The following is a 54,309-nucleotide window of genomic DNA, read 5'->3' as shown; positions in this document are numbered from 1 at the left end:
TGATTCATTGTTATGTTGAGTAGTCTTTTTGTGGTGCTGCTCTTCTTCTGTTCGGTGTTGTGGTGTTAGTATTATCTTGGACATGTGCAAAGAAGACCTACTGACGCTCCGATTAGAAGATGCGACTATGGGACAGAGGTTCAGGGCCGAAGGGGTAGAGGAAGACCTAGGAAAACTTTGGAAGAGACCCTAAGAAAAGACTTAGAGTACTTGGATCTAACGGAGGACATGACACAGGACAGAACACAATGGTGTTCTAAGATTCATATAGCCGATCCCACTCAGTGACTTGGATTTTCTAAGTCTCCAACCGAGAAGTTTTCCTCACTCGGGAAATTAAGGGAACACTACCTCAACCTATATGCTCCACTCACAAAGCTTCAACATACAAGCTTCAACAAAAGAAAATTCAAAGAACTTAGCGAAGAAGGCTGGCTTTGGTGTATTTAACACAATACGTTGAAATGAAGGAAAGCTTATTTATTGATATCCCCGATAAGTTACAAATATGTACATATACTTGAGTCAAAATAAACAAACAAGAAGGAGCCTTCACAAAGGTTGCTTAGGAGAAGTCTCAGCAGTCGGTAGAGCCCCAGAAAGAGAAGGCACCGGAGGGGGATCATTCGGAGCCTCAGTACTGGACAAAACCCTAGAAGGAGGAGGCATCAGAGGTTGATCATTTGGAGCTTCATTACGCGGTACAGCCCTAGAAGACGAAGGCAATAAATGCCTTTGGAACAAACCCACAAATCTCTGATGATCAAGTAAAACCTGACCATCAGATTCCTTCATTTGGTCAAGCTTCCTCTTCATGTTTGTAGCATAGTCATGTGCGAGCCGGTGCAACTGTTTATTCTCATGCTTGAGCCCTCTAATCTCCTGTTTGAGACTCATCACTTCAGCCGCCAATGATTCAACTTGGCGGGTTCGAGCAAATAGGCGTTGGGCCATATTAGACACAGAACCTGCACACTGAACACTGAGAGCCAGAGAATCCTTAACAGCCAACTCATCAGACTGTTTGGAAAGTAGTCTGTTATATTTGGGAGTGAGAAGGTTCCTGGCCACTACCGCAGCGGTCATATCATTCTTCATCATGGAATCCCCAACGGTAAGAGGACCAGTAGGGAAGACGAAGGATGAGCGCCCTATGTTGTCTGGAGAAGGCGAGGCTGCCTCTTCAACAAGGTTCAAGTCAAAACGACGGTCGGAGGGGCCAGACATTTTCAAAGGTGTTGAAGAGAGTAGAGGTCAGACAAATCAAGATCTTAGAAGTGCAAGAATGGAGCTTCTACTGGTGGATATTCAAGTGTGCTTTGGAACTTAATGTCAGCCCCTATAAAAATATGCACTCGACGAAGCTTCAGAAATCGAAGAGGCGTTTGCTTTCTCAAAAGCTGGGCTGCTCAGAGACCACGAGGGTCGATCTCAGAAATCGAAGAGGCGTTTGCTTTCTCAAAAGCTGGGCTGCTCAGAGACCACGAAGGCCGATCTCAGAAATCGAAGAGGCTTGCTTTCTCAAAAGCTGGGCTGCTTAGAGACCACGAGGGCCGATCTCAGAAATCGAAGAGGCACCTACTTTTCCAGCCTTGTCAGCACCTGTCACACGCACACTCAGCTTTGCGGAAACTATGGGCATTATGTCGAAGATTTCTGGCGAAGTAGAAAGCACATGAATCGTACTGTTCAATCACCCACTTCTCACACGCAACAGTAGCTCATGGGTACCACAGATAACTTTGCCAAAGTTCTCTGACAAAGTTGAGACACGTGAAGCTTGCAGCTCCCACTACATCGCTCTGACCAAGAAGGGTAAAAGAATTGCAAAGAAACAACACTAACAAAGTTTAGACACATAAATTTTGAAGGTCTAGTTACCATATTATTACCCACAAGGGTAAAAGAACAGTACCACTGCTGGATAATTGGAAAGTCCCGGTGTGTCAACTTCTGTGCTTCATGGCAAGGTAGACTAGCAAACATGCCCAACCTTTACTCATATTCGAGAAAACACTCCCAACAAGATTGCTTGCTCCAAAATCGAAGAGGCACCGCCCTTCGAATCTCGAGAGCCAGACTCCCAACATGATTACTTTCTCAAAAATCGAAGAGAGGGTAAAGGAACAGTATCACTGCTGGATAATTGGAAAGTCCCTGTGTGTCAACCTTTGTGCTTCGTGGCAAGGTAGACTAGCAAACATGCCCAACCTTTACTCACATTTGAGAAAACACTTCCAACAAGATTGCTTGCTCCAAAATCGAAGAGGCACCGTCCCCCGAATCTCGAGAGCCAGACTCCCAACATGATTACTTTCTCAAAAATCGAAGAGAGGGTAAAGGAACATTACCATTGCTGGATAATTGGAAAGTCCCTGTGTGTCAACCTCTGTGCTTCGTGGCAAGGTAGACTAGCAAACATGCCCAACCTTTACTCACATTCGAGAAAACACTCCCAACAAGATTGCTTGCTCCAAAATCGAAGAGGCACCGCCCTCCGAATCTCGAGAGCCAGACTCCCAACATGATTACTTTCTCAAAAATCGAAGAGACACCGCTCTCCGAATCTCGAGAGCCAGACCCCCAGCAGGATTGCTTTCCCAAAAATCGAAGAGGCATCGTTCTCCGAATCTCGAGAGCCAGATCCCCGATAGGATTGCTTGTTCGAAAATCGAAGATGCATTACTTTCTCAACTTCGAGAGCCAGACCTCCTTAGATAAAGCTTGTCTGTAATCTTCACACGCAACATCAGCTTTCCAGATACCACAAACCACTTTTTCAAAGTGCTCTGACAGAGTTAAAACATGTGAAGCTGGCAGCTCCCACTACCGTGCTATGACCAAGTAGGGTAAAGGAATAGCATTACTACTTGTTGTTAGGGATACTCCTATATATGTCGACCTCCATCCCTAACGGACAGGCAGACTTGCAAAAATGCTCAACCCTTCCTCATATCTGAGAGGGCACTCCCAACGAAGCCTTTCGAAATATTCAACTTTCTTTCCCCCCGATAATACCTCTGCAAACAAGTTATACTAGAGCAAGAATATCTCATATCATCAGGGTTAAAAGCAAGAGTATCCCATATCATGCTTTTTTCCTGTCTTTTCCTTTGGCCTTGTTCTTACCTGCAAGACAAGGAGAAAGAGAGCAATCAGTCAGCACTTGGAATCAAGCTTCCAGTCAGGAACTGACTGCCTGGAACCCCTTACCTGATTACTTACCTGGCGTTGCTCTCGAGTACTCATCTTCAACATCTTATGCTTCCAGGGAAGATACCGCATCTGCCTGAGGAACAGATAGGGCAAGTGAGAAGGATACAAGGAAGCATGTGGAGACAAGCGTAACAGCACACGTGCCGATACATCAACAACTCTGTCAAAAGCAAAAGTATCCCATATCAGCAGGGTCGAACGTACTCTAGATTTGATGGACTTGTTTTGACCCTCAAATTCTTCAGTCGGCCTTATACTCTGGAGGAAACCAGAAAACCCTCCAGCCCAGTTCAAGAATAAGCCTGTGGAAAGTTACTTCTTCAAAAGCAAAAGTATCCCATATCATCTCTTCTCATTTTTCTTCTCTTTATCCTTCATGCTGCCTGCAAGATAGGGAGAATGTAAACAATCAGCCGGAGCTCTGATTGCTTACCTTGTCTGTCACCTCTTTCAGCAGATCCCCTAGCTCGGCGACTTGGGGGACTTCTACTACATGGTTTGTATCGCGCTTGACCAAGCATGAAACTACAAGTAAGCTTCAAGTGAAATTGATACATTACCTTGTGCATCTCGACCAGTTACAGATACCACCCCTGGATGGAGGAAGAGTACTTCTAGAGAAGATGCCACATCTACCTATGAGACAGATAAGGCAAGTCAAGACGATACCACACTCCGGTACTTAGAAGTTTCGTGGCTACAAGATCATTCTCCCACAATATTTCCAAATGTCATTTGTACTAAATCATTCACTTGTACTCACTAAAGGAGAGCTTGAACCTATGTACTTGTGTAAACCCTTCACAATTAATGAGAACTCCTCTATTCCGTGGACGTAGCCAATCTGGGTGAACCACGTACATCTTGTGTTTGCTTTCCTATCTCTATCCATTTATATACTTATCCACATTAATGAACGGAGCAATCTAGCGAAGATCACAAAAAGTGACCGTTTTCGCTACCTAGGATCTATCTTGCAAGAGAACGGAGAATTAGATGGAGATCTCAACCATATAATACAAGCTGGATGGATGAAGGGTAAGAGTGCATCCGGCGTGTTGTGTGACCGTCGTAAGCTACTGAAGCTCAAGGGAAAATTTTTATAGGACGGCAATAAGGCTAGCGATGTTGTATGGCACAGAATGTTGGGCGGTGAAGCATCAAGACGTACACAAAATGGGTGTAGCGGAGATGAGGATGCTTTGTGGGATGTATGGGCACACGAGAAAGGATAAGATTGGGAATGAGGATATCCGAGGTAAAGTAGGAGTAGCCAAAATTGAAGGAAATATGAGAGAAAATCGGTTCCGGTGGTTTGGACATGTGCAAAGAAGGCCTACTGACGCTCCGGTTCGAAAATGTGACTACGGGACAGAAGTTCAGGGCCGAAAAGGTAGAGGAAGACCTAGGAAAACTTTGGAAGAGACCCTAAGAAAAGACTTGAGTACTTGGATCTAACAGAGGACATGACACAAAACCGAGCGCAATGGCGTTCTAGGATTCATATAGCCGACCCCACTTAGTGGGAAAAGGTTTTGTTGTTGTTGTTGTTGTTGTTTGTGGATGGGTAGGGTTGTTTCTGTTCTTGTTGGATGGTGGACTTCTTGCTGACCGCTAGACATTGTTCTTTTTTCAATCTTCTCAATAAAGTTGTTTACCGTAAATTACAAAACAGTGAGTGAAGGTTTGTGGCAGATAATTGTGGTTGATAAGGAGTTCTGAGTCAGTGTCTCAGGTCTGCAAGAAGGGTGGTTTGGGGATTGGAAACTTGGTAGAGAAACGAGGCGTTGGAAAATGGTTTTGCAGTTTCTGTAGAAACTGATTCTTATGACATGCTGTCGAGAAGCAAAAATAGATTACATGACAATGCGTGGGATACTAAACTAGTGGCATGAAACACATTTCCAAATGGCTTGGCTCTCTTTCTTCATGTGGTGGTTAATGGGGGAGTGTGGTTTTGGGAAGAGTGTTGGTCTGGTGATAGTGAAACACCTCTTCTCATTTCCGTTTCACTCCAACACAGATTGTCCATTCATCACAATGTTCCTATGCAAGAATGCTAGTCAGTTTTTTCTTCCTTTAAGTTGAGATTTAGGCTTCTACAGAATTTTGAATGAGATAGGGGAGCTCACTTTTCTATCATCTTTATTGGGAAGTGTCACGATCGGATCGGATAGGAGGAGATGAAGTTGGATTCATCCGGACTGTTATATTGTAGGTCTTATTTCAGAGAGTTATGTGATAATCCTTCTCTTTCTTGCTAGGTGTAAGGGTGTGTTCAAAAAACAAAAAAAAACCGAAAACCAAACTGAACCGAAACCGAAAAAACCGAACCGAACGAAAAAATCGAACCGAATTGAAAAAACCGAACCGAACCGAATTCTTTTGGTTCGGTATTCGGTTCGGTTCGGTTTTAGTGATCTAGAAACCGAACCGAACCGAATTAATTAAATTAATTTTTTTATTTAATTAGCGGAGATGAGGATGCTTCGTTGGATGTGTGGGCACACGAGAAAGGATAAGATTAGGAATGAGGATATCCGGGGTAAAGTAGGAGTAGCCGAAATTGAAGGAAAGATGAGAGAAAACCGGTTACGGTGGTTTGAACATGTGTAAAGAAGGCCTACTAATGCTCCGATTAGAAGATGCGACTATGGGACAGAGGTTCAGGGCCGAAGGGGTAGAGGAAGACCTAGGAAAACTTTGGAAGAGACTCTAAGAAAAGACTTAGAGTACTTGGATCTAACGGAGGACATGACACAGGAACGAGCACAATGGCGTTCTAAGATTCATATAGCCGACCCCACTCAGTGACTTGGATTTTCCAAGTCTCCAACCGAGAAGCTTTCCTCACTCGGGAAATTAAGGGAGCACTACCTCAACCTACATGCTCCACTCACAAAGCTTCAACATACAAGCTTCAACAAAAGAAAAATTCAAAGAACTTAGCGAAGAAGGCTTTGGTGTATTTAACACAATACGTTGAAATGAAGCAAATTGATATCCTCGATAAGTTATAAATATGTACATATACATGAGTCAAAATAAACAAACAAGAGAGAGCCTTCACAAAGGTTGCTTAGGAGAAGTCTCAGCAGTCGGTAGAGCCCCAGAAAGAGAAGGCACCGGAGGGGATCATTCGGAGCCTCAGTACTTGACATAACCCTAGAAGGAGGAGGCATCAGAGGTTGATCATTTGGAGCTTCATTACGCGGTACAGCCCCAGAAGACGAAGGCAATAAATGCCTTTGGAACAAACCCACAAACCTCTGATGATCAAGTAAAACCTGACCATCGGATTCCTTCATCTGGTCAAGCTTCCTCTTCATGTTTGTAGCATAGTCATGTGCGAGCCGGTGCAACTGTTTATTCTCATACTTGAGCCCTCTAATCTCCTGTTTGAGACTCATCACTTCAGCCGCCAATGATTCAACTTGGCGGGTTCGAGCAAATAGGCGTTGGGCCATATTAGACACAGAACCTGCACACAGAACATTGAGAGCCAGAGAATCCTTAACAGCCAACTCATCAGACCGTTTGGAAAGTAGTATGTTATCTTTGGAAGTGAGAAGGTTCCTGGCCACCACCGCAGCGGTCATATCATTCTTCATCATGGAATCCCCAACGGTAAGAGGACCAGTAGGGGAGACGAAGGATAGGCGCCATATGTTGTTTGGAGAAGGCGTGGCTGCCTCTTCAACAAGGTTCAAGTCAAAACGACGGTCGGAGGGGCCAGACATTTTCAAAGGTGTTGAAGAGAGAAGAGGTCGGACAAATCAAGATCTTAGAAGTGCAAGAATGGAGCTTCTACTGGTGGAGATTCAAGTGTGCTTGGGAACTTAATGCCAGCCTCTATAAAAATCTGCACTCGACGGAGCTTCAGAAATCGAAGAGGGGCCTGCTCAGAAAACGAAGAGGCGTTTGCTTTCTCAAAAGTTGGGCTGCTCAGAGACCACGAAGGTCGATCTCAAAAATCGAAGAGGCGCTTGCTTTTTCAAAAGCTGGGCTGCTCAGAGACCACGATGACCGATCTCAGAAATCGAAGAGGCACCTACTTTTTCAGCCTTGTTAGCACCTGTCACACGCACACTCAGCTTTGCAGAAATTACGGGCATTCTGTCGAAGATTTCTAGTGAAGTACAAAGCATATGAATCTTACTGTTTAATCACCCACTTTCCACACGCAACATTAGCTCATGGGTACCACAGATAACTTTGCCAAAGTTCTCTGACAAAGTTGAGACACGTGAAGCTTGCAGCTCCCACTACATCGCTCTGACCAAGAAGGGTAAAAGAATAGCAAAGAAACAGCACTAACAAAGTTTAGACACATAAATTTTGAAGGTCTAGCTACCATATTATTACCCACAAGGGTAAAGGAACAGTAGCACTGCTGGATAATTGGAAAGTTCATGTGTGTCAACCTCTGTGCTCCGTGGCAAGGTAGACTAGCAAACATGCCCAACCTTTACTCACATTCGAGAAAACACTCCCAACAAGATTGCTTGCTCCAAAATCGAAGAGGCACCGCCCTCCGAATCTTAAGAGCCAGACTCCCAACATGATTACTTTCTCAAAAATCGAAGAGACACCGTTCTCCAAATCTCGAGAGCCAGATCCCCAGCAGGATTGCTTTCTCAAAAATAGAAGAGGCATCGTTCTCCGAATCTCGAGAGCCAGATCCCCGATAGGATTGCTTGTTCGAAAATCGAAGATGCATTACTTTCTCAACTTCGAGAGCCAGACCTCCTTAGATAAAGCTTGTCTGTAATCTTCACACGCAACATCAGCTTTCCAGATACCACAAACCACTTTTTCAAAGTGCTCTGACAGAGTTAAAACATGTGAAGCTGACAGCTCCCACTACCGTGCTATGACCAAGTAGGGTAAAGGAATAGCATTACTACTTGTTGTTAGGGATACTCCTATATATGTCGACCTCCATCCCTAACGGACAGGCAGACTTGCAAAAATGCTCAACCCTTCCTCATATCTGAGAGGGCACTCCTAACGAAGCCTTTCGAAATATTCAACTTTCTTTTCCCCCGATAATACCTCCGCAAACAAGTTATACTAGAGCAAGAATATCTCATATCATCAGGGTTAAAAGCAAGAGTATCCCATATCATGCTTTTTTCCTGTCTTTTCCTTTGGCCTTGTTCTTACCTGCAAGACAAGGAGAAAGAGAGCAATCAGTCAGCACTTGGAATCAAGCTTCCAGTCAGGAACTGACTGCCTGGAACCCCTTACCTGATTACTTACCTGGCGTTGCTCTCGAGTACTCATCTTCAACATCTTATGCTTCCAGGGAAGATACCGTATCTGCCTGAGGAACAGATAGGGCAAGTGAGAAGGATACAAGGAAGCATGTGGAGACAAGCGTAACAGCATACGTGCCGATACATCTACTACTTTGTCAAAAGAAAAAGTATCCCATATCAGCAGGGTCGAACGTACTCTAGATTTGATGGACTTGTTTTGACCCTCAAATTCTTGAGTCGGCCTTATACTCTGGAGGAAACCAGAAAACCCTCTAGCCCAGTTCAAGAATAAGCCTGTGGAAAGTTACTTCTTCAAAAGCAAAAGTATCTCATATCATCTCTTCTCATTTTTCTTCCCTTTATCCTTCATGCTGCCTGCAAGATAGGGATAATGAGAACAATCAGCCGGAACTCGAAATCAAACTTCTGATCTGGGACTGATTGCTTGGAGCTCTGATTGCTTACCTTGTCTGTCACCTCTTTCAGTAGATCCCCTAGCTCGGCGACTTGGGGGATTCCTACTACATTTTTTGTATCGCGCTTGACCAAGCCTGAAACTACAAGTAAGCTTCAAGTGAAATTGATACATTACCTTGTGCATCTCCACCAGTTAAAGATACCACCCCTGGATGGAGGAAGAGTACTTCCAGAGAAGATGCCACATCTACCTATAAGACAGATAAGGCAAGTGAAGATGATACCACACTTCGGTACTTAGAAGTTTCGTGATTACGATATCATTCTCCCACAATATTTCCTAATGTCATTTGTACTAAATCATTCACTTGTACTCACTAAAGGAGAGCTTGAACCTATGTACTTATGTAAACCCTTCACAATTAATGAGAACTCCTATATTCCGTGGACGTAGCCAATCTGGGTGAACCACGTACATCTTGTGTTTGCTTTCCTGTCTCTATCCATTTATATACTTATCCACACTAATGACCGGAGCAATCTAGCCAAGATCACAAAAAGCGACTGTTTTCGCTACCTAGGATCTATCTTGCAAAAGAACGGAGAATTAGATGGAGATCTCAACCATAGAATACAAGCTGGATGGATGAAGTGGAAGAGTGCATCCGGAATGTTGTGGGACCGTCGTAGGCCACTGAAGCTCAAGGGAAAATTTTATACGACGGCAATAAGGCCAGCGATGCTGTATGGCACAGAATGTTGGGCGATGAAGCATCAACACATACACAAAATGGATGTAGCGGAGATGAAGATGCTTCGTGGGATGTGTGGGCACACGAGAAAGGTTAAGATTGGGAATGAGGATATCCGAGGTAAAGTAGGAGTAGCCGAAATTGAAGGAAAGATGAGAGAAAATCGGTTACGGTGGTTTGGACATGTGCAAAGAAGGCCTACTGATGCTCCGGTTCAAAGATGTGACTACGGGACAGAGGTTCAGGGCCGAAGGGGTAGAGGAAGACCTAGGAAAACTTTGGAAGAGACCCTAAGAAAAAACTTAGAGTACTTGGATCTAACGGAGGACATGACACAAAACCGAGCGCAATGGCGTTCTAGGATTCATATAGCCGACCCCACTTAGTGGGAAAAGGCTTTGTTGTTGTTGTTGTTGTTGTTGTAATTATTTGTTTTGTGTATTATTTTCTAAACCCAATTTGTAAGTTAAAATGTGCTAAACCTAATGTGTTGCTAAACCCTAACCTATTATTTCTCCCCTATATAAGGTTTCGGAACCAAACCTCCTCCCACTAAGTCCTATAAAAACTCTAAACCCTAACCTATTATTTCTCCCTATATAAGGTTCCGGAACCAAACATCCTCCTGAAGGACCTACATCCATCTCCATAGCATTGTCTACTTCTACCCCAGCTTTCTTTTCCAAATCTACTTTCATATAACATGTAACAGAATCCATAAACATTTATTTCGGGTAGATTACTTGGGTAATTTGTGATGGAAAAGAATTCAATAATAAATCCACCCACGCATTACTTTTACTAATCAAGTTGTCAACATGCAGTTACAAGCAAACAACCCTGATCTTTGAACAACATCATACAATTAAACTTTTCTAAGTCATTTGTACGATTTTTGTGTTGTGAGGTTGTTAGTTTGGACTTTGGAAGACTTGATTGATGATTTTAGTTCAACTTTAAATGTTTATTTTCATTGTCTTTGATTCTAGTTAGAATGCTTATGTTATGATTGTGTTGGATATGTTAAAATTTAAAATTTAAATATTTTTCATTTTTTGAAAAAATAAAAAACAAAAAACCAAAACCAAACCGAAACCGAACCGGAAAAAACCGAACCGAAAAAAAACCGAACCGAAAAAAATCGAAAAAAAAATGAACCAAATCGAACCGAACCGAAATTTCAGTTTGGTTTCGGTTTTGGCAAAAAACCGAACCCACCCCTAGCTAGGTGTATATTCTTGCATGGATGAGTGCACTGCTCATGTACAACACGGAAAAGGATCCGGACCTTTTCCTAGGAATCTAGGGATCTCATAATCGTATATGTTTATCATACATCATGTGGTCAGAAATCTTTTTAAATTTAAAATTTAAAATTAAATATAAATAGTACTTAACGAAAATTGACTACACGATATACGATGAACGTTCACGATTACGGGTTCTCCCGGATCCCTAGGCGGATCCTTTTCCGTACAACACTTGCACTTGTAAAGATCTGATGTCTCTTTCCTAATGGTGTTGTATGTGCAAAGGAAAATTGAAAACGTAAAATCTTATGTGTTCCATTCACGCTTATAAATAGTTTTTTGGGAAATTGACATAAATGACCAATATTTTTAATTTTTGGACTAAAATAGGATTTTTGATATATGTACAGAATATGTGCACGATGTGCACAACAATATAACAGAAATATGATATATTTTTTTTAAAACTAAAATGACCTAATTGCTCTCGTATAAACGGGTTAATTCCTTCCAACAGTGGCGAGCACTCGATGATCGGATTCTACTTTGCGAAAGAGCTTCTGGGTTCCGGCTATGATGTCACTTGTTGACAATTGGTGAAGAGAGCTCAGACAAGATGAAGAAGCCTCTATTTACCAGATTCTTATTTAATAGCCCGGACAAGATGAAGGGGTGGTTTGAGAGTGAGGTGCTTAAAAAAAAAAACATCCATGAAAAAAAGCTGTAAGGGTTTTAGGTGTTTGGTAAACTGAAAAAAAGGCTTATTTTGGAAGCTGCTGTGAGAATAAGCTGAAATCAAAGGAAAAAGCTGAAGCTGCTATTTGCAGCTTTGGAAAACTGAAATTTTTTTTTCAAAGCACACGGAGCTACAATGCTCCTTTAATGAAAAGACCCACTATCAGACTGTTTTTTTTCTTCCAAAAGCACTTTTACAAAAAAGTTTACCAAACACTCTGCTGATTTATTTCACAGCCGCTTATTCTTACAGCACAGCCGCTTATTCTCACAACAGCTTTTTTTCAAAGCACAGCAATACCAAACCAGCCCGAAGAATCCCCCTATTTAATATAATAATGCTTCTAGTCCATGGTCTGCATCATTCTCCCCATTTTCTTCGTCTATTTCGTCATCGATTCTGTCGGGTTTAGGCTCGTCGTCGACGATTTGGGAAAAGGGGTTTGGAATTACATGCCTTTGTCTACCACCCAAAAACCTAAAAAATTCAATCAAAATTGCCTTAAACTTGGAAATTGGGTTTTGAGTTTCGGAGTACTGGTTTGGTACTGAGGTATTTTATAAAAAGTGGGTATTAAAAAAAACTGAGCTAAAAAAGATGCTTGATAAACACTTAAAAACAGCTTATTTTCACAGTTTTTGGTGAAAAAAAAGCTGAAAACGTGAAACAACAAAAATGAGCTTATTCTCACAGCACAGCAGAAGTAGTTTTTTTTTTTTTTTCAAAGCAAATCAATATCAAACCAGCCCTGAGTTAGATTTTGCTATGGGAAAGAGATTAGGGAAGATGGAGGGCGGCGGTTTGAGAAGCGAAGGAGAAAAGCCCAGTTTGGTCGTCGAACTCACTATACGTACACGATATGCATATGATATGCTCACAGATTTGAACTCAACCTAAACACCTAGAATTCACAACTCTCTTCGAAATTAGAAAAATTACGCAATGAGCTGTGAGTTTTTACAATTTATATGTGGGTATTTTTGTCATTTCGTTTTTGTGCATAACTTGTGCATAGCCGCTTTATCCTATTTAAGTCTAAAAATTAAGAAAATTGGTCATTTTTGGCAATTTCTCTAGTTTTTTTTATTCTGTTTTCTCGCCTCTTCCTTCAAAATTGTGATACATCTCTTGTTCCTGGAGTTAATTTTGTTGCTAAAAGTTTATACTCACTAGGGAAATACAATGTTAGCAAAGCCCTAATTAAAGAGAAGCATTGGTGAGTCTCATTTGTAGAATAAAAGCGCAGCTGACAAACTCTGTGAGTGGAAAGGGTTTGCTCTTTGAATCCCAAATTTATTTTACATTACAAACAAGGAATTCGGCATTGCAGTGCTCTATCTTGGCTGTTGATGGCTTAAGATGTTACTGGGTTTTGGATGAAGCTGAAGAAACAATTAGTGAATGGAAGACTTGATAAACATTCAGCGTACAGTGAGCTTTGTACTTTCTTCTTCTTTTAATTTTATAATACAACTTTTTTCTTTTTTTTTTGGACAACAAGTCAAATTTTATTACCAATAAAAAGCAAGTACAAACAAAGGCCTAGATACAAGATTAACACAAAAAGAAGGCCAACACAACACCAATGACCAGGCCCAAAGCTAGCTTTGGAGCCCAGCCCGCACACAAATAGAACATAGAAACACACATCGCCTTCTCCTGAGCCTACAACAGCCGCCATCAGGAAAGTAAACATCGATCACCACGATCCGACGCCCACCACCATTGCTAAAGGTTATACCTGCAAGAACCCCAAAATTAAAAAAGAAGAAGGCCTCCTCATCCTCGAGGGACCACCAAACCAACCATCTCCACAAAGCAAAGGAGGCCTGCCGGGAAGCAAGCAACATCGCCACCAGGGGCGAACACACCAGAAAAAACAAACTGAGGCCAGCAGAGGTAGTGGTGCGAACACCCGAGCCGAAGCTTTACACACCCTTCCATAGAATCGGGAAGTATCGCATTGAAAATATGTGGAAATCGATTGGAAATGAAGATGGTAAGAGAGATGATGGAGCTAATTGATGGAAAAGATGAAGGGAGATGGATGAAGGGGTATGGAAGGGGATGGATCAAGGGGGATAGAGCAAGTGGATGATCAGGGGTTGGAGTTCGAGAAGGTACAATCAAAAGCAAGGATAGAATTTGGATGAGGGAACTGATATTTGTAGGGATGGTGGAAAGTGTAGACAATAGGGATAGCAAAGAGAAAAGAAAAAGGAAGAAAAAGCATGAGACTACCATCGACTCTAGCCATAGCTAGGGTTGGCAATAACATTGGTTTAATCAAAAGACCACTCACACTTAGGTGAGAAAGGTTCTCATGGAAGGAGAAAAGGTCTCTCATAGAAGTAGAGAATACTCGCAAACAAAGATTCTACTTGTTAGATCCCACATCGCCCAGGAGAGTGGATCCTCTATGCCTTATATGTATATTCCATCTCTATCTAGCACGAGGCATTTTGGAAGCTCATTGGTTTACTAGATAGTTTTATAATACAACCTTTATGTAATCTTTTTTGAGCTTTTAGTAGCTGCATGTACTCTGTTGGCATATACCACGCCTCTATACTTGCTTCACACACCTCAGATCTTCCTAAAATTGTAAATATTCTTCATTGGCTTGCAGTTATTGGATGATAGTTAGAAAAGGATTTAATTTCAGTGAATCTGATTATAAAAGAGTTCAACCAGTTTGAAAAGAGTGATATATTATCCGGTACTGGCTCTAAGAACAAGGGATGAAAAGAACAACAATGAGGAATCATATGGTAATTTGTGTTTGTAGTGAAGATATGTTTTCTGTACGTATGTCATGTGATGTGATCGCAATGGTTCTCCTGATACATACATGCAAACACACTCACACACATACATTTGTAATTCTAGTTTATGTAATAACAATCTTTATTTTGTTTCTTTTTAATGGCTTATGTATATTGGTGTAGATTCAACAAGGTTTGCTACAAAATATTTTTAGTGAAAGCATCAAAGTTGTACAGCGTTGAACAATTTTGGGTGTAATGGATTCTTATATTCTTTTTCTGTAACATGGATGTCATTAGATTACCTCTTTCTTTAATCCTGAAACATTTACAGAGGTGAAAGTGGTAGTAGGCTGGTGGTATTTGTTGCAATCCCCACACTAGGAAACTATCATTTATAACCTTAAGCTGCAATAGTTATGTTTGAGTGGATATTTAATGCTGGGCTTAGTGAGAGTGAAGGCCCAAGAACACAAAAAGCAAAGGGAGTATTGGGCTCGGACAAGTCAACAACCCAGGAAGAATTAAAAAATCATTTTGGCAAGGAATAGGCAACAAACCTATGAGAGAAGTGATGGGCAACAGAGGGTAGCTCACCTCCAGCAAAAAAAAAAACACTTTTCGAGGGCATAGATAGGTAAATAAGTGATGACTCACCATGCTCTGGAGGCCATCACTAAAAGGCAAGGCTTGGACAATCAGGCTAAAAAGTCTACAAAAGCAGCCAGGGACACCAGAGATAAGGACACTCAACAAATCAATCAAAAGACATCCCACTTTGCTCTCAGACAAGCAAGAAACCATAAAGCTTTAGTTTGTCCAGGCTCTATTCTCTTAGTCATAGATTCACCATAGAAAGCCATCTTTTGTTAAGATTTAGATGTTCTGCTAGTTTTCCCCAATGTTGTAGTATCGAATCCCTTTAGTAAAACTCGTTTTACCTTTCATTCTCCAAAGATTACAAGGCTTGTAAACACAAAGAGAAGTGGTTGCAAGAGGATGAACCTTGCCTGACAAGGTTATAATCTTGCTCGAGTCTTTTTTGTTTGTACTTACGTAAAGTAGATCTGTTGTGTAATGCATCTTTCTTTGTGTTTTAAATCATTTTCAACTGCTTTTCGTTCAAAGTTTTATTTTGATGATTAATCGGGCTAAACTAATTAACCTTGCTCCTTTAATTTTAATTGTAATCAAAGAAATAGTTGGAATGGCCCTGAACTCCCTTTATTTATACATATAATATTATGAATAAAAGTCCTTGTTTACAAGGCAAGAAAAAGAACCTTATACAGACTTAACCCATCCATAACAATCCAGTAAGATCAAGAAGTCTAAATAACTTGTGGCGCAAGTAATCAGCCCAGTTAATAACCAAAAAGAACAATATGTTATACGAAGGTAACAGTGGCACGCTTAGATCCACATTAGTTTTGATTGTGAGCCTCAAGGCCTAATAAAGGCCCCACAAAGGCACCATTCAAACTAAGTAGCAAAACCTTGCCCGAGAGGCAAGACCCCCGAGGAGTTGTGCGAGGGACATATCTAGCCCGAATATAGTTTTGGCATGCCTGGTGGGACCTATTGCGATATTGTACGCCAAGACGAAGGAAGAATCGAATGTTTAGGTGGAAGGTGGAATTTGGGCAACCTCTTTGTCCAACAGAAGCAAGGATGACAGATCACCCAGAGGACTTTCCTTTACTACACGGCCTTGTAATCCTAAAAAGCCTGACCTCTTATGAGAAGTCGAGTGGAAAGGTCACTAATGAAGACTTGCAAGCCACCATGGTACAAGTACTGAGGAGTATGAAAAAGATCTTTTTGGAGACCAGAATAAAGGTTAGCAGGCTATGTTCCTTAACAAGAACTCTACAAACAAAGCTGGAGTTAGAGTACTCCACACCGAAGGATGGTTACACTAGGGAAAGAATCATGGAGGCAAGCCCAGAAAAGGAACCAGTAGTTCATTTGTTTCCCTTACTTGAGGAAAAGAAGAACAAAAGGAAAAGGAAAGAAGAGGCTAAAACCAGCCGACGAGAAGAAAAAGAATTTCAAGAGATAGGCTTGCTCGATCCTCTACCACCACCACTACTAGATGTTAGAAGGCAAGTCAAGCAAGAAGGGATAAAGATTGGTACGTCCAACCCGATAGGAGAAACAAGCGAAAAGGGCTCATCCACAGCTGGGGGCAAGCCTCTCTCTTATAGGCCATCACTATTAGCTAATAAGGGGGGATGAGAAGGTAGAGCCAGACCTACAGAGGGAAGCTTTCTCAGGTATCGATCATAGTCCGAAGTAGGGAACTCCCTATCCCCCACACAATAATACGACTAGCCAACAACTCAAGAATTAATTGGCAGATTTGAGGATGATGGTAGTACAGAATGCTTAGCTGCAGGCCCACCCGATGTTTAGGATAACATATCAGAAACCTTATCCTAAGCATATTGATGATCATAATCTTTTTCCTCTCAATTTCAAGATGCCCGCGTTCCCAACTTTTAATGGGGAAGACTGTAATGTGTCTTCTAGAGATCACATCTTCAAGTTATCAAATCACTGTGTGGCGTTCGAGGACAACCCCAACTACAAACTGAGATTGTTTGGAAACTCACTGGTAGGCTTGGCTTCCCAATGGTACTCTCTGTTACCCCCCCCCAATTCTATTGCCAACTGAGAGCACATGGAGATGGCTTTTCATGAGCAGTTCTATAAGGTGGAACCTAAAATGACCATTAATGATCTGGTGGAAGTAAAGTAATATGTACATGAGTCTACGGAGGATTTTATGATAGGTTCAGAAAGACCAGGATGAGATGCCAGTTCCCAATCAACCATGCTCAACTCATAGCCATTGCCCAGAAGGCCCTGAGACTACCCTTAAGGAAGAAGTTCAATGATAATGAGCTTCAAGAGCTAGTGATTGCAGCCACTAAGTATGAGAAGTTGTTGGCTGAAGAACAACAAGTGAAACACTCATCTAAAGTGACCCCTTTTTATAAAAGCAAAGCGCCAATAGAAAAATGATAACAGCTTGGGAGAAGGTGATAAGAGCATATTTATGCGACTTAATTGGCTTGCTCTCGTGCATTTACGTTGTGTTTCCTTAGTTATTTTAGTGTTTAAAGTCACTTTTGTGTGTTTTCAGATTCTAAGGGAAAAGTATGCAATTTGGTGCCTTTTGCAGCAAAAATTGGGCTTGGAATGATTATCACATGCGTGGAGCAAAAGGAATGGACGTAATTGAAGATTTGAAGAAGTTAGGATTCCTAATCAACGAAGGATTCCTACTTGAAGTAGGAAAGTTAAGCCAAGGTTTCCTATTTTGGTTTGACCTTTCCTAATTCTAAAAGTCCTTATGTTCCATCCACTTTGAAGACTTCATATGCATTCTAGGACACAAAACAAAGGCCCTAGAACCCTTATGGACCTTTGCCGCACCTCCCTTGACCTTTCCTCTTCCTTGCCGTGCAAGGGAGAGGGTTTTTTTCCTATTTCCTTGCATTAAAACACATTCCTTTTGTGTTTTATGCCCTTGCCACACCTATTAGTCAATTTCCTTTAAGTTTCTGATTTGATTACCTATTTCTAGAAGCTTTTGACTTAATTTCTGTTTACCTAAATAACCTAGGGTTTTAATTCCTGAAATCCTTTAAATAAACTTCCTTTTTGCAGCCACAAACCATCCATTCACTCCCATTCATGCCAGAAACCATTCAACCTTCCTTGCCATGCCCATCCTTCACCAATTTCCATAGTTTTTGACCCAAACACTCTTTGACGCACCATACATCCATCCTAAACACAATTCTATACTTCTACACCATCCATAACCCCCAAAACTCACCACCAACCCTTGTGCCGCAGCAAAGAGGAAGGAGGAAAGCCCTTGGACGTGTTTGCCATTCGATTTAGGATTGCTGGAATGTTTTAGGTGTAATCTTTCTTTTGTTTTCAATGTTTCAATTCACTAATCTTTGTTTTGTGAGTATGAGGAACTAAACCCCTCTTAGTTAGGGGGGGATTTGAAACCATGTACATACTTGCAATATGAATTGATTACCTTCAGTTGTGGTTTCATAAGTTGTGGATTCAATTTGTTTAACTGCCTGATTGATAACTTATTTGTGTATGTTTATTAGGAGTGCACGCTTAGTTTTCATACATGAATATGATGCTAGAGTATAAGGGAGTTTCACCTAATAGTTACAAACTTATATTCACAAGTAGTGGAGGTCGCTTATAAACGATCGCGTTAAATGAATTATTGGCACTAGTTTCATGCTCATCATAGTAACGAATGCCTCGTCAATACTTATAGTTTTCATGATGCTTAATGATCCTTGATTGTATCTTTATTGTGCTTTTCACGTAAAGAACTTTTGAAGAATGCTTTGAATTGTTGTATGCGCTTTCCCATCCAATTCAATAACTTAAGGAGAACTTGAAGGTTAATTTAAGCGGACCTAATTAACCTGGGGTGTTGAGTTTCATGATTTATCGAAAGAAGAACTGAAAATTGGTTTATGTGCAAGTGTTTCGTGTGTGGAGAAGAATCCTCTGGCTAGCCTTCCATCCATAGTTTCATCCAAATTCGTTTTAAAAATTTGTTTTAGTTACAATCTGTTTTCTTTGTTTTCAAATTCGTCAAAACCAAACCCCCCATTATTTTGAAGTGTTAGATTAGTTAGAAATCAATTTAGTTTGTGTTTTTAAGTGTTTTGATTCAAGTTATAACCCAAATTCGTCCAAGTTTGTGTTAGAGTTCAAAACTGCCCATAAAGTGTTTTTAAGGCAGTTTTAAGTGTTTTTGTGCTGTTTTGAGTCTTTTGGTTTGTTTTAGTGTTTTAGAGTTTAGTTTTGCATTCTTTGAGTCTAGTTTAGTGTTTTAAACTTTGTTTTACGTTTTTGAGTAAGTTTCAAGTGTTTTAGCAATCCCTCATAATCCCCGGTCTAGAACGATCCATACTTACATACTTTACTACAATTGATAAAAAGAGGGTTTAATTTGTGTGCTTATATATTTCGCATCAAATTTTTGGCGTCGTTGCCGGGGATTAGCAACTTTGCTAATCGCTTGGATTGTTTTCTTTTCATTTATTTTATTTTGTTTAAGTTTCTGACCTTGTTTTGTTTTCTTGTTTTAGGTACTAGTTTATGACTCGAAGTTCTCAACCGGTTCGTGAGCACGTTTTAGACTTTGACGACGACTTTGAGAAGGACGAGGAACCAGCAAGAACATAACCCACCTAGCCCGAAACCTGACCTTGAAGAACAAGTCCTAGAAGAGGAAGAGGAACCCACGGCAAGGGTGGGTGAAGAAGTGCAAAACATGGCCATGGACAACCGAACACTCAAGGAGCTTTCTGCTTTGGGATTGGATAATGCCGCACCTTTGTGTATCCAATATCCCACGGCTGCTCAAGGCAAGACCGAAGAGTTCGAGTTGAAGTCAAGTTTGCTCCACCATATTCCAAAATACCATGGGTTGTCCATGGAGGATCCGAACAAGCATTTGAAAGAATTCGAAGTGGTGTGTTTCAACGTCGACGGAAGTATTTTGAAGATGAAAGCTTTTCCATTCTTTTTAATGGACAAAGCCAAAGATTGGTTGTACGAATTAGCTCCCGGAACTGTCACATCTTGGGAGAGTATGAAGAGAGCGTTTTTGGAGAAGTTTTTCCCAACTTCTTGAATCATTCTTCTACGTAAAAGGATAAGTGGAATTCAGCAAGATGAAGGTGAGTCATTTCCCACTTATTATGAACATTTTAAATCACTTGTTGCTTCTTGTCCACAACATCAGATGAAGGAGGAGTTACTTCTACAATACTTCTACGAGGGGCTCCTACCAATTGAAGGTCAAATGCTCGATGCCTCAGCGAGTGGAGCATTGGTGGACAAGACACCCATGGATGCCAAGATCTTGATTGCTAATCGAGCGTTGAACGCTCAACAATACAAAGGCGTTGGCTAAAAAGGAACCCCACGGCAGCAAGTGAATGAGGTAAGTTCCAAATCCGACATTCATTCACAAATAGCTAATCTTACTTCCATTGTGTCTCAGATGGCCAAAGGAATGAGGATGCAAGGACCAATTGTGTGTGGTGTGTGTTCTATCCAAGGACATGCTTCTGAAAAGTGTCCACAATTGATTGAAAATGGTGGATGGGAAAGCGCCAATGCAATTGGATTTCAAGGCCAAAACCAACCAAGGAACGATCCATATTCAAATACATATAATCCAGGTTGGAGAGACCATCCAAACTTCAAATGGAGGGAGCCCCAACAACCCTAACAACAAGGAGGCTTTAGGCAACAACCCCCGGGTTTCTTCACCAAGCCATACACACCCACACATGTTCCACAACAATCTGCCCCAAATGCTTCAGGTACATCTCTAGACAATGATACACTTCTTAAGTTACTAACTAATTTGTCTCAGGGGCAAGAAAATAAAGCCAAAGCAATGCAAAACCAAGACAAAATGGTGGATCATTTGGAGAACAAATTGGGTAGATTGCAGATTTTGTAGGGAAGTTTTGAGACCAAGGCCAACTTCCTAGTTCTACCATTCCAAATCCGAAGGGAGGTTTCGAAAGTGCAAAATCCATATTGTTGAGAAGTGGAAAAGAAGTTGGGGCAGGTCCTAAACCATCAACATCAGGTCCCAAAGAGGATGAAAAACTATAATTTGAAGAGGAGGAAGCAAGCCCACCCACGGCAAAAGTGGAAACACCTTTGCCGCAAGCTTCCATTGCCCCTAAACTGTCCAATAAGGGTAAGAACGTGTCAAATTCAGTTCCTACTAATGTTTTTCCTTCGAATGTTCCTTTTCCTAGTAGGTTCATGCAAACAAAGAAAGAGGAAGCTGAAAAGGACATTCTAGAGACATTTAGGAAAGTTCAAGTCAACATACCCCTTTTGGATGCAATCAAGCAAGTCCCAAGGTATGCCAAGTTTTTAAAAGAACTTTGCACCACTAGCAAGAGGATTTCGACCAAGGAGGTTGTAAAGGTAGGTGAAAATGTCTCCACCATCTTGCAATGCAAATTACCCCCCAAATGCAAAGATCCGGGTAGTTTTACAATTCCTTGTGTCATTGGTAGTACCCGTTTTAAATCTACCATGTTAGACTTAGTTGCATCTATAAATGTTATGCCATACTCAATTTATGCATCTATGAACTTAGGTGAGTTGAAACATGATGATGTAATTATACAATTGGCCGATAGATCTAATGCCTATTCAAAGGGAGTTTTGGAAGATGTTTTAGTGCAGGTCGATCATTTAATCTTTCCGGCGGATTTCTATGTGCTTGAAATGGATGAATCGGACCATGCCCCTTCGTCGCCCATCCTCCTTGGAAGGCCATTCATGAAAACTGCGCGTACTAAGATTGATGTGTTTAATGGAACTTTGTCCATGGAATTTGATGGGGAAGTTGTTAATTTCAATCTTTCTGATTCTATTAAGTATCCTAGTGAGGATCATTCATGTTTCTCTATTGATATAATTGACTTTTTAGCGCAGGGATATCTTGAAGATTTGAATGACGATGCACTTGAAAAGGTCATTACAAGAGGCATGGAACTCAAAACCAAGGGGGCAGAACCTATGCTAACCCATGGCATACATAAACCACTCCATGCCGTGCCTCTTATTGAGGAATTCATTGAGTTGGTTGCTGCCCTTGTGTCGTTGCCTAAGCATGATGGTAAGTCTCCTAACTTCGATTCAATTCCCATTTCGACTAACAAGTTGCTTCCATCCATAATTCAGGCACCCATCCTTGATCTCAAACCATTACCAAGCCATTTGAAGTACATTTTCTTAGGGGAAAATGAGACCTTACCTGCCATTATTTCCTCATCCGTCACGGCATAAGAAGAAGAGAAACTAGTGCGTGTTTTGAAGGAGTTCAAATCTGCCCTAGGTTGGACCTTGGCCGATATCAAGGGTATAAGGCCTACAACGTGTATGCATCACATATTTCTTGAGGAGGGGGCCAAACCAACTAGAGAGGCTCAACGCCGTCTCGACCCTTCGATGATGGAAGTTGTGAAAAAGGAGATAATCAAGCTCCTTTATTGTGGAGTGATTTATCCTATCTCCGATAGCCGTTGGGTTTCACCTATCCAATGTGTGCCCAAGAAATCTAGAGTGACGGTTGTGGAAAATGCGGAGAATGAGCTTGTGCACACCCGAATTCAAACCGGTTGGTGAGTGTGCATTGATTATAGGAAGATAAACGCCACCACAAGGAAGGATCACTTCCCATTGCCATTCCTAGATCAAATGCTTGAGAGGTTAGCGGGTCATTCCTTCTATTGTTTTCTTGATAGTTATTCTGGTTATAATCAAATTGTCATTGCCTCGAATGACCAAGAAAAGACAACTTTTACTTGTCCCTTTGGAACGTTTGCATATCGACGCATGCCATTCAGTTTGTGCAATGCTCCTGCCACGTTTCAAAGGTGTATGGTTAGCATATTTTCTGTTTATGTTGAAAGGATTATTGAGATATTCATGGATGATTTTAGTGTGTTTGGTAATTCATTTGATAATTGCTTGGATAATCTCACTTTAATCTTGAAACGTTGTGTTGAAACAAACCTTGTGTTAAATTGGGAGAAATGCCATTTTATGGTTAAACCAGGTATTGTTTTGGGTCATATAATCTCTAAAAAAGGAATTGAGGTTGATAAGTCTAAAATAGAACTTGTACGCTACTTACCCTCTCCTACTTCGGTGAGAGAGGTTCGTTCTTTTCTTGGTCATGCAGGATTCTATAGACGATTTATCAAGGACTTTTCCCAGATTGCACAACCCCTATGTTGTCTCTTACAAAAGGAAGTGTCTTTTGAGTTCAACGAGGTGTGTGAGCAAGCATTCAACCATCTCAAGGACCTACTCACCACGTCACCAATCATCACTCCACCAAATTGGTCCATTTCTTTTGAGCTAATGTGTGATGCATCAGATTATGCACTTGGTGCTGTTTTAGGCCAAAGGAAAAACAAGCAGCCACATGTTATTTATTATGCTTCACGCACCTTAAATGATGCCCAATTGAATTATTCCACCACTGAAAAAGAACTTTTGACGGTTGTATTTGCATTAGATAAGTTTAGATCATATCTAATTGGTACTAAAGTAATTGTTTTCACTGACCATGCAGCCTTGAAATATCTTCTCACCAAATAGGAGGCCAAACCAAGGCTCATTCGTTGGATGCTCCTACTTCAAGAGTTCGATATTGAAATTAGGGATAAAAAGGGTGTGAAAACGTGGTGGCTGACTACCTAAGTCGAATGGTGCGTGAAGAAGAGCCCATTCCCATTTCAGAAACGTTTCCGGATGAGCAACTTCTGTCCATTGAGGTAAGTACTCCTTGGTATGCCGATTTGGTCAATATTTTGGTGTCTAAGCAAGTTCCTAACACCCTAAGCAAGGCCCAACGTGATAAACTTAAAAAGGATGCACGTTTTTATGATTGGGATGACCCATATTTGTGGAAAATCTGCCCTGATCAGATTGTGCGTCGTTGTGTTCATGAATATGAGTTTAATTCAATTTTAAGCTTTTGCCATACATATGCATGTGGTGGACACTTTGGCACACAACGCACAACGTTTAAGGTTCTTGAAAGTGGATTTTATTGGCCTACTTTGTTTAGAGATGCTAGGACTTTTTGCTTGACATGTGATCGTTGCCAAAGGACAAGAAATTTAATAGACCAAATGCCGCAAACCCCAATCCTTGTTGTTGAAATCTTTGATGTTTGGGGTATTGATTTTATGGGTCATTTCCCTACTTCTTTTGGTTTTACGTACATTTTACTTGCAGTTGATTATGTGTCGAAATGGGTGGAAGCCAAAGCCACCCTTACTAACGATTCTAGAGTTGTTGCAGATTTTGTTAAATCTAACATTTTCTCTAGATTTGGGATGCCTAGAATGCTAATAAGTGATGGTGGGTCTCATTTTTAGAACCGCACCATTGAGGCGCTGCTCAAAAAGTACAATGTGATGCATAAGGTTTCCACACCTTATCACCCCCAAACAAGTGGCCAAGCCGAAGTTTCGAATAGAGAAATCAAGCAAATCTTGGAAAAGACCGTTCGGCCAAATAGAAAAGATTGGAGCTTGCGTTTGGAGGATGCATTGTGGGCGTATAGAACGGCTTACAAAACGCCCATTGATATGTCCCCATTTCGGCTAATCTATGGCAAGCCATGCCATATGCTCGTGGGGCTTGAACACAAGGCACATTGGGCGGTCAAAACCTTCAATATGGATGTGGACACGGCTGGAAATCATAGAAAGCTCCAATTGAACGAGCTTGATGAGATTAGGCATGATGCTTATGAGAATGCCTGGATTTACAAAGAGAAGACCAAGGCGTTCCATGACAAGATGATTAGAGGCAAAACATTCTCCATTAGGCATAAAGTGTTGCTATTTCACTCCCGTCTTCGTTTATTCCCCAGTAAGTTACGTTCTAAGTGGGTTGGTCCATTTGTTATCACTAATGTTTTTATGCATGGTGCAGTCCAAATACAAAGTTTGAAAACTGGACAAGAATTCAAGGTGAATGGACATCGATTGAAGCCTTACTATGAGAACTTTGTTGAGCATGTCGTGGAGGAGATCCCACTTCATGCCGTGGGCTCCAATGGGGAATGAACATATTCTTCATCCGGCTACAAGACGTTAAAACAAGCGCTGCTTGGGAGGCAACCCATGCATTCAACAAAGGAAGCCTTAGGAATCACTCCAATTCCAGATTTGCGTTCCTAAAACCCTTCTCTTTGTTGTTGTTTCTAATCTGCCCTGTTTAGTTATTTAAGTTGCCGTTTGTTGGTTTCTTTGTGTTTTGTGTGACTTTATGCTTGAAACATTGAGGACAATGTTTGATTTAAGTGTGGGGGGGGGGTAACTAAGTGTTTTTTATGCAAATTCGTGGGATTTTATCACCCATTACTTATAGACTTGTTCCTTGCTGTTTTTAAGTATTTTTAAGCTATTTTGGAGTGTTTTAGTGTGTTTTGACTTAAAAATCCGAAAATCTCATAAAAATATTTGAAAATTTGTTTAGAAAAACCCAAAAAGAGTTGTTTTTGTGTGTTTGTTTGTGTCTTAGGGTACCTTCCAACACAATGATGAGGATTTGGTTTGTAATTACATGGCTGTTAAAGAGAGTGATTAACATGGATGAAAGTTTGATTTACTCTTTGTTTATGCTTGGTTGTGGTTATAACTTATGAATTCACATTTAATCATAAAGGAAAAATCAGTTTTTGTAACATGCTTGAAGGAAGGAACTCAAATTAACGCTACAACCTTGTGAGACTTGAGCCTAAGCGTTTATTTGGAGAGTTGATAATCTGTGCATTATTGTTTTCTAAAGTCGTTGCATGATCTCATTATTCTTTGCTTGGTTACTACTTAGAAGGCGTTTCATCATTTAGTTCCAAATGCTAGAACTCATGCCCATTTCATTCAAAACATGTTATTGATTTGCATAACACATATTCAAGATGAAGTTGTGTAGTGACCACCACCAAAGCCAAATTGCCGTGTATCCTACTTCATTATATGTTTAAGTTAACCCCATTGAGCCTTGTTAGCCTACATTCTTTGGTAACCCACGTTATCCTCACCTAGCCTAGATTAGGACCATCCATACCCTTGTTCTTGAAGCATAGTAAAGCATGATTCAAATTGAATTCCTTTTGATTAATGTATGGCAGAAAACAAGTGTGGGGGAAGTGTTTCTCATGTGAGTTAGTGTGCCATAGGCACGGGTAGAAAGAAAAGAAAAGAAAAAAATCATGAAAAGAAAGAAAGAAAAAAGAAAAGTGTGAAAAGTATGAAAAAAAGAGTTGAAAAGATGTGAAAAAGAGTTCTAAAGTATTGTTTGTTGAAGGAAGGGTCCAAAAAGTTGAATTTGACCCTAAGAGTTGTTTAAATCTTCCCTTTATGTCTAAAAGTGATTTCTGCATTCTAAAGTGAATTCTAAGTCTAGATTTCATTACTTTACTTGCTATTACTTTAAGAATGTTTGTTATCCCTATCCTTCCTTTGTTAACCAATACCCCAAGCCCCGTTACAACCCTTGACTTCAATCTTGAGTGTTACGTGTTTCAATTTGTGGAGTTTGAATTTGGTATGAGCATATGGTGTCACTGGTTCTCGCATCTAAAGTAGTAGCATTCCATTCATGAGATCATATCTAAACATGCTTATTAACTCCATAAATTGCTTTCTTTTTGATATATATATGTGAGCATTCGTTTTCATATCTACATCAATCTTCTCACATATAACTAGTATAGGGTGTGTAGTTAGAAAATTTGAGTGAAAATTGAGTGCATATCTTGTAAGGCATTGAGCGAATTCTCTAAGGCATGTTACTACATTCAAAACATTGTTTTAATTGATTAAATGTGAACTAGTAAGTGGTGACTATGATTAAGTATGTGCTCAATTCTGAAGATGACTCAAATCTGTGGGAATGATGATTTTTAACATGTCATGCGCATTGGAAATCCCTGAGGCAAACATTGGAAGGTTTAGGTTGTGTTTTGTTTGTTTTGTTTTGTTTTGTTTTGTTTTCTTTAGTTTGTTTGTTTTGCTCGAGGACTAGCAAAAGCTAAGTGTGGGGGAATTTGATAGGAGCATATTTATGCGACTTAATTGGCTTGCTCTCTTGCATTTACGTTGTGTTTCCTTAGTTATTTTAGTGTTTAAAGTCACTTTTGTGTGTTTTCAGATTCTAAGGGCAAAGTATGCAATTTGGTGCCCTTTGGAGCAAAAATTGGGCTTGGAATGATTATCACATGCGTGGAGCAAAAGGAATGGACGTAATTGAAGATTTGAAGAAGTTAGGATTCCTAATCAACGATGGATTCCTACTTGAAGTAGGAAAGTTAAGCCAAGATTTCCTATTTTGGTTTGACCTTTCCTAATTCTAAAAGTCCTTATGTTCCATCCACTTTGAAGACTTCATATGCATTCTAGGACACAAAACAAAGGCCCTAGAACCCTTGTGGACCTTTGCCGCACCTCCCTTGACCTTTCCTCTTCCTTGCAGTGCAAGGGAGAGGGTTCTTTCCTATTTCCTTGCATTAAAACACATTCCTTTTGTGTTTTATGCCCTTGCCGCACCTATTAGTCAATTTCCTTTAAGTTTCTGATTTGATTTCCTATTTCTAGAAGCTTTTGACTTAATTTCTGTTTACCTAAATAACCTAGGGTTTTAATTCCTGAAATCCTTTAAATAAACTTCCTTTTTGCAGCCACAAACCATCCATTCACTCCTATTCACGCCAGAAACCGTTCAACCTTCCTTGCCGTGCCCATCCTTCACCAATTTCCATAGTTTCTGACCCAAACAATATTTGCCGCACCATACATCCATCCTAAACACAATTCTATACTTCTACACCATCTATAACCCCCAAAACTCACCACCAACCCTTGTGCCGCAGCAAAGAGGAAGGAGGAAAGCCCTTGGACGTGCTTGCCATTCGATTGAGGATTGCTGGAACGTTTTAGGTGTAATCTTTCTTTTGTTTTCAATGTTTCAATTCACTAATCTTTGTTTTGTGAGTATGAGGAACTAAACCCCTCTTAGTTAGGGGGGATTTGAAACCATGTACATACTTGCAATATGAATTGATTACCTTCAGTTGTGATTCATAAGTTGTGGATTCAATTTGTTTAACTGCCTGATTGATAACTTATTTGTGTATGTTTATTAAGAGTGCACGCTTAGTTTTCATGCATGAATATGATGCTAGAGTATAAGGGAGTTTCACCTAATAGTTACAAACTTATATTCACAAGTAGTGGAGGTCGCTTATAAACGATCGCGTTAAATGAATTATTGGCACTAGTTTCATGCTCATCATAGTAACGAATGCCTCGTCAATACTTATAGTTTTCATGATGCTTAATGATCCTTGATTGTATCTTTATTGTGCTTTTCACGTAAAGAACTTTTGAAGAATGCTTTGAATTGTTGTATGCGCTTTCCCATCCAATTCAATAACTTAAGGAGAACTTGAAGGTTAATTTAAGCGGACCTAATTAACCTGGGGTGTTGAGTTTCATGATTTATCGAAAGAACAACTGAAAATTGGTTTATGTGCAAGTGTGTCGTGTGTGGAGAAGAATCCTCTGGCTAGCCTTCCATCCATAGTTTCATCCAAATTCGTTTTAAAAATCTGTTTTAGTTATAATCTGTTTTCTTTGTTTTCAAATTCGTCAAAACCAAACCTCCCATTATTTTGAAGTGTTAGATTAGTTAGAAATCAATTTAGTTTGTGTTTTTAAGTGTTTTGATTCAAGTTATAACCCAAATTCGTCCAAGTTTGTGTTAGCGTTCAAAACTGCCCTGCCCAGAAAGTGTTTTTAAGGCAGTTTTGAGTGTTTTTGTGCTGTTTTGAGTCTTTTGATTTGTTTTAGTGTTTTAGAGTTTAGTTTTGCATTCTTTGAGTCTAGTTTAGTGTTTTAAACTTTGTTTTACGTTTTTGAGTCAGTTTCAAGTGTTTTAGCAATCCCTCCTAATCCCCGGTTTAGAACGATTCCTACTTACATACTTTACTACAATTGATAAAAAGAGGGTTTAATTTGTGTGCTTATATATTTCGCATCAGAAGGGATAGAGTTATGTGATGCAGAGATGACCACTCCTTTCAAACCTTTGATGATGAAGGGATTGGTTCAACCCATTAAAGACCAGAAAATCATGATAAACGATGGAGGCTTTGTACCCATGAAGCCTCCAAAATATCAGTCATATTCCTTTGACTTAACCAAGGTCACAGACATCTACGAGGAACTGGTGAGGGCTCGATTAATCTTGCCTAACAGCACCAAGAAGATGCCCAAACCTGAAAAACTCAGAGGGAATAAGTTTTGCAAGCTCCACTATACCTTTAACCACTCAATTGCTAGTTGTGTACAATTCAGAAATTAGATCCAAGACCTTATAGTCAAAGGGAAATTATTGCTGGAGAAACCCCAAACCAACATAGCGGTTGACATAGATCCATTCCCTTAAGCCCCAATCAACATGATAAACCTTAATTGGGTGGAGAGGGGGAAAAGAAAAGTAACCTTGGATGAAAGAGGATAAATAAGGCAAGCAGGTAGGGCAACATAAGGTGTCATGAGGTCACTCGATAAGCCCCAAAATGCTATGGTCAAAAGAGTAGTTTTGTGTAGCAAATGTCAGTGTGAGTGTGAGCTTGAGGTACCAACATCAGGAGCCATCATTGATCGAGAGTTGGTCAGAATGAGAGAGATAGAAGAACAAGATGCTTGTAGAAGTATTCTTCGGGATGTTGAAGCAAACAAGGAAACTACTAAGAATGTCTTCCAGAGGTTTGGAAAAGATTCAGAGCTTAAGGGTCTACCTGAAGTGTTTAGAAATTTTGAAGCTTTTAAAGAAGTAAAAGGTGAGGAGGCGAGGTTGCCATGTTGGGTGGATGTTAAGGTTCCCCAACTAACCAACTACAGTAGCATGAGACAAGGAAGGCTTGAAAGAACCATGAGCTCGATACCACCAGTTACAAAAATGAATCTAGCCCGACTGGGTCGAAAGTGGTGTTGGAAATGTGCCCTAAAACCAATCATATGATGATACTTTACGGAAATTTCAAATGTTAAACTAATCTAGTTTAATATCAAGGGCAAAGATTATTGTTTGAGCCATCTCATATAAATGTTATACGCTTAAACGATAAGTCCAAGGAATATGTGATTGGGAGAATGCGATCTAAAGAAGTTAGATTCATGAGACCATTCTTTCGTAGACACATCCTAAACGTTCCTGATCATAGGATTGCCAATTGGGCATTGACAGTCCGTTAAGATTAGTACGTGCTGTGTCTTCTCTCAGGAAGAGTGACTAGTCTCGAGTCATTGGTGTGTGTGACATCAAGACAAGCATGTAGGTGCTCATAATGAATGAGTCCACTGAACACGATCAATGAGGAGTTCTCATACTCATGTCACATGAGAACTCATGGTTGGGATAATGCAAAGTAGTCCTTTAACCTGAGGCATCATAGTTGTCTTGTGGTTAAGTCCTTGATCTTTGATTATGTCAAAGTCACTCCACCAGGAGGGTGTCCACGACATCGTCGGGGTTAAGCCACTTAGCCATGGAGGCAAGTGAATGCGCAACAAGGGATCTCTAACCTTCAAACCGTTTGGGGGAGAATACTCTATGATATGATTAAGAATCTCTGGCCAGAGTATGAATGAGATTTAGGAAGTCATTCCAAATCACATTCAAGGTAATCATATAAGCACACGAATCACATTGGATAGTAGACATGAATAAACTATCAAACCAAACAATGTGGTCAAGAGTATTATATTAGAGAAAGACCGTATTGCATTTGTAATCCTAAACTGAATAGGTTATCCACCTCTTCTGATTAGCTTGGGTAACCATGATATGCTGCTAGGTGTCACTCATGGTTTGTGGAAGCCCTAAACGTGTATAATCACTAAAGGGAGAATTGAAAGTAAGTTTCAATTCACAATCGATTTGAAATGGTTTTAATCGCCCACTGCCTCGCTAAAAGGAACCTAATGGATCGTACACCGTTTAAGGTGGAGATTGAAGAAACAATGGAGATGAGTAAGAGAAATTAAATGGTTTAATTATTTATGGCAAGGATTAATTAATATGTTAATTAATCAAACGAATAAGTTCGTTAAAGACCTCGGGATAGTTTTGGACCTTAAGGTCCAATGGGCTTCGAACGTCAAGCCCATTGACTTAAGTTGTATGACAACTTAATGAATAATGATTCACAAAGGCCCAATTAGCCCAATAATACCCTAAGGCCGGCCATTTAGAGATGGAGTGAGTTTTGGACTTATTTACAAGTTTGCCACTCCAATGAATTAAGGTATAAATATGACTTTATAGCCAAAATTCATTTAGGGTTTTCTTTTGGGGAAAGGATGAGAACATAAGCTCTCCTTTCTCTCTAAAGTGGCCGGCCTCCTTGGAGGGTTTAGCTAGCAATCCTACTACTCCAAGGTCACTCATTTCTTCTCCAATCTAACCTTGGTGAAGAGACTTAGAGATTCTCAATTTTGGGAACTTGGAGAACCATTTCATCCATCCAAATCCATAGATCTAAGATGCAAGGAATGAAGGCCCTTTCTTTGGGTGATTAGCCTTTGCTTATGCAAAGAGGAATCTACAAAGGTATAATTTCTCAACTAACAAATGTTGTTTTAAGTTGAGTCAAGATTCACCAATCTACTAGGCTTTGAATTTCATGGGTAATGTTTTGTTTTTGAGTGCATACAAGCATGATTCCTCCTTTTAATTGTTAATTGCATGCTATAGATGTTATTCAAATGAACATGTTTTTCACAAAATTTCCTTCAAGTGGAACGTAGTGGGTAGAGACGGAAAGTCTGTTGAAGAAATGGGGGCATCCATGATAAGAAGGGTTCAAAGGCAACACAAAACTCATATGAATTCACTGAAAATGCCTGTTGTTTCAGAAGCTTTTGAAAATGTTAAGTTCAAGAAGTTTACCTAAGAAGGAGAGAGACGCCTCAGTTGGAGGAGCAAGAAAGAAGTACAGATGGCTAATAGCAAAGCTGAAGGCGTAGGGGATCATGTTCCTTAAAACCCTCATCCAAGGAAGTACAAAATATTAAGAAGAGCCCAAGAAAGCATGGTGATGGTACCTACACCAGGTTGGAATCCAGGGCCCATGTGTTTTGGAACCATTTCCCCTGAAAGAGGAATTCCTCCACTACCACATGAGGATATTCCATTTAGAACTCCAAGGCAGCTGGATGATTTTAACACCATAAGAGATGAGGAAGTGCCTGAGTTAATGTTAACCAAAGATGCTCAAGCATGGATGAATCAGTTCCTATGCCAAATTGGGGAGAAAAAGGGAAGAACACCTAGACCTTGCAACTTTCACGCAAACATGACCTATGTACTATTAGCTATGTTTTATGCAGAACCATATCAACCAGTAGTAATGATGGATGATTATTTGGTACAAGAGTTAATGATGGCACTTGTAAACATTGAAGAAGTCAGTAAGGAGGAATCAAGCTTGGCAGACTTGCACGATCCTATGCAAAAAGAACCTGAAAGGGTTTATTCTGACAAGATGATGTTCAAAAAGCCAAGTCTGGCCTTAGCAAACCATTTAAAGCCTATATATATGACAGCTAATCTAGAAGGAGTTTTTTTTCAAAAGGGTGTTGATAGATGAGGGGCAGTTGTTAATGTGCTACCTCTTAAACAAATAAAGAAACTTTGTAGAGGTGAAGAAGACCTTATACCTACTGATCTCACAGTGTCTAGTTTTTTGGAGCCATCACCAAAACTCATGGGATATTGCCCATAGAGGTAGACTTGGGATCTAAGAAGATTATGTTAGCATTCTTTGCAGTATATATCAGCTCTACCTATAGGGCATTACTGGGAAGGGATTGGATATACCAGAGTCTATCTATACCATTGACCTTGCACCAACAAGTTGCTGTCTATCATGAACCCACCACTGCAAGACAAGAATTCTAGGAGATAGTGGAGGCTAAGTTAAGGTGATTTTCCCACAGCTAATGTTGTGAGGCTAATTTCTACAATCCCAATGTAGGGATCCTATAATGTCTAGGTGTTGATCTGAATGGCCACCCTACTAAGGTGACGGCCTAAAAGCTCTTAGAACAAGGACTTTCTTTCACCCAGAAGGAATAGGACATGTCTCATATTGTCCTTGCCCGCCAACACCAATGATGACATACCAGAAGAGAAAAAACCAAGTGATAGCAATCAGGTCCTTAATCAAGAGGTTGCTGGACTATGGGAAAGAATGAAGAGAGATCAGCCAAAGAAATGACAGAGTGGGGAGAATGAACTTTAGGAACCAAAGATGACCAAAGGAGGGAAATTTTGGAAGAAGAAGTGAAGGCAGCCATTCATATAGCAAAATGTATATGTGACTTGGATTGGCCAGAAGATGAGCCCGAGGCTCCAAAGTTAGTAGAGTTTTTGTTGTAAACTGAAATAGAAAGGAATGGAGTTATCAAAAAAATGTAGAACCCTTGAGTGGTAAATGATTCTTGGGATGAGTCGCGGACTAAGTTGCTCTCTTTAAGACATTTCGCAGCTTTGCCCAAAGTCTACAAGCAGTTCACAAACACCACGTCGTCCCCAGGATAAGACAGCCCAGAACCTTCTTCTTCTGATAGGTTCTTCCTTGCACAATGAAAGAACCTTCGAACTCACACCTTTTCTATATGTTGCTTTCATAACTTAATTTTAAAAAATAATAAGATATTGTTTCTTTTTCTCCTCTCTTTTTTCTTCGAAACAGGGAACATATATATATGCAAGACAAATAAATATACGTTTCAAATTTTTGATATTCAAGGGCTTGAAAATCTTTAATAATAAAAATTGAAGAAACCAAAACTGTCAAATAAAAAACGTACATATTCAAAGGTCAAAAAACCGTACATATTCAAACCTAACAAAAGGAACGTACATGACCTAATCTTCTTCTCTATTCAGAGAAGGAATCCCACCATTTAATTTTCTTACATTTCAAAAGTAGTGGATGAGATTACTCCTCATCAAAAGGTAGGATGATAGGAGCATATTTATGCGACTTAGTTGGCTTGTTCTTGTGCATTTATGTCGTGTTTCCTTAGTTATTTTAATGTTTAAAGTCATTTTCGTGTGTTTTCAAGACTCTAAGTACAAAGTATGCAAGAAGATGCATTTTGGAGGCCTTTGGAGCATGTTTCGGGCTTGGAATGGATAGCAAATGCATGGGCCAAGTGGATGGACGAATTTGAGAACTAAAGAGGCCAAGAATATGAAGAATTATGGTCCAAAAGATGAAGAAAACAGCCCAAAAATCTGTCACCCCAACTTGCATTCCTTGCCATGCAAACCACATAGAATTCCCTTTGGATTCCATGCCATGCTTGATCACTCTTGTCCCCTACATAATTTCTAATTTCATGCTTCAATTCATTTAATTATTACACTCAATTGCTTGATACCTCTTGTTCCCTTCACTCATTAGATTTTAGACAACATTTACATCCATTACATGCACCAATTGATGCTCCATCATTCACATTTGGAATCCCATGCCTTGTGTACCACATGTTGCTGCACCTTTGACCCATTTATTGACACATTTTCACCTCCCTTTCCATCTCTATGCAATGTACACAATCATTCATGCTCCCTAGCTTCAAGACCACTCCATTTTACCCTTCACACTTTGCATCATCACTTCATTTTCACCCTTGGACCATTGCACACCACACACACAAATTGCCATGCATTTCATCCTTAACCTAACCTGATTTTCTAAGGTTTTTGGGGCCTATAAATACATGTTTACACCCCTTGGCCAAAGGACAATCCCCCATATTCATCATTTTATCACAAAAATTCGTCCATACACACCCTAGGAAGCAAAACACCCCAAAAACACCATTCTAGCGCCTAGAAAACATAACAGCCACTCCACCTTCTTCCACCCTCTTTGCCTAGTTCTCCACCACCTTCCAACCATCAAACACTCTTCCACACTCACCCTAAACCCCTCCATATCATTCCCCATCCATTCTACACCATAAATCCACCCAAAAATCTGTCCACAAGCTTCATGCCGCAACAAGGAGGAAGGGAGATCCATTGATGCACTTGCTTTCCAAGTTGGAGCATTTTAGGTGTTTTCTTTCCTTTGATTTTAATGTCTAATTTTATGTATCTTTGTATTGCAAGAATGAGGAACTAAACCCCCTTAGTTGGGGGGTGATTCGAAACCATGTACATGCTTGCAATATGATTTGATTACATTCAGTTGTTATTTCATAAGTTGCGGATTCAATTCGTTCATCTACTTGATTGATAACTTATTTGTGTATGTTGATTAAGAGTGCACGCTTAGTTTTCATGCATGAATATGATGCTAGATTATGAGGGAGTTTCACCTAATAGTTACAATCTTATAATCACAAGTAGTGAAGGTTGCTTGAAAACGATCGCGTTGAATGAATTCTTGGCACTAGTTTCATGCTCATCATAGTAACGAATGCCTCGTCAACACTTATAGTTCTCATTGTGCTTCATGATTCTTGATTGTATCTTTATTGTGCTCATCACGTAAGGAACCTTTGAGGAATGCTTTGAATTGTTGTATGCGCTTTTCCATCCAATTCATTAACTTAAGGAGAACTTGAAGGTTAATTTAAGCGTATCTAATTAACTTGGGGTGTTGAGTTTCATAATTTATTGAAAGAACAACTGAAAATCATTTTGTTTGCAAGTGTGTCATGTGTGGAGAAGAACCTCCTAACTAGCCTTTTATCCATCCTTTTCATCCAAAAACGTTTTACAATCTGTTTTGTTTTAAAGTTTCTGTTTTGTTTTCAATTTTCTTCCAAAACAAATCCCCCTTTATTTTGAAGTCTTAGATTAGTTAGAAAGTGTTTTGATTTGTGTTTCTAAGTGTTTTGATTCAAGTTTTCATCCAACTTCGTCCAAGTTCTTGTTAGGTTCTCAAAACTGCCCAGAAAGTGGTTTTTAGGCAGTTTTGAGTCATTAGGTTGCTGTTTTGAGTTTTATGTTTGTTTAAGTATTTTAAAGTATAGTTTTGCATTCTTTGAGTCTAGTTTAGTGTTTTAAATTTTGTTTTTATGTTTTTAAGTCAGTTTTCAAGTGTTTAGCAATCCCTCCTAATCCCCGGCCTAGAACGATCCCTACTTACATACTTTACTACATTTGATAAAAAAAGGGTTTAATTTTGTGTGTTAACTTATTTTACGCATCAAATTTTGGCGCCGTTGCCGGGGATTAGCAACTTTGCTAATCCCTTGGTTCTTTTCTTTTTGTTTAGTTGTTTTTGTTTTAGTTTCTGACTTCGTTTTGTTTTCTTTGTTTTGTGTTACTTTTGATATTTGATTTAGTTTTATTTCTTTGATATCAGGTACTAAAAGAAGTAAGACATGGCAATTGCTAATCTTCAAGCTCAAATGACAAATCTTACTTCTCAATTGTCACAGTACATCGAAAGGACCACAATTCAAAGCACCCCTACATTCGATGTGTCCTATACGCAAGGATATGAAGCTGATCAACATCCACAAAGAAATTGGGAGAGTTATCACGATCATAATCAATCAATGAACAACTTGTTTTCCAACACGTATAATTCAGATTGGAGTGATCATTCAAACACTATGTGGTGGGAACCTCAACCAGTTCAACACGAAGGATATTGGCAACCATATAATGAGTTCTATTCAAGCCCTGCGCAGCCACCACAAACTCATATACAATATACCCAACCAAACTCAGGTTCGTCAATAGATTATGATAAAATTTTTGATGAAATAAATTCTTTGGCGCAGGGATCACAAAATCAAGCCAAGAGGGCTCAACAAGGAGAATATTGGCAGCCATATGAGGAGTTCTATACAACACCGATGCATCCACCACAGCCTCCCCCACAACAATTCCAATCGAATTCAGGTATGTCTTTGGATAGTGATCACATTCTTCAATTACTAAGCTCTTTGACGCAGGACCTACAAAATCAAGACAAGAAGTTGGGTGAATTGAATAATCAAATGGGAGAGATCGTGGAATTCATGGGACAAATTCAAGAACAAAGTGAACTCTCCAACTCAACCATTGTCAATCCAAGGGGAGATTTTGAAATCGCTGAAGCTATCACTTTGGGAAGTGGTATAGAGGTTAGAGTTGAACTCAATATGTCTAAACATAGCCTAGAAGTGAATGAGGAGTTGATGCTTGAAGAAGAGGAGGAAGAACAACCCTTGCCGCAGCCTCCTAAAGCTCCACCACCATCTAATTCAGGTAATGTTATTCCACATTCACTTCTTTCTAACCCTATTCCACCAAATGTCTCTTTTTCTCGCATGTTCATGATTTCCAAGGAGGAAGAGAGTGCCAAAGACATTCTGGAAGCCATTCCAAAGATGCAAAGTAATATCCCAATTCTTGGCACACCAAATCAAGTACCAGATTATGTTGAAGTGTTCAAAGAACCTTGTTCACCAAGAAGAAGGAGTCAAGAAAAAGAAGTGGCTAGAGAATGTCAAGAATTCAGCAAAGAAGACATATTTGAAACAACAAAGCCCAAAGAAGTTGAGATTGATGACACGAGACAAATCACACCCATCATAGTAAATCTGGCCAAATTCAAAGTCCCTGAAACTTTCAAAGAAGTGGTGTTCATCCTTGAGTTCGTAACGGAGCGAAAAAGTAAGTCATCTACTCCAAATCCATTACGTTTTATACTTACATTTTGTTAATGATTCAGGCACCCACTCTCGAATCTACACCATTGCCGGATCACTTCAAGTATCACCTTCCATTCAAGGATCAATTTCATGTTGTGGGACCTAGGGAAGTTTGAATGGAAGCATCGTTCGGCTGCAAGACGTTAAAGCAAGCGCTTCTTGGGAGGCAACCCATGTATTCAAATGAGGAAGATATTTTTGTTTGAATCGCCCGCAAGCAGTTTTGCGTTTCTAAAAACCTTCTTTTTTTTTTCTTTTTTTTATTTTTTTATTTTTATTTTTTTTTATTTTGCCTGATTGTCAATTTTATTACTTGTTTAATTATTTTTGGTTGTGACTTTCTATTTTGAAACATTAACAAATATGCAAAGGATTTTAACATTAAACTTCGTGGAAATGAACAGCAAACTGGGAAATAAAGAAACATAGCATAATACAAGAGGGAGCCTTCACAAAGGCTGCTTGGGAGAGGTCGTAGTAGTCGGCGGAGTTGCAGTAGTCGGCGGAGTCTCAGCAGTCGGTGGGGCCACGGAAGGAGGAGGTATCGGAGGTTGATCAGTTGGAGCTTCACTACGCGGTGCTGCCTCAGAAGACGAAGGCAGATGCGGTTGGAACAAACCCACAAACCTCCGGTGATCAAGTAAAATCTGACCATCAGTTTCCTGCAGCTGGTCAATTTTCCTCTTCATGTTTGTGGCATAATTGTGTGCAAGCTTGTGCAATTGTTTATTTTCATGCTTGAGTCCTCTAATCTCTTATTTGAGATTCTGTATTTCAGCCGCCAACGATTCAACGTGACGGGTTCGAGCAAATAGGCGTTGGGCCATGTTGGACACAGAACCCGCACACTGCACGCTAAGATCCAGAGACTCCTTAACCGCCAATTCATCAGACCGTCTAGCGAGCAGTCTGTTATCTCTGGGGGTGACAAGGTTCCGGGCCACCACCGCAGCGGTCATGTCATTTTTCATCACCGAATCCCCAACGGTAAGAGGACCAGTAGGGGATATGAAGGACGGGCGCCATATGTTGTCTGGAGAAGGAGGGGCTGCTCCTTCACTAAGGTTCAAGTCAAAACGACGGTCGGAAGGGCCAGACATTTTTCAGAGGTGTTAAAGAAGAGGAGATCGGACAAGTCAAGATCGTAGAAGTGCAAAACGGGAGTTTTTACAGGCAGAAATTCAAGAGTGTTTTGAACGTCCTGCATACCTCTATAAAAATCAGCACGCGATGGGATTTCAGAGATCGAAGAGGTGAGCTCAGAAATCGAAGAAGCCATTCAGATATCGAAGAGGCGCCAGCTTTCTCAAAAGTTGGGCTTGCTCACAAACCACCAATTCCAGATACCGAAGAGTGTCAACTGTCTCAGCCTCGTCAGCACCCATCACACGCAACTCAGCTTTGCGAAAATCACGGGCAGTCTGTCGAAGCACCGATTCCAACCATCTATCTCTCTCAGCCTCGTCAGCACTTGTCACATGCAATCTCTGCCCTCAACGAAGCTCAGAACTCGAAGCGTAAATTCCGGATATTAAAGAGACCTCTGCTTTATCGAGACGTGTCAGCATCTGTCAATTTGCACATCTGCGTTGCGTAAATCATGCGCAATCTGTCGAAATTTTTTTGGAGAAGCGGAATGCACGTGGAAACTACTGTTAAATTATCCCAGGCTTGCCGACACGAGTAATGGAACAATGCCTTCCCAGCCATTAAGAAAATTCTATAAATGTTGAACTTCAAAATGAAGCAATCTCACCCAACTTTCAGCCTCACTTAACCCTTCATCCTCTCTGAAATGGCTTTCCAACAAACCCTCTCGAGTCACTCTGTATTTTTCATCCCCTGGGATACCCCTGCAAACAACCCATCTAGAGCACAAGTATTTCATATCATAAAGGTTGAGAGCACGAGTATCTCATATCATGCTTTCTCCCTGTCCTTTCTCCAGCCAGCACCTGCTCTCGAGTACTCATCATCTTATGCTTCCGCTTCGTCTCTCACGTATAAGGGAAGTGAAGATGATACCTCGAAGCATGTGGAGACAACGTGCTGATTCATCCTCAACTAGGGACAAGGAGAAAGAAAGCAAGAGGTGGGCACTTGGAAAGATTGAAGAAATAAACAGACCAACACCTCTCCCTCGTGCCTGCCCGTCGTGCAGAAGAAACAAGCAGAGAAGAATGCAGCTTGCACAATCATCCTAGCGGAAGGAGTCTGAGATGAAGAACTAGAGAAGCTGCCACATCTGCTTGGAGAACAAATAAGGAATTGCAACATCGCCAAAGAGAAAAGCTTCGCCGTACAATTCCAATCCAGTTCAAGATCAAAGCTGTGGAAAGTCAACAAGATCAACTATCTCCAAAACCAGATTTGCGTTTTTAAACTCTACTCTGTCTGGTTTTTACTTTGCCATATTTGTCATGTTTATTTGTCATTTATTATTTGCTTGTTTTTGGTGTGAGTATATGCTTGAAACATTGAGGACAATGTTTGATTTAAGTGTGGGGGGGTAACCATTGTTTTGCATGAAATTCGTAGAAATTTATCACCCATTACTTCTAGTGTTGTTCCTTGTTGTTTTAAGTATTTTTTAAGCTGTTTTGGAGTGTTTCAGTGTGTTTTGACATAAAAATCCGAAAATTCATAAAAATTTGAAAAATTGTTTTTGAAAATCCAAAAAAGAGTTGTTTTTGTGCGCTTATTTGTGTCTTAGGGTACCTTCCAACACAATGATGAGGATTCGGTTTGTAATTGCATGACTGTTAAAGAGAGTTATAAACATGGATGAAAGTTTGATTTACTCTTTATTTATGCGTGGTTGTGGTTATAACTTATGAAATCACATGTAATCATAAACGAAAAAAATTAGTTTTTGTAACATGCTTGAAGGAAAGAACTCAAACTAACGCTACAACCTTGTGAGACTTGAGCCTAAACGTTTATTTGGAGAGTTAAAATCTGTGCATTCTTGTTTTCTAAAGTCGTTGCATGATCTCATTATTCTTTGCTTGGTTATTACTTAGAAGGCGTTTCATCATTTAGTTCCAAATGCTAGAACTCATGCCTATTTCATTCAAAGCATGCTATTGATTTGCATAAAACATATTCAAGATGAAGTTGTGTAGTTACCACCACCAAAGCCAAACTGCCATGTATTCCATATCGTTATATGTTTAAGTTAACCCCATTGAGCCTTGATAGCCTACATTCTTTGTTAAATCACATTATCCTTACCTAGCCTAGTTTAGGACCATCCATACCCTTGTTCTTAAAGCATAGTAAAGCATGATTCAAATTGAATTTCTTTTGATTAATGTATGGCAGAAAAAAAGTGTGGGGGAAGTGTGAGTTATTATGCTTGTTGAAAAGAAAAGAAGAGTTGAAAAAAAAAAAAAAAAAAATATGCGAAAAAGAGTTTTAAAGTGCTGCTTGTTGAAGAAAGGGTCCAAAACATAGAATTCGGCCCTAAATATTGCTTGAATTTTCCTTTCGTGTCTAAAAGTTGATTTCTGCAATCTAAGTGAATTCTAAGTTTCAATTTCATTACTTTACTTGCTATTGCTTTAAGAACGATTGTTATCCTTATCCTTCATTTGTTAGCCATCACCCCAAGCCTCGTTACAACCCTTAACTTCATCTTGAGTGTCATGCGTTTCAATGTGTGGAGTTTGAAATTGATATGAGCATATGGTGTCACTGGTTCTCACATCTAAGTAATAGCATTCCATTCATGAGATCATATCTAAACATGCTTATTAACTCCAAAAATTGCTTTCTTTGTGATACATATATGTGAGCGTTCGTTTTCATATCTACATCAATCTTCTCACATATAACTAGTATAGGGTGTGTAGTTAGAAAATCTGAGTGAAAATTGAGTGCATATCTTGTAAGGAATTGAGTGATTTCTCTAAGGCATGTTACTACATCAAAAACATTATTTTAATCGATTAATTGTGAACAAGTAAGTAGTGACTATGATTAAGTACGTGCTTAAGTGTGAAGATGACTCAAATCTGTGGGGATAATGATTTTTAACATGTCATGTGCATTGGAAACCCCTGAGGCAAATGTTGGAAGGTTTAGGTTGTGTTTTATTTACTTTGTTTTGTTTTATCTCTTTGTTTTGCTCGAGGACTAGCAAAAGTTAAGTGTGGGGGAATTTGATAGGAGCATATTTATGCGACTTAGTTGGCTTGTTCTTGTGCATTTATGTCGTGTTTCCTTAGTTATTTTAATGTTTAAAGTCATTTTCGTGTGTTTTCAGACTCTAAGTACAAAGTATGCAAGAAGATGCATTTTGGAGGCCTTTGGAGCATGTTTCGGGCTTGGAATGGATAGCAAATGCATGGGCCAAGTGGATGGACGAATTTGAGAACTAAAGAGGCCAAGAATATGAAGAATTATGGTCCAAAAGATGAAGAAAACAGCCCAAAAATCTGTCACCCCAACTTGCATTCCTTGCCATGCAAACCACATAGAATTCCCTTTGGATTCCATGCCATGCTTGATCACTCTTGTCCCCTACATAATTTCTAATTTCATGCTTCAATTCATTTAATTATTACACTCAATTGCTTGATACCTCTTGTTCCCTTCACTCATTAGATTTTAGACAACATTTACATCCATTACATGCACCAATTGATGCTCCATCATTCACATTTGGAATCCATGCCTTGTGTACCACATGTTGCTGCACCTTTGACCCATTTATTGACACATTTTCACCTCCCTTTCCATCTCTATGCAATGTACACAATCATTCATGCTCCCTAGCTTCAAGACCACTCCATTTTACCCTTCACACTTTGCATCGTCACTTCATTTTCACCCTTGGACCATTGCACACCACACACACAAATTGCCATGCATTTCATCCTTAACCTAACCTGATTTTTTAAGGTTTTTGGGGCCTATAAATACATGTTTACACCCCTTGGCCAAAGGACAATCCCCCATATTCATCATTTTATCACAAAAATTCGTCCATACACACCCTAGGAAGCAAAACACCCCAAAAACACCATTCTAGCGCCTAGAAAACATAACAGCCACTCCACCTTCTTCCACCCTCTTTGCCTAGTTCTCCACCACCTTCCAACCATCAAACACTCTTCCACACTCACCCTAAACCCCTCCATATCATTCCCCATCCATTCTACACCATAAATCCACCCAAAAATCTGTCCACAAGCTTCATGCCGCAACAAGGAGGAAGGGAGATCCATTGATGCACTTGCTTTCCAAGTTGGAGCATTTTAGGTGTTTTCTTTCCTTTGATTTTAATGTCTAATTTTATGTATCTTTGTATTGCAAGAATGAGGAACTAAACCCCCTTAGTTGGGGGGTGATTCGAAACCATGTACATGCTTGCAATATGATTTGATTACATTCAGTTGTTATTTCATAAGTTGCGGATTCAATTCGTTCATCTACTTGATTGATAACTTATTTGTGTATGTTGATTAAGAGTGCACGCTTAGTTTTCATGCATGAATATGATGCTAGATTATGAGGGAGTTTCACCTAATAGTTACAATCTTATAATCACAAGTAGTGAAGGTTGCTTGAAAACGATCGCGTTGAATGAATTCTTGGCACTAGTTTCATGCTCATCATAGTAACGAATGCCTCGTCAACACTTATAGTTCTCATTGTGCTTCATGATTCTTGATTGTATCTTTATTGTGCTCATCACGTAAGGAACCTTTGAGGAATGCTTTGAATTGTTGTATGCGCTTTTCCATCCAATTCATTAACTTAAGGAGAACTTGAAGGTTAATTTAAGCGTATCTAATTAACTTGGGGTGTTGAGTTTCATAATTTATTGAAAGAACAACTGAAAATCATTTTGTTTGCAAGTGTGTCATGTGTGGAGAAGAACCTCCTAACTAGCCTTTTATCCATCCTTTTCATCCAAAAACGTTTTACAATCTGTTTTGTTTTAAAGTTTCTGTTTTGTTTTCAATTTTCGTCCAAAACAAATCCCCCTTTATTTTGAAGTCTTAGATTAGTTAGAAAGTGTTTTGATTTGTGTTTCTAAGTGTTTTGATTCAAGTTTTCATCCAACTTCGTCCAAGTTCTTGTTAGGTTCTCAAAACTGCCCAGAAAGTGGTTTTTAGGCAGTTTTGAGTCATTAGGTTGCTGTTTTGAGTTTTATGTTTGTTTAAGTATTTTAAAGTATAGTTTTGCATTCTTTGAGTCTAGTTTAGTGTTTTAAATTTTGTTTTTATGTTTTTAAGTCAGTTTTCAAGTGTTTAGCAATCCCTCCTAATCCCCGGCCTAGAACGATCCCTACTTACATACTTTACTACATTTGATAAAAAGAGGGTTTAATTTTGTGTGTTAACTTAATTTTCACATCATAGGATTAAATACAATTTAGGTTATATATATATATATATATATATATATATATATATTTAATGATTGTAATAAGTCCAAATATAAATACCACAACGGACAAAAACATAGCAATTAAAATATTTAAATAAAAACATATTTACTCCAACAGTTTTTGTCTACAGAGCCTAATAAATCAGCACCAAAGTTCAAAACCCCTTAGAAACCATTAATTTGGGAACTAAGGAGCATCCAATGTCAATACAACTTAGTGGCCTATTGGAAGCTGGAGATTGGGCAAAGATAGTTGATCTTTTGCACAAATTCAAAGACTATTTTGCATGGCATTACATAGAAATGCCTGGAGTAGACTCCAGTTTAGTAGAGCCCAAAATGCCTATTAAAGAAGGGTACAAACCTATAAAGCAAGAACCAAGAAGGATGTCAAAAAAGATAGAAGAAAAAGTCATAGGGGAAATTAAGAGGCTAGTAAAGGCAGGCTTTATTAGGCCCGTAAAATATGTAGAGTGATTGGCCAACATTGTGTCGATTATAGAAATATTAACATGACACCCAAAGACAAATACCTTATGCTTATGGCTGACCTATCGATCGATGCAGTTGTAAAACACAAAGTATTATCTTTCATAGATGGGAACGCTGGATATAATCAGATAAAAATGGCTAAAGAAGACATACATAAGACAACATTCAGATGCCCAAGACATATAGGAGCTTATGAATACGTTGTCATGCCCTTCGGGTTGAAAATTGCTGGTGCTACTTACCAAAAGCCAATGAATGCAATTTTTCATGATTTGATTGGACATATCATGGAGGTATATATTGATGGCATCATGGTGAAGTCTAGATCTGAAGATCAGCACCTGAAAGACCTTAGATAAGCCTTGCTGAGAATGAGAACCCACAAGTTGAAGATGAATTCTAGAAAATGTGCCATTGCTGTTAGATCGGGCAACTTTCTAGGGTTCCTGATCCATCAAAGAGTTGTGGAAGTGGACAAGAACAAGGCTAGGGCTATAATGGAATCACTTCCCCTCACTAACAAAGTACAATTACAGAGGTTACTAGGGAAGATTAACTTTTTGGGGAGATTCATTGCCAATCTGGCGAGCAAGATCCAACCATTGACTCTTTTGTTAAGATTGAAGAGTCAAGACAAATTTGTGTGAGGCCCTCAACACCAAAAAGTCTTTGATATAGTGAAGACTTGCCTAACCTCTCCTCCAGTGTTCATGCTTCCCTAGATGGGGGAGCCTTTAAAGCTCTACATCTCAGCATCTGAGAAATCAATAAGGAGTTTATTGGCTGATGTGAAAATTACTTGACACACAAATTTAACCCTATTTGTGACAATTGTAGTAATGATGTAAGTAGGGATCGTTCTAACCGGGGATTAACTAGGGATGCTAAACACTTGACTCAAATAAATAAAATTAACTTTTAAAACACTAAGACAAACCAAAAGACTCAAAACAAGTTCAAAAGACTCCAAATACTTAAAAGCATAAAATAAGATAGATTTGAACGACTAAGACTTTAACAAAATATGGGGGGGGGGAATTGGGTTGTTTTTGACGAGATTAAATTAAATGGACAGATTATAATTAAGGGCAAAATGTAAATATGAATGCAATGAAAAATATGGATGATGGAATAGCTTAAGGGGTTCTTCTCCACACATGTCACACTTGCAATACAAGATCGATTCTCAGTTGGTCTTTCGATAAATTATGAAACTCAACACCCTATGTTAATTAGGTCCGCTTAAATTAACCGTCAAGTTCTCCTTAAGTTAATGAATTGGATGGGTTTGCGCAACGCAATTCACAACATTCTCCAAAAGTCCTTTACGTGAAAAGCACAATAAAGATACAATCAAAGATCATTAAGCATCATGAAAACTATAAGTGTTGACGAGGCATTCGTTACTATGAAAAGCATGAAACTAGTGCCAAGAATTCATTTAACGCGATTGTTTATAAGCAACCTCCACTACTTGTGAATATAAGTTCATAACGATTAGGTGAAACTCACTTATATTCTAGCGTCATATTTATGCATGAAAATTAAGCGTGCACTCTCAATAAACATACATAAATAAGTTATCAATCAAACGGTTAAACAAATTGAATCCACAACTTATGAAATTCCAACTAAAGATAATCAATTCATATTGCAAGCATAAACATAGTTTCGAATCACCCCCTAGCTAAAGGGGGGTTTAGTTCCTCATACTTGCAAAACAAAGATACATAAAATTAGACATTGAAATCAAAGATAGAAAACACCTAGAAACGCTCCAACACTCCCAAGGCTTGGGCTTAGGCACGGCACAAGATGTTCATTCTCCTTCCTTACTTGCAAGCTGCGGCACTAGAGGTTTTGGACGGTTTTGGGTGGTTTTTATGGTGTAGAATGGATGGGGAATGGTATGGAAAGGTTTAGGATTGATGGGTGGTGTGGCTAGGGGTGGTTTTTGGCTAAATTTGGAGAGAAAATCTGTTATGACTTTGATGAATATGGAAGGTGGTATTTATAGGCTTGAGATAGGACCACTCCATTTCCTTTGCATGTGAGCTTATGTGGGTGTGTGTTGGCATGTTTCCTCTTTACATTTACACACACATGCTTCATCATTTCAACCACAACACACACACATTTTCTGCCCTATTTTCCTTTACATTTACACACACATGCTTCATCATTTCAAGCACCAAACACCCACATTTTCAGCCCATGTTTCTCCTTTCCTTTGCATGTGTTGTGCCTTCTCTTCTAGCTGTACATTTCCACTTGCTCCTAAGACAAATGAGTGTAATCATAACCCCATTTGCTGCTGAGTGTTGATGACAAAGCAAAACACAAAACAAGTGCCTTTTATTAGCCAAATCTGCTTAGCCCGTTTCTAAACCTTTCAGTGTTAAAATGCCCATAACTTCTTCTAGAAAAATGATATTAACAATCTGTAACTTGCTCCAGAAAATAGACATCCGTAGCTTTCTAAGCATATAAGGCTCATTCTCTCATTCATTCGGAGCTGGTCGTAGCATGCTTCCAAAGTCAGCTAATCTGCACAGGCAGTTTTGACGAATTTGTTGGTTGTCCATGTTTCTCTTTTGCACATGCCTTTCTTGCTGTTTTCTTCTTTGCATGTGTGTGTTGTCATCTTTGTTTCTCCTTTGCATATGACATGTGCTGTCCATGTTTAGATCCCCTTTGCATTTGCACACACTTGCTTCATCATTTCAACCACAAAACACACCAAATTCCTTCACCTTTGCCATGAGTTTTGTCTTCACTTTGCATGTGGGCTTCTTTGCATGTGTTTTCTCCCTCTCTTGCCTTGAGTTTGCATGTGGGCTTCTTTGCATGTGTTTATCCTTGCAATTACACACACACACTTGCACACACAAAAGCCCAAAACGTCCATCCTCATGTCTCCATGTTTGCACCATCCAATCTTAGCCCAAAAATGCTCCAAAATGCATCTTCTTGCATCCTTGGCCCATAGAACCTACAAACACACAAAAATGGCTTAAACTACTAACATAACTAAGAACTAAGAACATAAATGCACGAAAACAAACATACTAAGTCGCATAAATATGCTCCTATCAAATTCCCCCACACTTAGCTTTTGCTAGTCCTCGAGCAAAACAAAGAAACAAAACATAAGAACAAAACAAAACCTAAACCTTCCAAAATTTACCTTAGGGATTTTCAATGCAACATGACATGCAAAAGATCATCATAACCACATATTTTGGCCTTCCCTACCCTTGAGCACATACTTAATCATAGTCACCACATACTAGTTCACATATAACCAATTAAAACTATGTTTTGAATGTAGTAACATGCCTTAGAGAATCTGCTCAATTCCTTACAAGATACACTCTTATTTTCACTCCGATTTTCTGACTACACACCCTACACTAGGTGTATGTGAGAAGATTGATGTAAACATGAAAACGAACACTCACATATGTTTATAGCAAAGAAAGCAATTTCTGGAGTTATTAAGCATGTATAGATATGATCTCATGACTGGAATGCTACTACTTAGATGCGAGAACCAGGGACACCATATGCTCGTACCAATCCCAAACTCCACATATTGAAACGCATAACACTCAAGATTGAAGTTAAGGGTTGTAACGGGGTTAGGGTTGATTGGCTAACAATGAAAGGTAAGGAAACAAACGTTTTTAAAGCATAATAAGCAAAGTAATGAAATTGATGCTTAGAATTCCCTTTGAATGCAGCAACTAACTTTAAACACAATGGGGTTATTCATTCAACTTTTTAGGGCCGATTTCAACTTTTTGGACCCTTTCTACAACAAACAACACTTGTGAGCCTTTCCTCACTTATTTCAAACTCGTGCCTTATTACTTTCTTTTGGCACACAAAATACAAAAATCTCATTCCCCCACACTTGTTTTCTGCATAAGGACAATCAAAAGGAATTCATTTTAAGTCATGCTTCATTATGCTTTAAAAACAAGGGTATGGATAGTCCTAATCTAGGCTAGGTAAGGGAAATGTGGTTTAACAAAGAAAACAGGCTAAACAAGGCTCAACGGGGTTAAACTTAAACAAATATGCACGGGATAAGCTTTTTGGCTCTAGTTCACTACACAACTTCATCGTGAATATGTGTTATGCAAATCAATGTCATGCTTTGAATGGAACGGGCATAAGTTCTAGCATTTGGAACTAAATGATGAAACGCCTTCTAAGTAGCAACCAAGCAAAGAATGATGAGATCATGCAACGACTTTAGAAAACAAAAATGCACAGATTAATAACTCTCCAAAGAACGTATTAGGCTCAAGTCTCTCAAGGTTGTAGTGTTAGTTTGAGTTCCTTCCTTCAGCATGTTACAAAAACTGATTTTTTTTCTTTGTGATTACATGTGAATTCGTAAACTATAACTATAACCAAGCATAAATCAAGAGCATATCAAACTTCCATCCATGTTTATAACTTTCTTTAACAGTCATGCAATTAAAAACCAAATCCTCATTATTTGTGTTGGAAGGTACCCTAAGACACAAACAAACACACAAAAACAACTCTTTTTGGTTTTTTCAAAACAATTTTTTTTTTCAAACTTTTGTCAAATTTTCGGATTTTTATGTCAAAACATACTAACATGCTTAAAAACACACTAAAAACACTTAAAACAACAAGAAACAACATTGTAAGTGATAGGTGAATAAAATCCCACGAAAATCATGCAACAACAACTTGTTTACCCCCCCACACTTAAATCTAACATTGTCCTCAATGTTTCAAACATAAACTCACACAAAAGCAAACAAACAAACAACGAGGAAACATGATAAACATGGCAAAGTAAAAGCAACAGAGAGGAGGGTTGGGTGGCTTTGGCTTCCACCCATTTGGAAACATAATCAACAGCTAGCAAGATAAAAGTGAAAACAAAAGATGGAGGGAAATGACCCATGAAATCTATACCCCAATGTCAGAAAACACTATAATGCAAATAAAAATAAAATAAATAAATAATAAGAAACAAAATAAAGCAATTGGACTGAAAACTTCCCTAGTTTGTAGTAAAACCAAGCGATGACCCCCCAAGCTAAAATTCTGCAATCAACTTCAAGGGTGGAAATAACCAAAAGTTCCTGCAAAGAAAAAGAAATAATTCAGTTAAGTAACGCAAAATGTAAATTAAGAAATTGCAAACGAAAAATTGAAAATCACGATAAAAGACAATGAAAAGAACTAATAAGTGATCATTGGTCGTGCTTGTTGACTTTCCACAGCTTTCCTCTTGAACGGGGTGACACTTAGCTTTTTACTTGCAAGTGATGATTTGATGATATTGTACGGCGAAGCTTTACTCTTTGGTGATGTTGCAGTTCCTTATTTGTTCTCCAAGCAGATGTGGCAGCTTCTCTAGTTCTTCATCTCAGACTCCTTCTGCTGGGATGATTGTGCAAGCTGCATTCTTCTCTGCTTGTTTCTTCTGTACGTTGTCTCCACATGCTGCTGGTATCATTTTCGCTTGCCTTATCTGTTCTTCAGGTAGATGTGGCAGCTTCTTTGGAAGTACATCAGCAGTGGAAGATGAGTACTCGAGAGCAATTTCTCCATGTTCTGCAGGTTAGAACAAAGACAAGGAAAAGGACATGGAGAATGCATGATATGAGATACTCTTGCTTTCATCCTTTATGATATGAAATACTTTTGCTCTGGATGGGTTGTTTGCAGGGGTATCCCAGGGAATGAGGAATATAGAGTGACTCGAGAGGGTTCTTTGGGAATGCATTCTCGGAGATGAAGAAGTGCTGAGAGGGTGTGCCTTTGCTGTGGAAGGCGAAGGTAAATACTTATAGGACTTTTCTTCACAACCGGAACTATTCTCTCACTCATTGTCGGCAGCCGGTGGATGGATGAATAGTACAAATTACGCGCTTTCTGACAAAGCTGCTCGTAATTTCCGCAAAGCAGCCAGTTGCATGTGACGAGTGACGACACGTCTGGACAAATTGATCTTTTGAAATCCGGGGTTCGGCTCGTGGTTTCTGAGCAAGCCCATTTTTTGAGAAATGAAACGCCTCTTTTGAGAAAAGAATCCGGCTTTTGAGAAAGGAAACTCCTCTTTTGAGAAAAGAATCAGGCGTTTGAGAAAGGAGCCCCGACTCTTCGATTTGCGAGAGGACGCTTCTCTGAGGAGCGCCTCTCCGATTTCTTCTTTTTATAGAGGCGCTAATTGTGTTCCACAACACACTTGAGCTCCCTCTTGTAAACACTCCCTTCTTGCAATTTCCAAAATCTTAATCTGTCCAATCTCTTCTTTCTCAACACTTTCAGAAAATGTCTGGCCCTTCCGATCGTCGTTTTGACTTGAACATTGGTGAAGAGGCAGCTCCGCCTTCACCAGACAACATATGGCGCCCATCTTTCATATCCCCTACAGGTCCTCTCACCGTTGGGGATTCGGTGATGAAAAATGACATGACCGCTGCGGTGGTGGCCCGGAACCTTGTCACCCCCAGAGATAACAGACTGCTTGCTAGACGGTCTGATGAATTGGCGGTTAAGGAGTCTCTGGCTCTTAGCGTGCAGTGTGCGGGTTCTGTGTCCAACATGGCCCAACGCCTATTTGCTCGAACCCGTCACGTTGAATCGTTGGTGGCTGAAATACAGAGTCTCAAAGAGGAGATTAGAGGACTCAAGCATGAAAATAAACAATTGCACAAGCTTGCACACAGTTATGCCACAAACATGAAGAGGAAAATTGACCAGCTGCAGGAAACTGATGGTCAGATTTTACTTGATCACCGGAGGTTTGTGGGTTTGTTCCAACCGCATCTGCCTTCGTCTTCTGGGGCGGCACCGCGTAGTGAAGCTCCAACTGATCAACCTCCGATACCTCCTCCTTCCGTGGCCCCGCCGACTGCTGAAGCTCCGCCGACTACTGAAGCACCACCTGACCAATGAATGCTATTAGTTTACACATCATTGTAAAATATTTTTACTTTTATGTTTTTTTTTTTTTTTTTTTTTTTTTTTTTTTTTAATATGTAAAATATGTAAATCAATGTAAAAAGACTTTGTTTAACCTTCCCCACACTTAAACTAAATAACACAAACTCACAGAAATCAACCAAATAACACAACTAACTAAACAAAACAAAATGAAAGCAGTAAAGATAAGGGTGTAAGAATGCAAATCTGATTTGGTTAGCGATTCCAAAGTCTCCCTTCGTTGAATGCTTGGGTTGCCTCCCAAGAAGCGCTTGATTTAACGTCCTTAGCCGGACGAATCTTTCCTTTAAACTCCCCTCGGCTCCAAAGCATGGAATTTATCTTTTAATGGGAGGTGATACTTGAAATGATTCGGCAATGGTTTAAATTCAAGAGTGGGTGCCTGAATCATCAAAATCAGAAACATGTTAGTATAAATTAAAATTAAAATTGGAGAAGATGGCTTACTTTCTTTTTCCGACACAAACTCAATGACAAACACCACATCTGTGAACATTTCCGGGACTTTGAACTTGGCCAGGTTTACTATGATGGTTGTGGCTTGTCCCGTGTCATCAAACTCAACTGCTTTGGGCTTGATTGTCTCATGCACAGCCTCTTGGATGTATTCTTGATATGCTTCAACCATTTCATTTTCTTGAATCCTTTTTCTTGGTGTGCAAGGTTCTTTGAACGTTTCAATACCCTCGGGAACTTGTTTTGGTGCACCAAGAATTGGGATATCACTTTGCACCTTTGGAAGAGCTTCCACAATGTCTTTTTCACTCTCTTTGATATTTGGAATAAAAAACCTGCAAGGACAAAGGACTTTCGGTGGAATAATGTTAGAATGAAGTGAATTTAGAACTTCCTCACCTGAGTTGGATGACATAGGGATTTGAAGAGCTTGCAGCAAGAATTCTTCTAAACTGCCCAGGTCGTCCTCCTCCTCTTCTGCTTGCAGCAGCAATTCATCCATGTTCGGGCTGTGTTTGGATGGTTCTGGGACAGCTTCATCCTTCATGTCACCTTCCAAGGTGATGGCTTTATCGATTTCACTTTCTGCCTTTGAATTTGCAATGTTTGAGTTGGAAAGTTCACTTTGATCTCGAATCTGTGCCATGAATTCCACAATCTGCCCAACTTGCATATCCAATTCGTCCAATCTTTTGACTCGGTCTTGCATCTCCTGGTTTTGATTTTCTACTCCCTGATTCAAAGAGGTGAGTAACTTATTAAGTGTATCATTATCCAAGGACGTACCTGAATTGAATTGGGTTGATTGTTGTGGTGGCTGTGACGGTTCATATGGCCACTGATAGAACTCTTCTGATGGCGGCAATTGTTCTTCTTTTCGTAAACCCTGCGCCACAGAAATTAGTCCTTCAAGAATTTCATTATAATTCATGGGCATACTTTGATTTGATTGGAATTGTTGTGGGGGATGCTGTGGTGGCTGCATAGGTCTTGAATAGAACTCCTCATATGGCTGCCAATATCCATCTTGTTGGAATTGTTGAGGTTCCCCCCACATATAATTTGAATGATCTCTCCAAGCCGAATTGTAAGCGTTGGAAAACATGTTGTTGCTTGGTTGATCATAGCCTTGATAACCCCAAGCATCTTCGTTCACATTGAATTGAGGATGTTGATGAGTTTGATATCCGTGCCCATAGGACATGCCAAATGTAGGGACACTTTGCATTATGGTCCTTCCGGCAATCTATGACAATTGAGAAGTAAGATTCGCCAATTGAGCTTGAATGTTAGCAAAATCCATGTCTTACTTCTCTAGTATCTGAAATCAAAGAAACAAAACTAAATCAAATATCAAGAGTAACACAAAACAAAGAAAACAAAACTAAGTCAGAAACTAAAACAAAAACAAACTAAACAAAAAGAAAAGAACCAAGGGATTAGCAAATTTGCTAATCCCCGGCAACGGCGCCAAAATTTGATTTGAAAATTACTTGACACACAAATTTAACCCTATTTGTGACAATTGTAGTAATGATGTAAGTAGGGATCGTTCTAACCGGGGATTAACTAGGGATGCTAAACACTTGACTCAAATAAATAAAATTAACTTTTAAAACACTAAGACAAACCAAAAGACTCAAAACAAGTTCAAAAGACTCCAAATACTTAAAAGCATAAAATAAGATAGATTTGAACGACTAAGACTTTAACAAAATATGGGGGGGGGGGAATTGGGTTGTTTTTGACGAGATTAAATTAAATGGACAGATTATAATTAAGGGCAAAATGTAAATATGAATGCAATGAAAAATATGGATGATGGAATAGCTTAAGGGGTTCTTCTCCACACATGTCACACTTGCAATACAAGATCGATTCTCAGTTGGTCTTTCGATAAATTATGAAACTCAACACCCTATGTTAATTAGGTCCGCTTAAATTAACCGTCAAGTTCTCCTTAAGTTAATGAATTGGATGGGTTTGCGCAACGCAATTCACAACATTCTCCAAAAGTCCTTTACGTGAAAAGCACAATAAAGATACAATCAAAGATCATTAAGCATCATGAAAACTATAAGTGTTGACGAGGCATTCGTTACTATGAAAAGCATGAAACTAGTGCCAAGAATTCATTTAACGCGATTGTTTATAAGCAACCTCCACTACTTGTGAATATAAGTTCATAACGATTAGGTGAAAC

The 54,309-nt window shown here is 39.5% G+C and overlaps 1 protein-coding gene and 1 long non-coding RNA gene across 3 annotated transcripts; one reads left to right on the top strand and one right to left on the bottom strand.

The window, feature by feature from the left end:
- Nucleotides 1-498: 498 nt before the first annotated feature.
- On the bottom strand, nt 499-7,283 carry LOC126602342 (uncharacterized). Its single transcript, XM_050269178.1, has 2 exons — nt 6,698-7,283; nt 499-968 (listed from the first exon to the last, which is right to left on the bottom strand). Exons 1-2 carry the CDS (start codon nt 6,954-6,956, stop codon nt 553-555), a joined length of 675 nt encoding a protein of 224 aa, XP_050125135.1. The 5' UTR covers nt 6,957-7,283; the 3' UTR covers nt 499-552.
- LOC126602343 (uncharacterized) lies at nt 1,253-34,158 on the top strand. 2 transcript variants are annotated; one of them, XR_007616083.1, is made up of 3 exons: nt 1,253-1,448; nt 1,512-4,593; nt 9,886-11,730. It is a non-coding gene; the product is annotated as an uncharacterized LOC126602343 (long non-coding RNA). The 2 variants fall into 2 exon arrangements; XR_007616082.1 differs by lacking the exons at nt 1,253-1,448; nt 9,886-11,730 and adding exons at nt 5,881-6,313; nt 34,055-34,158 and having other exon boundaries at nt 2,587-4,593.
- Nucleotides 34,159-54,309: the final 20,151 nt, after the last annotated feature.

This window comes from Malus sylvestris, chromosome 15 (assembly GCF_916048215.2).
Source record: "Malus sylvestris chromosome 15, drMalSylv7.2, whole genome shotgun sequence".
NCBI classification, from domain to species: Eukaryota; Viridiplantae; Streptophyta; class Magnoliopsida; order Rosales; family Rosaceae; genus Malus; species Malus sylvestris.
This window is presented reverse-complemented; position numbering and strand designations above follow the sequence as displayed.

Coding starts and splice junctions, on each gene's coding strand:
- LOC126602342 (XM_050269178.1), bottom strand. CDS start 6,956: ATGTCTGGCCCCTCCGACCGTCGTTTTGACTTGAACCTTGTTGAAGAG. Junction 969..6,697: donor TCTCAATGTTCTGTGTGCAG/GTTCTGTGTCTA, acceptor TTCAGTGTGCAG/GTTCTGTGTCTAATATGGCC.